Source organism: Pseudophryne corroboree, chromosome 8 (assembly GCF_028390025.1).
Source record: "Pseudophryne corroboree isolate aPseCor3 chromosome 8, aPseCor3.hap2, whole genome shotgun sequence".
Taxonomy (NCBI): Eukaryota; Metazoa; Chordata; class Amphibia; order Anura; family Myobatrachidae; genus Pseudophryne; species Pseudophryne corroboree.
In genome coordinates, this window is record NC_086451.1 from 29,132,541 (window position 1) to 29,204,629 (window position 72,089).

Below are 72,089 nucleotides of genomic sequence, written 5' to 3' on the forward strand. Positions count from 1 at the left end.
TCACATCACCCCTCTCCCCTCACAGCACATCACCCCTCTCCCCTCACAGCACATCACCCCTCTCTCCTCACATCACATCACCCCTCTCTCCTCACAGCACAGCACCCCTCTCTCCTCACAGCACATCACCCCTCTCCCCTCACAGCACATCACCCCTCTCCTCACATCACATCACCCCTCTCCCCTCACAGCACATCACCCCTCTCCCCTCACAGCACATCACCCCTCTTTCCTCACATCACACCACCCCTCTCTCCTCACAGCACATCACCCCTCTCTCCTCACATCACATCACCCCTCTCTCCTCACATCACAGCACCCCTCTCTCCTCACAGCACATCACCCCTCTCTCCTCACATCACATCACCCCTCTCTCCTCACATCACAGAACCCCTCTCTCCTCACCTCACATCACTCCTCTCCCCTCACATCACAGCCCCCTCTCTCTAGAGATGAGCGGGTTCGGTTCCTCTGAATCCGAACCCGCCCGAACTTCAGGTTTTTTACACGGGTCCGAGCAGGCTCGGATCTTCCCGCCTTGCTCGGCTAACCCGAGCGCGCCCGAACGTCATCATCACGCTGTCGGATTCTCGCGAGGCTCGGATTCTATCGCGAGACTCGGATTCTATATAAGGAGCCGCGCGTCGCCGCCATTTTCACACGTGCATTGAGAGTCATAGGGAGAGGACGTGGCTGGCGTCCTCTCCGTTTAGAGAAGAGAGAGACACAGTATTTTCGGGGAGCATTATTAGGAGGAGTACTACTGTATACTACTATACTACTTGCTGAAGTGATATTTATAGATTAGATAGTGTGACTGTAAGTGTATTATCTGACTTGTGGGGGAGACACTGACAGTGGGGAGCAGTTAGAGTCTGAGAGCAGGACTCAGGAGTACATATAACGTACAGTGCACACTTTTGCTGCCAGAGTCAGTGCCACACTGCCATTGTTGTGACCACACTGACCACCAGTATAATAATATATTTTGTGAATGTCTGCTTAGGCCTCGGAGTACTAGTTGCAACGTGACCTGTCCTGAAGTGACCACCAGTTTAATAATCAATCACCACCAGTTTAATATATATATATATATATATATATATATATATAATTGTATATAATATATATATATATAATATTGTATACCACCTACCCGTGGTTTTTTTTTTTTCATTCTTCTTTATACATACTACTATAGTAGCTTACTGTAGCAGTCTGCGGTGCTGTGCTGACCTGACAGTGTCCAGCAGGTCCGTCATCAGTCATTACATAATAAATATATATAGTACCTGTCCGGCTGCAGTACTAGTGATATTATATTGATTTCATCTCATTATCAATAATTTATCATCCAGTCTAGACTCTATATTAGCAGCAGACACAGTACGTTAGTCCACGGCTGTAGCTACCTCTGTGTCGGCACTCGCCAGTCCATCCATAATTGTATACCACCTACCCGTGGTTTTTTTTTTTCTTCTTTGTACATACTACTATAGAGTATAGTAGCTTACTGTAGCAGTCTGCGGTGCTGCTGAGCTGACAGTGTCCAGCAGGTCCGTCATCAGTCATCATTACCTAATAAATATATTATCTACCTGTCCGGCTGCAGTACTAGTGATATTATATATACATACATATATATATTGATTTCATCTCATTATCAATCATCCAGTCTATATTAGCAGCAGACACAGTACGTTAGTCCACGGCTGTAGCTACCTCTGTGTCGGCACTCAGCAGTCCATCCATAATTGTATACCACCTACCCGTGGTTTTTTTTTTTTCTTTCTTCTTTGTACATACTACTATAGTATAGTAGCTTACTGTAGCAGTCTGCGGTGCTGCTGAGCTGACAGTGTCCAGCAGGTCCGTCATCAGTCATCATTACCTAATAAATATATTATCTACCTGTCCGGCTGCAGTACTAGTGATATTATATATACATACATATATATATTGATTTCATCTCATTATCAATCATCCAGTCTATATTAGCAGCAGACACAGTACGTTAGTCCACGGCTGAAGCTACCTCTGTGTCGGCACTCGGCAGTCCATCCATAATTGTATACCACCTACCCGTGGTTTTTTTTTTCTTTCTTCTTTGTACATACTACTATAGTATAGTAGCTTACTGTAGCAGTCTGCGGTGCTGCTGAGCTGACAGTGTCCAGCAGGTCCGTCATCAGTCATCATTACCTAATAAATATATTATCTACCTGTCCGGCTGCAGTACTAGTGATATTATATATACATACATATATATATTGATTTCATCTCATTATCAATCATCCAGTCTATATTAGCAGCAGACACAGTACGTTAGTCCACGGCTGTAGCTACCTCTGTGTCGGCACTCAGCAGTCCATCCATAATTGTATACCACCTACCCGTGGGTTTTTTTTTTCTTTCTTCTTTGTACATACTACTATAGTATAGTAGCTTACTGTAGCAGTCTGCGGTGCTGCTGAGCTGACAGTGTCCAGCAGGTCCGTCATCAGTCATCATTACCTAATAAATATATTATCTACCTGTCCGGCTGCAGTACTAGTGATATTATATATACATACATATATATATTGATTTCATCTAATTATCAATCATCCAGTCTATATTAGCAGCAGACACAGTACGTTAGTCCACGGCTGTAGCTACCTCTGTGTCGGCACTCGGCAGTCCATCCATAAGTATACTAGTATCCATCCATCTCCATTGTTTACCTGAGGTGCCTTTTAGTTGTGCCTATTAAAATATGGAGAACAAAAATGTTGAGGTTCCAAAATTAGGGAAAGATCAAGATCCACTTCCACCTCGTGCTGAAGCTGCTGCCACTAGTCATGGCCGAGACGATGAAATGCCAGCAACGTCGTCTGCCAAGGCCGATGCCCAATGTCATAGTACAGAGCATGTCAAATCCAAAACACCAAATATCAGTAAAAAAAGGACTCCAAAACCTAAAATAAAATTGTCGGAGGAGAAGCGTAAACTTGCCAATATGCCATTTACCACACGGAGTGGCAAGGAACGGCTGAGGCCCTGGCCTATGTTCATGGCTAGTGGTTCAGCTTCACATGAGGATGGAAGCACTCAGCCTCTCGCTAGAAAACTGAAAAGACTCAAGCTGGCAAAAGCACCGCAAAGAACTGTGCGTTCTTCGAAATCCCAAATCCACAAGGAGAGTCCAATTGTGTCGGTTGCGATGCCTGACCTTCCCAACACTGGACGTGAAGAGCATGCGCCTTCCACCATTTGCACGCCCCCTGCAAGTGCTGGAAGGAGCACCCGCAGTCCAGTTCCTGATAGTCAGATTGAAGATGTCAGTGTTGAAGTACACCAGGATGAGGAGGATATGGGTGTTACTGGCGCTGGGGAGGAAATTGACCAGGAGGATTCTGATGGTGAGGTGGTTTGTTTAAGTCAGGCACCCGGGGAGACACCTGTTGTCCGTGGGAGGAATATGGCCGTTGACATGCCTGGTGAAAATACCAAAAAAATCACCTCTTCAGTGTGGAGGTATTTCAACAGAAAAGCGGACAACAGTTGTCAAGCCGTGTGTTGCCTTTGTCAAGCTGTAATAAGTAGGGGTAAGGACGTTAACCACCTCGGAACATCCTCCCTTATACGTCACCTGCAGCGCATTCATAATAAGTCAGTGACAAGTTCAAAAACTTTGGGCGACAGCGGAAGCAGTCCACTGACCAGTAAATCCCTTCCTCTTGTAACCAAGCTCACGCAAACCACCCCACCAACTCCCTCAGTGTCAATTTCCTCCTTCCCCAGGAATGCCAATAGTCCTGCAGGCCATGTCACTGGCAATTCTGACGATTCCTCTCCTGCCTGGGATTCCTCCGATGCATCCTTGCGTGTAACGCCTACTGCTGCTGGCGCTGCTGTTGTTGCTGCTGGGAGTCGATGGTCATCCCAGAGGGGAAGTCGTAAGCCCACTTGTACTACTTCCAGTAAGCAATTGACTGTCCAACAGTCCTTTGCAAGGAAGATGAAATATCACAGCAGTCATCCTGCTGCAAAGCGGATAACTGAGGCCTTGACAACTATGTTGGTGTTAGACGTGCGTCCGGTATCCGCCGTTAGTTCACAGGGAACTAGACAATTTATTGAGGCAGTGTGCCCCCGTTACCAAATACCATCTAGGTTCCACTTCTCTAGGCAGGCGATACCGAGAATGTACACGGACGTCAGAAAAAGACTCACCAGTGTCCTAAAAAATGCAGTTGTACCCAATGTCCACTTAACCACGGACATGTGGACAAGTGGAGCAGGGCAGGCTCAGGACTATATGACTGTGACAGCCCACTGGGTAGATGTATGGACTCCCGCCGCAAGAACAGCAGCGGCGGCACCAGTAGCAGCATCTCGCAAACGCCAACTCTTTCCTAGGCAGGCTACGCTTTGTATCACCGCTTTCCAGAATACGCACACAGCTGAAAACCTCTTACGGCAACTGAGGAAGATCATCGCGGAATGGCTTACCCCAATTGGACTCTCCTGTGGATTTGTGGCATCGGACAACGCCAGCAATATTGTGTGTGCATTAAATATGGGCAAATTCCAGCACGTCCCATGTTTTGCACATACCTTGAATTTGGTGGTGCAGAATTTTTTAAAAAACGACAGGGGCGTGCAAGAGATGCTGTCGGTGGCCAGAAGAATTGCGGGACACTTTCGGCGTACAGGCACCACGTACAGAAGACTGGAGCACCACCAAAAACTACTGAACCTGCCCTGCCATCATCTGAAGCAAGAAGTGGTAACGAGGTGGAATTCAACCCTCTATATGCTTCAGAGGTTGGAGGAGCAGCAAAAGGCCATTCAAGCCTGTACAATTGAGCACGATATAGGAGGTGGAATGCACCTGTCTCAAGCGCAGTGGAGAATGATTTCAACGTTGTGCAAGGTTCTGATGCCCTTTGAACTTGCCACACGTGAAGTCAGTTCAGACACTGCCAGCCTGAGTCAGGTCATTCCCCTCATCAGGCTTTTGCAGAAGAAGCTGGAGACATTGAAGGAGGAGCTAACACGGAGCGATTCCGCTAGGCATGTGGGACTTGTGGATGGAGCCCTTAATTCGCTTAACAAGGATTCACGGGTGGTCAATCTGTTGAAATCAGAGCACTACATTTTGGCCACCGTGCTCGATCCTAGATTTAAAGCCTACCTTGGATCTCTCTTTCCGGCAGACACAAGTCTGCTGGGGTTGAAAGACCTGCTGGTGAGAAAATTGTCAAGTCAAGCGGAACGCGACCTGTCAACATCTCCTCCTTCACATTCTCCCGCAACTGGGGGTGCGAGGAAAAGGCTCAGAATTCCGAGCCCACCCGCTGGCGGTGATGCAGGGCAGTCTGGAGCGACTGCTGATGCTGACATCTGGTCCGGACTGAAGGACCTGACAACGATTACGGACATGTCGTCTACTGTCACTGCATATGATTCTCTCACCATTGAAAGAATGGTGGAGGATTATATGAGTGACCGCATCCAAGTAGGCACGTCACACAGTCCGTACTTATACTGGCAGGAAAAAGAGGCAATTTGGAGGCCCTTGCACAAACTGGCTTTATTCTACCTAAGTTGCCCTCCCACAAGTGTGTACTCCGAAAGAGTGTTTAGTGCCACCGCTCACCTTGTCAGCAATCGGCGTACGAGGTTACATCCAGAAAATGTGGAGAAGATGATGTTCATTAAAATGAATTATAATCAATTCCTCCGTGGAGACATTGACCAGCAGCAATTGCCTCCACAAAGTACACAGGGAGCTGAGATGGTGGATTCCAGTGGGGACGAATTGATAATCTGTGAGGAGGGGGATGTACACGGTGATATATCGGAGGATGATGATGAGGTGGACATCTTGCCTCTGTAGAGCCAGTTTGTGCAAGGAGAGATTAATTGCTTCTTTTTTGGTGGGGGTCCAAACCAACCCGTCATTTCAGTCACAGTCGTGTGGCAGACCCTGTCACTGAAATGATGGGTTGGTTAAAGTGTGCATGTCCTGTTTATACAACATAAGGGTGGGTGGGAGGGCCCAAGGACAATTCCATCTTGCACCTCTTTTTTCTTTAATTTTTCTTTGCGTCATGTGCTGTTTGGGGAGGGTTTTTTGGAAGGGACATCCTGCGTGACACTGCAGTGCCACTCCTAGATGGGCCCGGTGTTTGTGTCGGCCACTAGGGTCGCTTATCTTACTCACACAGCTACCTCATTGCGCCTCTTTTTTTCTTTGCGTCATGTGCTGTTTGGGGAGGGTTTTTTGGAAGGGACATCCTGCGTGACACTGCAGTGACACTCCTAGATGGGCCCGGTGTTTGTGTCGGCCACTAGGGTCGCTTATCTTACTCACACAGCTACCTCATTGCGCCTCTTTTTTTCTTTGCGTCATGTGCTGTTTGGGGAGGGTTTTTTGGAAGGGACATCCTGCGTGACACTGCAGTGACACTCCTAGATGGGCCCGGTGTTTGTGTCGGCCACTAGGGTCGCTTATCTTACTCACACAGCTACCTCATTGCGCCTCTTTTTTTCTTTGCGTCATGTGCTGTTTGGGGAGGGTTTTTTGGAAGGGACATCCTGCGTGACACTGCAGTGACACTCCTAGATGGGCCCGGTGTTTGTGTCGGCCACTAGGGTCGCTTATCTTACTCACACAGCTACCTCATTGCGCCTCTTTTTTTCTTTGCGTCATGTGCTGTTTGGGGAGGGTTTTTTGGAAGGGACATCCTGCGTGACACTGCAGTGACACTCCTAGATGGGCCCGGTGTTTGTGTCGGCCACTAGGGTCGCTTATCTTACTCGCACAGCTACCTCATTGCGCCTCTTTTTTTCTTTGCGTCATGTGCTGTTTGGGGAGGGTTTTTTGGAAGGGACATCCTGCGTGACACTGCAGTGACACTCCTAGATGGGCCCGGTGTTTGTGTCGGCCACTAGGGTCGCTTATCTTACTCACACAGCTACCTCATTGCGCCTCTTTTTTTCTTTGCGTCATGTGCTGTTTGGGGAGGGTTTTTTGGAAGGGACATCCTGCGTGACACTGCAGTGCCACTCCTAGATGGGCCCGGTGTTTGTGTCGGCCACTAGGGTCGCTTATCTTACTCACACAGCTACCTCATTGCGCCTCTTTTTTTCTTTGCGTCATGTGCTGTTTGGGGAGGGTTTTTTGGAAGGGACATCCTGCGTGACACTGCAGTGCCACTCCTAGATGGGCCCGGTGTTTGTGTCGGCCACTAGGGTCGCTTATCTTACTCACACAGCTACCTCATTGCGCCTCTTTTTTTCTTTGCGTCATGTGCTGTTTGGGGAGGGTTTTTTGGAAGGGACATCCTGCGTGACACTGCAGTGACACTCCTAGATGGGCCCGGTGTTTGTGTCGGCCACTAGGGTCGCTTAGCTTAGTCATCCAGCGACCTAGGTGCAAATTTTAGGACTAAAAATAATATTGTGAGGTGTGAGGTATTCAGAATAGACTGAAAATGAGTGTAAATTATGGTTTTTGAGGTTAATAATACTTTGGGATCAAAATGACCCCCAAATTCTATGATTTAAGCTGTTTTTTAGTGTTTTTTGAAAAAAACACCCGAATCCAAAACACACCCGAATCCGACAAAAAAAATTCGGTGAGGTTTTGCCAAAACGCGGTCGAACCCAAAACACGGCCGCGGAACCGAACCCAAAACCAAAACACAAAACCCGAAAAATTTCCGGCGCTCATCTCTACCTCTCTCCTCACCTCACATCACTCCTCTCCCCTCACATCACATCACCCTCTCTCCTCACAGCACATCACCCCTCTCTCTTCACATCACAGCACCCCTCTCTCCTCACCTCACATCACTACTCTCCCCTCACATCACAGCACCCCCCTCTCCTCACAGCACAGGACCCATCTCTCCTCACCTCACATCACCCCTCTCTCCTCACATCACAGCACCCCTCTCTCCTCACATTACTCCTCTCCCCTCACAGCACATCACCCATCTGTCCTCACATCACATCACCCCTCTCCCCTCACAGCACATCAACCATCTCTCCTCACATCACAGCATCCCTCTCTCCTCACAGCACATCACCCCTCTCTCCTCACATCACAGCACCCCTCTCTCCTTACCTCACATCACTCCTCTCCCCTCACATCACCCCTCTCTCCCCACGTCACATGACCCATCTCCCCTCACATCACAGAACCCATCTCTCCTCACATCACAGCACCCCTCTCTCCTCACAGCACATCACCCCTCTCTCCTCACATCACAGAACCCCTCTCTCCTTACCTCACATCACTCCTCTCCCCTCACATCACAGCACCCCTCTCTCCCCACGTCACAGGACCCATCTCTCCTCACCTCACATCACCCCTCTCCCCTCACAGCACATCACCCCTCTCCCCTCACATCACAGCACCCCTCTCTCCTCACAGCACATCACCCCTCTCCCCTCACAGCACATCAGAATCAGCTTTATTGGCCAGGTATACTTGCGTATTCTAGGAATTTGTCTTCGGTTTGCTATACAACAGCCAAGTAGGTAACAGATAAGCAGGTGGGGAGCAAGTAAAGTCATACAGATAGGCATACCGTAGGGACACAAGTTAGTTACATGTACATCTAGTCAGTCAATGTTCAGGAGTTCAGCAGACGGACCGCTTGGGGAAAAAAACTTTTGAGGCTTCTGGTGGACCTGGCGGGGACGGCCCTGTAACACCTGCCTTAGGGAAGCAAGTTAAACATGCTGTGGCCAGGGTGTAGCTGGTCTTTTACTATCTTCGTTGCCCGCTTTTTAGCTCTGGACAGGTACAGGTCCTGGACTGACGGAAGGTCGGCCCCGATGATCTTCTCTGCGGATCTGACCACCTTTTGGAGCCTGTATCTGTGCCTCACGCTGGCGGAGCTGTACCATACCAGTATCGAGGAGCACAGTACCGACTCCACAATCGCGGAGTAGAAGAGGAGCAGAAGCTTCTGTGGGATGTTGAACTTCCTTAGTTGCCTGAGGAAGAACAACCTCTGCTGCGCTTTCACAACAGTGGCGTCAGCGTTGGACCCCCATTTAAGGTCCCGGGAGATTGTGGTCCCTAGAAATTTGAAGGAGTCCACTAGCGATACCACACTGTCAGCAATCGTTAGCGGGCAACTAGCTGACTTCTTCCTGAAGTCCAATATCATCTCGACAGTTTTGAGGGGGTTGAACTCTAGGTTGTTGTGGATGCACCACTAGGCCAACCGGTCTACTTCCCGTCTATAGGCTGATTCGTCCCCGTCCTTGATGAGGCCGATGACGGTAGTGTCATCTGCGAATTTGATGATCTTTACTGATTGCGCCTCTGAGGTGCAGTCATTTGTGTACAGGGAGAAGAGCAGGCGTGAGAGGACACAGCCCTGAGGGGCCCTTGTACTAATGGACCGCGCTTGAGAGGTGAATTCCCCCGCTTTCACCACCTGTGTCCTATCTGTCAGGAGGTCTACTATCCAGGAACAGGTAGCTTCTGGGACCCCTAGGCGAATTAATTTTGGGTGGAGGATGCTGGGGACGATTGTATTGAAGGCCGAGCTGAAATCGACAAACAGGACCCCCGCGTAGGTACTGGGAATGTCTAGGTGCTGTAGAATGTAGTGCAGGCCCAGGTTGACTGCATCCTCAACACACCGATTCGATCGATAGGCGAACTGTAGGAGGTCCAGTTGGGGACCAGTCACAGATTTCAGGTGATTCAAAACCAGACGCTCGAACGTTTTCATGACCACAGATGTCAGTGCTATCTCCCTGTAGTCGTTCAGGTTCGTGATAGAGGGTTTCTTGGGGACCGGGACGATAGTAGACCTTTTGAGGCAGGAAGGGACTTTATGTAGCTCCAGCGATTTGTTGAAGATCTTGGTGAATATGGGGGCGAGCTGATCCGCACATGCTCTTAGGGCAGATGGTGACACTCCGTCAGGACTCGGAGCTTTCCTGGGTTTGGCCCTTTTGAACAATGCCTCCACCTCTTCTTGGGCGACTTGCAGTGGCTGGAGTTGGCCGTCGGTGTTCGGGGCATCGTAGAGGTGATTGTTTGGGTTGCAGGGGACTTCTTTTGCGAACCTGCAATAAAAGTGGTTCAGTTCGTTTGCTATGTCTTGGTGCATGGTGGTGGACTTCGATATTTTCTTGTAGTTGGTTATGGATTGCATTCCTTTCCATACAGATATGGGGTCATTGATGGAGAGATCGTTTGTCAGCTTGTCCGAGAACCGCTTTTTTGCTAGCGTGATTCCTTTAGTCAGAGAGTTCCTAGTTTGGTTGTATAGTGCTCTGTCACCGCTGCTATAGGCCTCCTCTTTGGCCCGACGAAGTTGCCTGAGCTGGGCGTTGTTGTTGTTGTAAATGCGGTAAGTCTTGGTAGGTACACACATGTCCTCACAGTAGCTGATGTAGGATGTGACAGTGTCAGGTCGTTCAGGTCGGTTGCCGAGGCTTCGAAGACCCCCCATTCCGTGCAGTCAAAGCAGGCCTGGAGCTTCATCTTAGCCTCGTTGGTCCATTTCTTAATAGTCTTGATGGCAGGCTTAACCGCTCTCAGCTTCTGTGTATAGGTAGGGAGTAGGTGGACTAGGCAGTGGTCAGATAGGCCAAGTGCAGCACGCGGGATAGACCGGAAGGCAAACTTGAGGGTAGTGTAGCAGTGATCAAGGGTGCGCCCTTCCCTAGTGGGACATGTGACTTGTTGTTTGTACTTAGGTAGCTCCTTGCTCAGGTTAGTTCTGTTGAAGTCACCCAGCACTATAAGCAGAGAGTCTGGGTGTTTTTGTTCTATGTCGGATATGCATACGGCCAGATGGTGCAGGGCTTCGTTCGCACAGGCAAGGGGGGGGGGATGTATACTCCCACAAGGACAATTGAGGCAAATTCCAGGGGGGAATAGAAGGGGTTACAGTTGATACTTAGCATCTCCAGGTGAGGTCTACATGATTTGCCTAGGATCGTGATATTGATGCACCATCCGTCGTTTTTCCTGAGAGAACCTTGGAGTGATCGGCCCTGAAGAGACTGAAGCCCGGCAGAGACATCGGGTTGTCCGCAATATAGTCGTTCAGCCACGTCTCCGTAAAGCAGAGGACAGACGACCCTGTAATGCCTGACCCTGCGCTGCCCAGAAGGAGGGACAATTTGTCAAACTTGTTTGCCAGTGAGAGCACATTCGAAAGCAGGATCGCGGGAAGTGCAGACCGGTGCCCTCGCCGCCGCCACCTCACTAGGGCGCCTGCGCGTCAGCCTCTCCTCTGAGCCCAGGTCCTTCTACTAGGGCCGACATGAGGGCCTCCATCATTTTCTTTCCGGGGTCGGCGATCCACCCGCCAGTTGCCGCCCGGGCTGCAGGGGGGTGCGGCTGCTCGGTCATCCACTTCGGCATCCACGACATCTGCATCCCTTCCACACAGAGCAACAAGGGCCGCGAGGGCTGCAAGGGCCGCTGAGCCACCTGCCAACAGGCCCGAACGTGGGGTTAGCACCGCAGGAGCGCTCCAACTTAGGAGGGCTTCCCTGCTGTATTTGGTCACCAGTGGGGTGACAAGGGCAGGGGAAAACAAGGGGAAACAGGTATTTTGACTGAGCTGCGTAGCTCCGATGCAGCCATCTGCGGCGCCATCTTAGATTGTTATCGCTATAATCGTTGTTGCTGTAACCTGTTGCTGCTCCTTAATACAATGGGTATATTTGAAACAAGTGATACTGTAAATAAAAATAACTTTGCTTTTTCTGTTGCTGATTTAGTCAATTATTCCAGGACAAAAGCAGGCTTGTGGAAAGGTGTTAGAATCCAATTCCTGTTGTGTGGGTGTGAAAGTTCTCAGTGTGAGAGGCCTTTGAAGTAGATTTCTTGTGGGGGATAACATGTGTCCTGTGGAATGGCTCCTGCAATTTGAAGTGAGCAGTGATCCTTCAGTGATTCAGAGCCTGAATATGCTGTATATTAGTTGATTAATGCAAGAAGTCAGTAATTTGTTGCTCAGAGAACAGAGGTGACTGATGTCTAAGTGAGGGGCTGGATGGAGCCAAAGATAGGTTGTAGTCCACAGTACCTTGTCTTGGATGTCCAATGCAGAGTACAGTAGATTCCAAACTGTAGGACTTCTCAGTGGAGAGATGCAGAGGTTTCAATCCAGTGTGTATCACAGCTCAGGAATGCAATCCGTTGGTTTTGATGAGATGTCCGTGTAGAGTAGTACAAGTTAAAGGTAAGTCCTTGGATATTTATGATGATTCATAGGTCAGTTGTAGTGAATTTAAGTTGTTTTATGGAGATGATCAGAAGCATGCAAAAGGTGAGGCAGCCATCTACAATAGCAATGCTGGGACATCACCCCTCTCTCCTCACAGCACATCACCCCTCTCTCCTCACAGCACATCACCCCTCTCCTCACAGCACATCACCCCTCTCTCCTCACAGCACATCACTCCTCTCCCCTCACAGCACCCCTCTCTCCTCACATCACAGAACCCATCTCTCCTCACCTCACATCACCCCTCTCTCCTCACATCACAGCACCCCTCTCTCCTCACAGCACATCACCCCTCTCTCCTCACAGCACAACACCCCTCTCTCCTCACAGCACATCACCCCTCTCTCCTCACAGCACATCACCCCTCTCCCCTCACAGCACATCACCCCTCTCCCCTCAAAGCAACATCACCCCTCTCTCCTCACATCACAGCACCCCTCTCTCCTCACATCACCCTCTCCCCTCACAGCACATCACCCCTCTCCCCTCACAGCACATCACCCCTCTCTCCTCACAGCACATCACTCCTCTCCCCTCACATCACAGCACCCCTCTCTCCTCACATCACAGAACCCATCTCTCCTCACCTCACATCACCCCTCTCTCCTCACATCACAGCACCCCTCTCTCCTCACATCACTCCTCTCCCCTTACAGCACATCACCCCTCTCTCCCCACAGCACATCACCCCTCTCTCCTCACATCACAGCACCCCTCTCTCCTCACAGCACATCACCCCTCTCTCCTCACAGCACATCACCCCTCTCTCCTCACAGCACATCACTCCTCTCCCCTCACAGCACCCCTCTCTCCTCACATCACAGAACCCATCTCTCCTCACCTCACATCACCCCTCTCTCCTCACATCACAGCACCCCTCTCTCCTCACATCACTCCTCTCCCCTCACAGCACATCACCCCTCTCCCCTCACAGCACATCACCCCTCTCTCCTCACAGCACATCACCCCTCTCTCCTCACATCACAGCACCCCTCTCTCCTCACAGCACATCACCCCTCTCCCCTCACAGCACATCACCCCTCTCCCATCACATCACAGCCCCTCTCTCCTCACATCACAGCACCCCTCTCTCCTCACAGCACATCACCCCTCTCTCCTCACAGCACATCACCCCTCTCTCCTCACAGCACATCACCCCTCTCCCCTCACAGCACATCACTCCTCTCCCCTCACATCACAGCACCCCTCTCTCCTCACATCACAGAACCCATCTCTCCTCACCTCACATCACCCCTCTCTCCTCACATCACAGCACCCCTCTCTCCTCACATCACTCCTCTCCCCTCACAGCACATCACCCCTCTCCCCTCACAGCACATCACCCCTCTTTCCTCACAGCACATCACCCCTCTCTCCTCACATCACAGCACCCCTCTCTCCTCACAGCACATCACCCCTCTCCCCTCACAGCACATCACCCCTCTCCCCTCAAAGCAACATCACCCCTCTCTCCTCACATCACAGCACCCCTCTCTCCTCACATCACCCTCTCCCCTCACAGCACATCACCCCTCTCCCCTCACAGCACATCACCCCTCTCTCCTCACAGCACATCACTCCTCTCCCCTCACATCACAGCACCCCTCTCTCCTCACATCACAGAACCCATCTCTCCTCACCTCACATCACCCCTCTCTCCTCACATCACAGCACCCCTCTCTCCTCACATCACTCCTCTCCCCTCACAGCACATCACCCCTCTCTCCCCACAGCACATCACCCCTCTCTCCTCACATCACAGCACCCCTCTCTCCTCACAGCACATCACCCCTCTATGCTCACATCACTCCTCTCCCCTCATAGCACATCACCCCTCTCTCACATCACCCCTCTCCCCTCACAGCACATCACCCCTCTCTCCTCACCTCACATCACTCCTCTCCCCTCACATCACAGCACCCCTCTCTCCTCACATCATTCCTCTCCCCTCACAGCACACCACCCCTCTCCCCTCGCATCACAGCACCCCTTTCTCCTCACAGCACATCACCCCTCTCTCCTCACATCACTCCTCTCCCCTCACAGCACATCACCCCTCTCTCCTCACAGCACATCACCCCTCTCTCCTCACATCACAGCACCCCTCTCTCCTCACAGCACATCACCCCTCTCTCCTCACATCACCCCTCTCCCCTCACAGCACATCACCCCTCTCTCCTCACCTCACATCACTCCTCTCCCCTCACATCACAGCACCCCTCTCTCCTCACATCATTCCTCTCCCCTTACAGCACACCACCCATCTCCCCTCACATCACCCCTTTCTCCTCACAGCACATCACCCCTCTCTCCTCACTTCACAGCACCCCTCTCCCCTCACAGCATATCACCCCTCTCTCCTCACATCATTCCTCTCCTCTCACAGCACAGCACCCCTCTCCCCTCACAGCATATCACCACTCTCCCCTCACAGCACATCATCCCTCTCTGCTCACATCACAGCACCCCTCTCTCCTCACATCACCCCTTTCCCCTCACAGCACATCACCCCTCTCTCCTCACATCACAGAACCCCGCCCTCCTCACTTCATATAACCCCTCTCTCCTCACATCACGGCACCCCTCTCTCCTCACATCACTCCTCTCCACTCACAGAACATCACCCCTCTCCCCTCACAGCACATCCCCCATCTATCATCACATCAGAGAACCCCCCCCCCTCCTCACCTCATATCACCCCTCTCTCCTAACATCACTCCTTTCCCCTCCAGCACATCACCCTCTCCCCTCACAGCACATCACACATGTCTCTTCACATCACATCACCCCTTACCCCTCACAGCACATCACCCATCTATCCTCACATCACAGCACCCCTCTCTCCTCACAGCACATCACCCCTCTCTCCTCACAGCACATCACCCCTCTCTCCTCACATCACAGCACCCCTCTCCCCTCACAGCACATCATCCCTCTCTCCTCACATCACAGAACCCCTCTCTCCTCACCTCACATCACTCCTCTCCCCTCACATCACAGCACCCCTCTCTCCTCACATCACAGAAGCCATCTCTCCTCACCTCACATCACCCCTCTCTCCTCACATCACAGCACCCCTCTCTCCTCACATCACTCCTCTCCCCTCACAGCACATCACCCCTCTCCCCTCACAGCAAATCACTCCTCTCTCCTCAAAGTATATCACCCCTCCCCCTCACAGTATAACACCTGTCTCCCTCATATCACAGCACCCCTCTCCCCTCACATCACAGCACCCCTCTTCCCTCACAGTATATCACCTCTCTCCCTCACAGTACAGCACCCCTCTCCCCTCACAGCACTTCACCCCTCTCCCCTCACATTGCAGAACCCCTCTCACCTCACATCACTCCTCTCCCTTCACAGCACATCACCGCTCTCTCCTCACCTCACATCACTTCTCTCCTCTCACAGCAAATCACCCCTCTCTCCTCACATCACAGAGCCCCTCTCTCCTCACCTCACTCCTCTCCCCTAACAGCACATCACCCCTCTCGCCTCACAGCACATCACCCCTCTTCCTCACATCACAGCACATCTCCTCACATTACTCCTCTCCCCTCACAGGAAATCACCCCTCTCTCCTCAAAGTATATCACTTTTCCCTCTCACAGTATATCACCTGTCTCCCTCACAGTACAGCACCCCTTTCCCCTCACAGCACATCACCCGTCTCTCCTCACATCACAGCACCCCTCTCTCCTCACAGCACATCACCCCTCTCTCCTCACATCACAGCACCCCTCTCCCCTCACAGCACATCATCACTCTCGCCTCACATCACAGAACCCCTCTCTCCTCACCTCACATCACTCCTCTCCCCTCACATCACAGTACCCCTCTCTCCTCACAGCACATCACCCCTCTCTCCTCACATCACAGCACCCCTCTCCCCTCACAGCACATCACCCCTCTCTCCTCACAGCACATCACCCCTCTCTCCTCACATCACAGCACCCCTCTCCCCTCACAGCACATCATCACTCTCGCCTCACATCACAGAACCCCTCTCTCCTCACCTCACATCACTCCTCTCCCCTCACATCACAGTACCCCTCTCTCCTCACATCACAGAACCCATCTCTCCTCACCTCACATCACCCCTCTCTCCTCACATCACAGCACCCCTCTCTCCTCACATCACTCTTCTCCCCTCACAGCACATCACCCCTCTCCCCTCACAGCACACAGCCCCTCTCTCCTCACATCACAGCACCCCTCTCTCCTCACATCACTCCTCTCCCCTCATAGCAACTCACCCCTCTCTCCTCAAAGTATATCACCCCTCCCCCTCACAGTATATCACCTGTCTCCCTCATATCACAGCACCCCTCTCCCCTCACATCACCCCTCTTCCCTCACAGTATATCACCTCTCTCCCTCACAGTACAGCACCCCTCTCCCCTCACAGCACTTCACCCCTCTCCCCTCACATCACAGAACCCCTCTCACCTCACTCCTCTCCCCTGACAGCACATCACCCCTCTCTCCTCACCTCACTTCTCTCCCATCACAGCAAATCACCCCTCTCTCCTCACATCACAGAACCCCTCTCTCCTCACATCACTCCTCTCCCCTAACAGCACATCACCCCTCTTGCCTCACAGCACATCACCCCTCTCTCCTCACATCACAGCACCCCTCTCTCCTCACATCACTCCTCTCCCCTCACAGGAAATCACCCCTCTCTCCTCAAAGTATATCACCCCTCCCTCTAACAGTATATCACCTGTCTCCCTCACAGTACAGCACCTCTTTCCCCTCACATCACATCACCCTTCTCCCCTCATATCAAAGAACCCCTCTCCCCTCACATCATAGTACCCCTCTTCCCTCACAGTATATCACCTCTCTCCCTCACAGTACAGCACCTCTCTCCCCTCACAGCACTTCAGCCCTCTTCCCTCACAGTATATCATCTCTCTCCCTCACAGTACAGCACCACTCTCCCCTCACAGAACAGCACCCCCCTCAGAAAACAACACCTTCTCCCCTCACAGAACAGCACCCCTCACACCCCATAACCCCTTCCCCTCACAGCACCCTTCTTCCTTTACAGAACAGCACACCTCTCTCCTCACAGCATACATCTCTTTACAGAATAGCACCCCTCACAGCACAGCACCCCTCTCCTCACACAGCACCTCTCTCCCATCATTCACAGTACAGGCTGACTGAGAGTTGCAAGTACTGTAGCTGCTGCTGCCCCTGGTTTTCCCAGGTGTTTGTTATGTCATGCAGCTGGACATGGTGGCTGCAGCCTGCTGGAGGTGTGACTCAGGCCCATGGTAGGAGCTGCTGCTGCATGCGACTGGGCATGTGCAGCAGCCCTTCTGTGGCCATCCTATCTCTAGTACACAATTAAGCTTCTCTACATGCGCAGAAGCTGATTCTGAATGCTGCCCAATCGGAGCCGAGCTCTGATCATGGTAGCCAAGGGCCAGCCCGGCAAGCAGTGTGAGCTGGAGGGACAGCCCCGGCTAGAAGGGACAATGACCAGCCAAGCGGGAACTTCCCAAAGTCCCGGTGCCCAAATCCACCACTGGCCCTAGGCTTGAGATGCCTCTAGGCATTTGCCTATAATGCCCATACCTAAAACCAGCTCTTGGTTTCACTGACTTTATTGAGTAGTAAGTACTGATAGATACATCATATGGAAAACTTGTTCTCTACCACTGCATGTCACTTATTTCCATTGAAAATCACTTTTCACACCTATGTGACACTACATCCCAGTCTCTGTGGTGCTCACAGTCGGTAGAGGACCACGGTGACGATCTGAAGATAACTCTACTTGGTTACCACAAGTTTCGTCTGTTGTGTTTCTCTGGTTGTTATCACGGCTGTAGGGAGAGCTACACCAGCCGGTGAATGTGCGCCTAAATCTGGCTGAGGCAAAACAGTATAATATGGGATCTAAAAAACAATTTGCACCTGATAACATCCATGTGATATAATAGGCAACCTCAACTCTCTCCAATAACGAGCACATGGCTGGGAAGAATAATTTGATTGTGACTAACATTGCTCTGGTGATATGTACGGGGATATAGCATATTAGAAATATAATTAGAGAAACGAGTATGGTCTGTACGGATCTGGACACCATGACTTTGCTGAGAGTGTTCATAGGATTCACCTTGAGGATATAGCGACTCAGGAGACTATAGCAGACTAGTGTTATGGAGAAAGGAACGAGGGCGCCGGAGAAGAGGAACACCCAGTTCCAGACAAAGTATAAAACCGCCTGATCAGTTTGATGAATACTGAGACATTTGGTAACTCCGTGAACTTCAGCAGGTTTTACAAAAAAGAAAGATGGGACTCCTTGTACACAGAGACATCCCCAGACAGCGAGGCACAGTTTGGTGATGAAAGGCTTCTTGGACCAGGCAGTCCTTTTACCCTTTTGAGCAACAGTAAAATATCGGTGGACGCTGATTAAAGTGAGGAAGCAGATACTGGTATACATGTGAGTGCTGAGCAGGAAGATCTTAAATTGGCAGAGGAATGTCCCGAAGGTCCAGTGGTCGGTTAAATTGTAGGCAACGACCAGTGGAGCTGCCGGAGTGATGATGGCATCGGAGATGGCCAAGTTGAACTGGAGAACCACAGTTGAGTTCCAATGTTTGACCCGAAACCAGAAAATCCATAGACTGATAAAGTTGAGCACGAAACCAACAAAGAAGATGAAGCTCATAAAGATCGGGATGAAAGCGGTAATTCCTTGAGGCTGACAGCCGGTGTCGTTTCCCGATGTGTTCAGCATCCCGAGACGCTACTGAAATAAAAATCAAATAACAGAATGTTACACCTAGAGAGATCTTTTAGGGTTCTATTCAATGAGAAGTGATGTAAAGGTGATGCCGGTGATGTACCATTGTGATGGCGTTTGAACACCGTCAACAGCATCCTACATTGCCTCTACATCCACCCTATATCATGCACTTTCCCTGGCAATCCTATAGGGGTGTGTGTGACCAGAGACCCCCGACCCATGTGGTTAATTGCGACCATGTTTAAAGGGCAAATGGGCGCTAGTTGGATATCGCCTTAAATGGTTGATGTATCAAGCAGTAAAAAGAGTGGGGAAGGGGATAAGTGGAGAAGTCGCCCATAGCAGCTTCCAGGAAGCATTTATCCAGAACATTCTATAAAATAATAGGCAGGAGCTGATTGGTTACATCACTCCCTGCCTCCTCTCCTCTACCACCTGTGATCTTTGCCTGTGCTAAGAAATTAAAACAGCCCCTTGCCCTCAATAAAAACATCATTATGTATAGGGATGCAATGATACATTATGGGAAAGTATGGCGGGCCGTCGGATAGGTAACCCGTGGGGGGGAGAGGGAGGTTAGATTAAGGGTGCAGGGTGAGGATTAAGGTTTGGCTGTGGGGAGGAGGGGCTAGGTTTAGGCTGTGGAGGGAGGAGTTAAGTTTAGGCACCCCCAGGGAGGGTTATGGTTAGGCTGCGGAGGGGGATGGCTAGGTTTAGGCTGCGAGAGTTAGATTTAGATTTAGGCTGCGAGGGTTAAGGTTAGGGGGCTATTGGGAAAGGTAAGTATACTTACCTTCCTCAATTTGGTATTCTCAACATCGAGATGCCACGGTCGGTATTTTGACTGCCGACATCCCGAACGCTGGCATATCGGACCCAACCCGTAAACACTACTCTCTTCTGGGTTCCTCATTTTTTTAGGATGTATAAATTCACTTTAAAACAAGAAAGAACCATGGCTATTCCAGTTGCGAAGGCTCACGGTAGCTTGTACACACCACAGCAGAGGAAAAGCATGCAGTGGGTGTGGCTGTGTTACATGGTGGGTGTGGTTATAATAAATAATAGTGGGTGTGGTTAAATCGAGCTTAATGTAGTATTGTAATGAACATGTGGAAAATGCTCATAATTACAATATCAGTAACATATAAACAGGAATAATGGGGGTCATTCCGAGTTGTTCGCTCGGTAAAAATCTTCGCATCGCAGCGATTTTCCGCTTAATGCGCATGCGCAATGTCCGCACTGCGATTGCGCCAAGTAAATTTGCTATGCACTTAGGAATTTTACTCACGGCTTTTTCATCGTTCTGGCGATCGTAATGTGATTGACATGAAATGGGTGTTACTGGGCGGAAACTGGCAGTTTTATGGGCGTGTGGGAAAAAACGCTACCGTTTCCGGAAAAAACGCAGGAGTGGCTGGAGAAACGGGGGAGTGTCTGGGCGAACGCTGGGTGTGTTTGTGACGTCAAACCAGGAACGAAACTGACTGAACTGATCGCAGATGCCGAGTAAGTCTGAAGCTACTCAGAAACTGCTACGAGGTGTGTAATCGCAATATTGCGAATACATCGTTCGCAATTTTAAGATGCTAAGATTCACTCCCAGTAGGCGGCGGCTTAGCATGAGCAAATCTGCTAAAATTCACTTGCGAGCGAACAACTCGGAATGACCCCCAATGTGTTAACACAAATCCCAGCATACAAAACAAAAGAAGTAACATTATGTGTATTTGTAGACTGACAGCCAATCAGTAGCGTCCTTTCATGTCTCATGGACAAGAAACCCCTCCCGATTGGCTGCCTGTCTACTAAATAGGCAGGCTTACTGGACAGGAACTCATTTAGCGAGGGGAGCTCCTCATGTAAGGTTCTCTTCTTGCACGAGGGGATTCCAGTATTTAGTATGGACACTGTACTACAGACGTTATGGGTCCAATAATATTAAAAATAAGAATGAGGCCAAAGTGATTCAATCTGTCAATTAACAAGGGGCCCATTTAAATTATTCTGTTACTAAGGAATTATCTATTTCTATTACTATGCAGCACAGGTTTAGGGGGCACCTACTCTAAGGGGGCACCATCATGTTTATTTCTCCTGTATAGACTCTAACGCTCTGCTAGAGTCCCCTGTGCATGCGAGGTTCTCCGGAAAAATGGCGCCGCAGGCATTTTACCGGCGACTTCCCTATTACGCATGCACTAGGGAAATGTACACCACTCCATTTTCTAGGTGATTTTTCTGAGCTGTCGCGAGACTCCTGAGAGGTAACATGGGTGCGGGGGGTGCACCCCAGGGGGGTCCATGTGCACCGCACATCTTGCACCCATCATAGAAATGGGTGTGGATCATAGGGTCGACCACACTTAGGTCGACCGCTATTGGTCGACAGCAAGTAGGTCGACATGAACAAGGTCGACCTGACAGAAGGTCGACATGAGGTTTTTTCAAAAAAATTGTGTAGTTCGCTCGCAGTTGTAGTCCATGTGGATCGTAAAGTATGGAAAAGTTTAAACATTTAATAAATCATAAAAAACTAATGTCGACCTGACCTAGAGACCCTGTCAACCTACTTACTGTCGACCAATAGTGGTCGACCAGTGGCGGAACTACCGCCAGTGCAAGCAGTGCCTTGCACTGGGGCCCACCACTGTCCAGGGGCCCAAAGCCAGCGCGGCATGTAATGAGTCAAACTGACTCATTACATGTCGCTGTCCGCCGCCCGCCGAGGAGAGGAGCGCTGCGCCATGGGGGGAAGGAGGAGGAGGGAGGTGGAGGAGGGAGCCGCAGCAGCGCAGTGTAATTGGTGGAGGCACTGCTGCTGCTGTCCCTCTCCTTCACCATAGGCTGCCCTCCGCCGCTGTGAATGCTGGGAAGTGCATCCCAGCATTTACAGCGGCAGAGGACAGCCTATGGTGAAGGAGAGGGACAGCAGCAGCAGTGCCTCCACCAATTACACTGCGCTGCTGCGGCTCCCTCCTCCACCTCCCTCCTCCTTCTTCTCCCCTGCCCGGGATCATCATACGCCATCAAGCTGCACCGAGGAGCCTGACTGCCAGCGGAGACAGTAAGCATAATCTATTCTATCTATCTATCTATCTATCTATCTATCTATCTATCTATCTATCTATTCTGTCTGTCTGCCACAATGTGTAAAAAGGGGACGCTGTCTGCCATAATGTGTAAAAAGGGGACGCTGTCTGCCGTAATGTGTAAAAATAGGGGGACTGTCTGCTGGAATTTGTAAAAAGGGGACGCTGTCTGCCGTAATGTGTAAAAAAGGGACGCTGTCTGCCGTAATGTGTAAAAAAAGGGGGACTGTCTGCTATAATTTGTAAAAAGGGGACGCTGTCTGCCGTAATGTGTAAAAAAGGGACGCTGTCTGCCGTAATGTGTAAAAAAGGGGACGCTGTCTGCTGTAATGTGTAAAAAAGGGGACGCTGTCTGCCGTAATGTGTAAAAAGGGGACGCTGTCTGCCGTAATGTGTAAAAAAAAGGGACGCTGTCTGCCGTAATGTGTAAAAAGGTGACTGTCTGCTGTAATGTGTAAAAAGGGGACGCTGTCTGCCGTAATGTGTAAAAAGGGGACGCTGTCTGCCGTAATGTGTAAAAAGGGGACGTTGTCTGCCGTAATGTGTAAAAAGGGGACGCTGTCTGCCGTAATGTGTAAAAAGGGGACGCTGTCTACCGTAATATGTAAAAAGGGGACGCTGTCTGCCGTAATGTGTAAAAAGGGGGCGCTGTCTGCCGTAATGTGTAAAAAAAAAAGGGGGACTGTCTGCTGTAATGTGTAAAAATGGGGACGCTGTCTGCCGTTATGTGTAAAAAGGGGAATCTGTCTGCCGTAAGGTGTAAAAGGGGCTCTACCTGGTGTAGTGGCGCTACTGTGCGGCGTAAGTTGAATAATGGAGACTACTGTGCACCGTTATATGAATTGGTATTATTTTGTGGCCACGCCCCTATATTTTTTGCACGTGCCTACGGGGCGCACTGCCCCTGTTTTACATAGAGGGGGGGGGGGGGGCTCCCATGCCGTTTCTTGCACACAGCACTAAAATGTCTAGTTACCCTGGGGTGAGGGGTAGACTTGGATGGGATGGGGATGGGGATGGGGGGCATTTTGGCGCACCTGGGCCCACCGCTCGCTAGTTCCGCCACTGTGGTCGACCTAGAGACTGGATACCGTGGAAATGCCACTGACTCAGAGAACCTGACTTGATGCAGAGTAGGATGGAGAGAGAAGTTTCTTATCACAACTTTTCTTTATCATGAGTCATTTCTATTCTTTTTAATTAATACAGACCGGCAAGATAGCGCACTGAGCAGCCTGAGCTGTCTCGTATCTCACTGTTTATCAGCAGGATGTTTGTCAGCTTTTCCTGTGGTTTGTCAAACTGCAGCTCGATAACTTCACGCTTTGTATTCTTGCCATGCAAAGAAAAAAAAGTAAATTGGGATGGCGCTGTCAAACGTGGTCATTTGTTTAAAAAAAAGGTGTTTCAGTGGTTTGTTCTATAATAAACCACCCCAAACATCATTGAGAAGCCTGCGGCTTCACCAAACCTCACTTTAGTAAGGTTCTGTGTTGTAGAGATCCTTACAGTCTAGGTGACTAAGGGGCCTGATTCAGCGTTGTACACTAAAGCCGCCGCAGATGTGATTTGGGATGTGCAAAAAGATGGTAAGGTAACAGCCGCCGGCAGGGATGGACTGGCCACCACAACTGAGACGCAGGAGACGTGTTTCCTGCGTAACATGATCGCAAACAGTGGCTGGAACACGCCCGAAAAGGGTATTTTCCAGCCTCCTAGGGGTGCCCTCACCCCTAAACATGCAAGAGCGGATTTAGGGGTGAGGGCGCCCCTAGGAATAACAGTAATGGCTGCCCCCCATCTGCCTCATTTTATTTTTATTGATTGGTTATAAGGGGTCTGGGACTCCAGGTCGACAACAAAAAGGTCGACACACCTTAGGTCAACACCACTTGGTCGACACACTTTAGGTCGACATGGACAAAATGTCGACATGGAAAAAGGTCAACATGCGTTTTTTATGTTTTTTTGGTGTCGTTTTTTTCGTAGAGTGATCGGGAACCCCAATTAGTGCACCGCGTCCCCTCGCATGGCTCGCTTCGCTCGCCATGCTTCGGGCATGGTGCCTTCGCTCCGCTCGGCACAGATTACCATTCCAATCGTAGTCCACGTGGATCGTTAAGTATGAAAAGGTTCAAAAAAAGAAAAAAATTGTGAAAAACTCATGTCGACCTTTTTCCATGTCGACCTTGTTCCGGGCGACCTTTTGTCCATGTCGACCTTTTGTTCATGTCGACCTAAGGTGTGTCGACCAATTGGCGTCGACCTAAGGTGTGTCGACCTCTTTGTTGTCGACCTGGAGTCCGGATACCGGTTATAAGCCCTCATTTGATGATAGTCAATTTAATAGAATAATAAGGAAAAAGGAACTGACATTTTTTTTTAATTATGTGCACATATTAACTAATAGTAATACCACTTTTACACCAAAATCCTGGATCCGAACATGGTTCCAATCCAGGTCAGGGTTTACCTCTGTTTCCACTGCAGTGCCGAGGCTGGAGCGTGGAGATGACATCATCTCCAATCCTCGGGGAATCCCCAGATCGGGATCCAAGTTACCTATTTACACTGTCCCTTTCTGGTTGAGACACAGGTAGGATTGCCGGGTAAATCGACCCATGTTATTTTTTGGGAGCCGTTTACACTGACGCCCGACCTGGGTTCACCCAACCAGGTTTTTGGCTTGGTGTAAAAGGGGTATAAGTAGGACAGCTTACCGGGCCAGTATGTGCATGTCCTATCCATTTACATTCCATTCAAGATGGCACATGGGGGTCATTCCGAGTTGATCGCTCGCTAGCTACTTTTTGCAGCCGTGCAAACGCATAGTCGCCGCCCACGGGGGAGTGTGCTTTCGCTTTGCAAGTGTGCGAACGCGTGTGCAGCCGAGCGGGACGAAAACGTTTTTTGCAGTTTCTGAGTAGCTCCGGACTTACTCAGCCCTTGCGATCACTTCACTCTTTTTGGTCCCGGAATTGACGTCAGACACCCGCCCTGCAAACGCCTGGACACGCCTGCGCTTTTCTCCCTGAAAACGGTCAGTTGACACCCATAAACGCCCTCTTCCTGTCAATCTCCTTGCGATCGGCCGTGCAAATGGATTCTTCGTTAAATCCATCGCCCAGCAACGATCCGCTTTGTACCCCTATGACGCGCATACGCATTGCGGTGCATATGCATGCGCAGTAGTTACCTGTTCACTGCGCTGCAAAAACCGGCAGCGAGCGAACAACTCGGAATGACCCCCATGGAACAGTACAGTGGAAAAATTTTGCAGTTGCTGGTACTTTTTGGGCTGACAGTACCAGCATAAGCATCCAAGTGCCGCCCCCTAACAAGTGCCGCCCCCTAACAAGTGCCGCCACTCCCTGTCACCTTTACAAAGCCTTGGATTGCGATAAAGATGGACGGAGATAAAATACCAGCCAATCAGTTCATAACTGTCATGTTTTAGGCTGTGTTAGAAACATGACAGGTAGGAGCTGATTGGCTGCCCCTTTATCTCCATCCAAGGCTTAGTAAATATACACCACAGCCTGTAACATGACATTCGAAGTTGGTACTTTATCTCTCTCCCCGTTATCTCTCTCCAAGGTTTGGTGCATCTCCCTCTATTGGAGAAAAGGTTTTTCATTAAACTAATGATTCTCTTTGATACAATTTCCATTTGCTAACGAGATGTCTCTCAGACCATCCTCCCAGCATCTTACTGATGCGACACGGGGTACTACAGGAAAATGGCAGATAAATGAGACGTATTATGGTGGTCATTCCGAGTTGATCGCTAGCTGCATTCGTTCGCTGTGCAGCAATGAGGCAAAAAAATGGTACTTCTGCGAATGCGTATGCGGAGCAATGCGCATGCGGTGCAATGCGCATGCGCCACGTACTATTACAGCGAACGATGTCGTTTCACACATGGTCTAGCGAAGCTTTTCAGTCGCACTGCTGACTGCAGAGTGATTGACATGAAGTGGGCGTTTCTGGGTGTCAACTGACCATTTTCAGGTGAGTGTTTGAAGAAACGCAGGTGTGCCAGGAAAAACGCAGGCGTGGCTGGGCGAACGCAGGGCGTGTTTGTGACGTCAAAACAGGAACTAAACAGTCTGAAGTCACCGCAAGCGCTGAGTAGGTTTTGAGCTACTCTAAAACTGCACAAAAAAACTTTGCCGCCGCTCTGCGATCCTTTCGTTCGCACTTCTGCTAAGCTAAAATACACTCCCAGTGGGAGGCGGCATAGCGTTTGCACGGCTGCTAAAAACAGCTCGCGAGCCATCAACTCGGAATGACCACCTATATCTTAGTATAATTAGTAACAATTACAGTGCAGATCACTCACCTGTACACTGAGCAGGATTCGGAAATACTATTAGAGAATTCTTTAGAAAGCGACTTCAAATAGCTGAGTGTCAGTAAACGTCCTTTACAGAAATTGTCTGTATCCTAACTGCAAGGTATTGTGTGTATGTACTACAAATGCTGTTTCCTGTGTATTACAGTAAATAATTCTATAACCAGTGATACTCATCTTTTCCTCTCCATATACCTCTGTGCGGAGGTGAGTTCATTTCCTATAGGTTGATGTCTGCAGTGCTGACACACGGTGGCCAATGGTCTGTAAGACTGTTGCACTGTAAGATTCTATCTGTATTATATGGCAGTCACTGTGATGTCTAAGGGGTCATTCCAAGTTGTTTGCTAGCTGCATTTGTTCGCAGCGCAGCGATCAGGCTAAAAAACGGCAGTTCTGCGCATGCGTATGCGGCTCAATGCGCACACGCGACGTACGGGTACAACGACCTATGTAGTTTCACACAGGGTCTAGCGAAGCTTTTCAGTCGAACTGCTGGCCGCAGAGTGATTGACATGAAGTGGGCGTTTCTGGGTGGCAACTGACCGTTTTCAGGGAGTGTTCGGAAAAACGCAGGTGTGCCAGGGAAAACGCAGGTGTGCCAGGAAAAACACAGGCGTGGCTGGGCGAACGCAGGGCGTGTTCGTGAAGTCAAATCCAGAACTGAATAGTCTGAAGTGATCGCAAGCGCTGAGTAGGTTTTGAGCTACTCTGAAACTACACAAACATTTTTTGCCGCCGCTCTGCGATACAACCGTTTGCACTTCTGCTAAGCTAAAATACACTCCCAGTGGGCGGCAGCCTAGCGTTTGCACGACTGTTAAAACTAGCTAGCGAGCGATCAACTCGGAATGACCCCCAATGTTGTGTATGGGGATCATCGCAGTCATTGGCGTATCTATAACGGGTGCAGTGTGTGCGAGGCACACGGGCTCCGTAGCCCAGGGGGGGGCCACACCGCACACACTGCACCCATTTCTCCTATACTTACCTTTCCGGAGTCCATCGCTGACCGTGTGTGGGCCCCCTCCTCTCCCGTAGCCGTCGCGCTGCTGCTAGCGCACTGACCACTAGAGGCTCTGGCACAGTGCCAGAGTATACAGCGCATGTGCAGGACTCCGAAAAAATGGCACGTGACTATTTTTCATAGTTCTGCGCATGCGCTGTAGTCTACAGCGCTCAGAGCGCTAGCAGCAGCGCGACGGCTAGGAGAGAGGAGGGGGCCCACACACAAAGTCTGCACACGGGTCCCCTCCTCTCTAGAAACTCTGCTGTATATATATATATATATATATATATATATATATATACACATATATATATACACACTGTATTAGAGGCTTTTTATTAAAGGGCAAAAACCGTGTGGCTGGAGAAAATGGGTGTGATGTTGCGGGCAATAGCTCCCTTATGCTTTGCAGTGAGAAGCCCGGTCAGGATCCCAGCAGTCGGAATATCGACATCGAAATCCTGCCACTTCACAGAATACCAAAGCCGGGATCCCAACATGGATTGAAATGCCGGTGCCAGGATCCTGAACTAACATCTTCGGGCACTCCATGGAGGTAAGCCGCGGGAAGGGGGTGGGGGGTAGGTTTAGGCTAGGGGGGAAGGCTTAGAGTTAGGCTGCAGGGAGGGGGGATTAGGGCAAGGCACCTCCGGGGAGGGTTATAGTTATGCTGGGGGGGAGGGAGGGTTAGGTTTAGGCTGCGGGTAGGAGAGGTTAGGGTTAGGTTGTGGGGGATTGTTGGGGGAGGGGGGTCAGGGTAGGTTAGGGTCAGGCTGTAAGATGGGCGGTTAGGGGGTTAAGAGATCAGGGTTACCTTAGTTATTAGAAGCTGTCGGGATCTTAAGCTCCGGTCGGTATTTTGATAGCTGGCATCCCAAGAGCCAGGGTCCCGTATCCAGCCCCCAGAATGAGCTCTGTGTGGTAGACAACGGAGGAGTGAGAGGGGAAAGCTGACTGAGATTTGTGGTCAGGTTGTGCAAGATTTCTGATGGAAAATTACATGGCCGTGGCTATAGAGTGGTTTTGTGGCATGACTGTGATGCAATAACATTTATTATTTATTACCAATTATTTATATAGCGCACACATATTCCACAGCGCTTTACAGAGAGTATTTGTCCAGTTACATCAGTCCCTGTCCCAGTGGAGCTTACACTCTATCGGCCTAATTCAGTAAGGACTGCAAATTCTGCTAATTAGCAGAATTTATAGGAAAAGGAAGGGGATTATCTCACTGCACTGGTCTAGAGAACGACACTGGATTACATTCGTTATATCAAATACTTTATGAATAACCACTGTTAAATGTTTATTTTTGTTTCATTTTTGTTTTTTGAGTGGTGGTGCTCCCAGAGTCAATGGTAGAGCACTCTATTTGAAACTAAGGGATCAATAAAACGTAACTTGCTGTCGTCCATGTGTTAAACAGTGAATGGGGGGTGAGAGATTCTTACTGGTGTCAGTCCTTGGAAAATGCAGATTTACCAGAGAGTTGGGCAGTCTTTCTTTTCTGCTTTCGGCTGATGTGTGCTGGACACAGCGCAGCCAATGAGAGAAATACTCGGCTGTCCCCCTTAGTGGAGAAAATGGAATGAAGCGATGTGTGTGTTCAAAATTGTTCTAAATTGTATGATGGCGTAGACAGCAAAACACTACTGCACTAAGTGAATGGGGGAGAACTACACTGCTCAAAAAAATAAAGGGAACACTAAAATAACACATCCTAGATATGAATGAATGAAATATTCTTATTAAATACTTAGTTCTTTACATAGTTGAATGTACTGACAACAAAATCACACAAAAATTATCAATGGAAATCAAATTTCCATTGATTTCATTGTTTAACACATGGACGACAGCAGAATTTTGACAGTATGTATCTTGGTAGTCCTGCCTATTATCTGTATATCTCTTTGGATACCACAACATACATGTACATATCTAAGATTGACATTTACATGTGTAATTTTTCCAACCTGTGTGCTTTTTAAACTTTGTGTATTTTACTTTTATGTTTTGTATTGTCTTTATATTTCGCCTTGTGAAATGTTAGTTCTTAAATGTTAGTCTTCAGGCCCAATAGCAGGCCCACAAACCCATGGAGGTCTGGATTTGGAGTCACCCTCAATATTAAAGTGGAAAAACACACTACAGGCTGATCCAACTTTGATGTAATGTCCTTAAAATAAGTCAAAATGAGGCTCAGTAGTGTGTGTGGCCTCCACGTGCCTGTATGACCATACAAAAGTAAATTAGATATAGACAAAATTGGCAAAGTGGCCAGACAGTGGTTCTGTCCTTCCCCCAATTCGTAACACATTGTACCAGCTGGATGCATTTGTGCATTCAAGGATTGTGGTGTGAAAATAGGAGACAGGACTAAAGGGACATTTTCAGAATTCTGCTGTCACCCATGTGCAAAGCAGTGAATGGGGGATGAGAGATTCTTACTGATGTACGTCCTTGGAATGGAACAGTATCAAAGAGTAGGGCAGTTTTTCTTTTCTGCTTTTGGCTGATGTGTGTATAACACAGCGCAGCCAATGAGAGAAGTACTGGACTGTCCCCCTCGACCGTTTAAACATGAAAGCATGAACACATTTTAAGCATCAAATTACTGCTGTATAATGACATTGACACATTTTGCGACATAAATGTGTCAACATCCTTATACAGCAGTAATTTGATTATGGGGTCATTCAGAGTTGTTCGCTCGTTATTTTTTTCGCTGAGGAGCGATTAGTCGCAAACTGCGCATGCGCAATGTATGCAGTGCGCCTGCGCCAAGTAAATTAGCTCAAAAGTTTGGTATTTTACTCACGGCGTAACAAAGTTTTTTCATCGTTCTGCTGATCGTAGTGTGATTGACAGGAAGTGGGTGTTTCTGGGCGGAAACTGACCGTTTTCTGGGAGTGTGCGGAAAAACGCAGGCGTGTCAGGGAAAAACGCGGGAGTGTCTGGAGAAACGGGGGAGTGTCTGGGCGAACGCTGGGCGTGTGTGTGACGTCAAACCAGGAACGAAACTGACTGAACTGATCGCAGTGTAGGAGTAAGTCTCGAGCTACTCAGAAACTGCTAAGAAATTTCTATTCGCATCCCCCCGCATGTCAGGAAAGATGATCGTAGCTGTGTTAAATATAGCACAGCCACGGTCAACTCGGAATGACCCCCAATGTGTTACGAATTGGGGGAAGGATAGAACCACTGTCTGTGCCACTTTGCTAATTTTGTCTATATCTAATTTACTTTTGTATGGGCAGACATACTAAGATTCATTATAGTTCTCCCCCATTCATTTAGTGCAGTAGTGTTTTGCTGTCTACGCCATCATACAATTTAGAACAATTTTGAACACACACATCGCTTCATTCCATTTTCTCCACTGAGGGGGACAGCCGAGTATTTCTCTCATTGGCTGCACTGTGTCCAGCACACATCAGCCGAAAGCAGAAAAGAAAGACTGCCCAACTCTCTGGTAAATCTGCATTTTCCAAGGACTGACACCAGTAAGAATCTCTCACCCCCCATTCACTGTTTAACACATGGGTGACAGCAGAATTCTGACAGTATCTTGGTAGTCCTGCCTATTATCTGTATATCTCTTTGGATACCACAACATACATGTACACATCTAAGATTGACATTTACATGTGTAATTTTTCCAACCTGTGTGCTTTTTAAACTTTGTGTATTTTACTTTTATGTTTTGTATTGTCTTTATATTTTGCCTTGTGAAACATTAGTTCTTAAATGTTAGTCTTCAGGCCCAATAGCAGGCCCACAAATACGTTCCAATAAAAGTTACGTTTTATTGATCCCTTAGTTTCAAATAGAGTGCTCTACCACCCTTAGAGTTTCTTTCAAGCCTTTAAAAGCTTGACCTTGTCAATTAGCAGAACTTGCAATCCTTCTGTTCGCAAGCTGGGAGCCGCCTCCCCCCCCCCCTTCAACAAGTAGAAATTGTGATCGCAATTTTGCCGGCCTCCACCCCCGCAATACTCCGTCTCCGCCTAGAAAATGGAGCGTTGCCATCCACGGCAACCGTCTCTACCTGATTGACAGGCAGAGGCGATCCCATTTTCTGCGCCATACCCCCACAGAAAATGCAGACGCATGCGCAGTGCAGGCACGGCGCATGCGCCGGCATCTTATTTGTAATTTTTGAGGTTGGATTGGATGGACTGATGGACTTTTTACACATTAGGGGGACTGGCTGCCATAATGTGTAAAAAGGGGGACGCTGTCTGCCGTAACGTGTAAAAAGGGGGACGCTGTCTGTCGTAATGAGTAAAAAGGGAGACACTGTCTGCCGTAATGTGTAAAAAGGGGAAGCTGTCTGCCGTAATGTGTAATTAGGGGACGCTGTCTGCCGTAATGTGTAAAAAGGGGGACGCTGTCTGCCCTAAAGTGTAAAAAGGGGATGCTGTCTGCCGTAATGAGTAAAAAGGGGGACGCTGTTTGCCATAATGTGTAAAAAGGGGGCTGCTGTCTGTCATAATGTGTAAAAAGGGGATGCTGTCTGCCGTAATGTGTAAAAAGGGGGACGCTGTCTCCTGTAATTTGTAAAAAGAGGGACGCTGTCTGCCGTAATGTGTAAAAACGGGACTCTGTCTGCCGTAATGTGTAAAAAGGGGACGCTGTCTGCCGTAATGTGTAAAAAGGGGACGCTGTCTCCCGTAATGTGTAAAAAGGGGGACGCTGTCTCCCTTAATGTGTAAAAAGGGGGACGCTGTCTCCCTTAATGTGTAAAAGGGGGGACGCTGTCTGCCGTAATGTGTAAAAATGGGACTCTGTCTGCCGTAATGTGTAAAAAGGGGGACTGGCTGCCGTAATGTGTAAAAAGGGGGACTGGCTGCCGTAATGTGTAAAAAAGGGCCTCCACCCCCGCAATGCTCTGTCTCCGCCTCGAAAATGGAGCGTTGCCATCCACGGCAACCGTTTCTACCTGATTGACAGGCAGAGGCGATCCCATTTTCTGCGCCATACCCCCACAGAAAATGAAAACGCATGCTCAGGGCAGGCACGGCGCATGTGCCGGCATCTTATTTGTAATTTTTGAGGTTGGATTGGATGGACTGATGGACTTTTTACACATTATGGGGACTGGCTGCCATAATGTGTAAAAAGGGGGACGCTGTCTGCCGTAATGAGTAAAAAGGGAGACACTGTCTGCCGTAATGTGTAAAAAGGGGGACGCTGTCTGCCGTAATGTGTAATTAGGGGACGCTGTCTGCCGTAACTTGTAAAAAGGGGGACGCTGTCTGCCGTAATGTGTAAAAAGGGGACGCTGTCTGCCGTAATGTGTAAAAAGGGGACGCTGTCTCCCGTAATGTGTAAAAAGGGGGACGCTGTCTCCCTTAATGTGTAAAAGGGGGGACGCTGTCTGCCGTAATGTGTAAAAATGGGACTCTGTCTGCCGTAATGTGTAAAAAGGGAGACTGGCTGCCGTAATGTGTAAAAAAGGGGGACGCCGTCTGCCATAATGTGTAAAAAGGGAAACGCTGTCTGCTGTAATTTGTAAATAGGGGAACGCCGTCTGCTGTAATATGTGTAAAAAGGGAACACTGTCTGCCGTAATGTGTAAAAAGGGGACGCTGTCTGCTGTAATGTGTAAAAAAGGGGATGCTGTCTGCCGTAATGTGTAAAAAAGGGGATGCTGTCTGCCGTAATGTGTAAAAAGGGGGACGCTGTCTGCCGTAATGTGTACAAAGGGGACGCTGTTTGCTGTAATGTGTAAAAAGAGGACGCTGTCTGCCGTAATGTGTAAAAAAGAGCACGCTGTCTGCTGTAATGTGTAAAAAAGGGGACGCTGTCTGCCGTAATGTATAAAAAGGGGATACTGTCTGCCATAATGTGTAAAATAGACGCTGTCTGCCGTAATGTGTAAAAAGGGGGACGCTGTCTGCCGTAATGTGTACAAAGGGGACGCTGTTTGCTGTAATGTGTAAAAAGAGGACGCTGTCTGCCGTAATGTGTAAAAAAGAGCACGCTGTCTGCTGTAATGTGTAAAAAAGGGGACGCTGTCTGCCGTAACGTATAAAAAGGGGACGATGTCTGCCATAATGTGTAAAATAGACGCTGTCTGCCGTAATGTGTAAAAAGGGGGACGCTGTCGCCGTAATGTGTAAAAGGAGCTCTACCTGGTGTAGTGGCGCTACTGTGTGGCGTAATTTGAATAATGGAGACTACTGTGCACCGTAATATAATTTGGTATTATTTTGTGACCACACCCCTTCCCCATGAAGCCACGCCCCTAGAAATTTTTGCACACGCCTGAGGCGCGCACTGCCCTTATATTGTATAAGGGAAGGGGGGGCGGCCGATGCATTTTTTTGCGCACAGCGCTAAAATGTCTAATTACTGCACTGCTGCCCCTCCCACAGCCTATCCCTAACCGTCCCCTCCTCCAGCCTAACTGTAACCACACCTTCCCCCGCAGCCTAACCCTTATTAACCCTCACCCATCCCTCCCGCAGCCTAACTGTAACCGCTCCCCGCTTCCATCCCCGCAGCCTAACTCTAACCTTCCCCCTAGTTCCTAATCCTAACCCCAGTACTTACCTTTGGGATCCATCTGGATCCTGACTGGCGGGATTCTGATTGCATCCACAATAACATAAACCTAGTGCAATAAACGAATCTGTTTTTATTTGGCACATGTATACAATGTATTAAACACATTATTTTACACGTAGGAGATTAAGACATGGATAACAGATATCAAAAGAAGGGAAACATTGCCAAGAATAGAATACAATTAGCATACTTCTTCCTATTAAAACGTGCTGAGCTGTTCTTTATATGGGACATAAAGGCTGACCTTAAGGGCCCCATACACTAGAGCGATAATGCCCAATTCGGGCAATCGGCCCGATATATCGGCTGAAATCGGGCATTTTAGAGGTGTTCCCGAACCGATCCGATGCGCGTTCCCGTGAGCATCGGATCGGATCCTTCAGATTGAATGTGCTGCACCGTCAATCTGGTCCGCCTGGGGGCATGTCTTGGGATCGCCCAGATATATCGTATGCAAATGGGCAGCATACGATGTATCTTGGCTGATCCTGCAACCCGGGAGGCTGCCGGGGTGATCGCCTGCGATCACCTCCGATATGAGATCGTTGTACTGTATGGGGCCCTTTAGAAAAGTAATATGTCCTGTTGCTGCAATCTCACATCAGCTCTCTAAGATCCCATATTCACTTTCCCCAAACGTTACTTCTCTTCCTGCAGGAAATACATTTCATTGATCAGAAGACAAGAGCTGGACGTTAGAATAATATAATGATGAGCCATATAATTTTCTTGCATACATATGACTTATATAATTAGTTGTAATTTGTGTAACCATAAACACTAACTGTCCACTGCTGAGTAGACCTTGAGGTCTTCCAGACTTTATTGAGTAGTGAGTATTGATAGGTACACCATATGGAAATCGTGTTCTCCCCCACTACTGCGTGATGCTTATTTCCATTGAAAATCACTTTACTCTCCTACTGTATGTGACACTAATATCTCCATCTCTGTCGAGCTCACAGTTGGTAGAGGACCGCGGCGATGGTCTAATGAAGCTGACTCTACTTGGTTACTGTGAGCTTCACCGGTTGAGGATCTCTGACTGTTACCGCAGCTGTACGGAGAGCTGCACCAGCCGGTGAATGTGTGCCTAAATCTGTCTGAGGCAAAACAGTATAATATGGGATCGATTAAGCAATTTGTTTGTGACAAAATCCATATGATGTAATAGGCAACCTCAACTCTGTCCAATAAAGAGCACAAGGCTGGAAAAAATAATTTGAGTGTGACGCCCATCGCCCTGGTGACATGTGGGGGGATATAGCAGATTATAAATATAATTAAGGAGATGAATATGGTCTGTATGGATTTGGACACCATGACTTTGCTGAGAGTGTTCATAGGATTCATCATGAGGATATGGCGACTCAGGAGACTGTAGCAGACCAATGTTATGGAGAAAGGAATGAGGGCACCAAGGAAGAGGACGACCCAGTTCCAGACGAAATATAATACTTCTTGTTCACTTTGATGAAAATTGAGACACTTCTTTGTAACTCCGTGAACTTCAGACGTCTTTAGAACAAAGAAAAAGGGAAGTCCTTGTAGAAGAAGGCATCCCCAGACACCGAGGCACAGTTTGGTGATGAAAAGCTTCTTGGTCCAGGCAGTTCTTTTAACACTCTGAGCAACAGTAAAATATCGGTGGACGCTGATTAATGTGAGGAAGTAGATGCTTCCATATGTGTGAGTGCTGAGCAGGAAGACCTTACACTGGCAGAGGAATGTCCCGAAGGTCCAGTGGCCGGTCAAGGAGTAAACAAAGATCAGTGGAGCTGCCGGAGTGATGATGGCATCGGAGATGGCCAAGTTGAACTGGAGAACCACAGTTGAGTTCCATTGTTTTACCCGAAACCAGAAAATCCATAGACTGATACAGTTCAGAATGAAGCCAACAAAGATGATGATGCTCAGACTGATGGGGATTAAGGGGTTAATTGTTTGAGGCTGACAGGTGGTGTAATTCCCTGAAGTGTTCAGCATCTTGAGAGGCTACTGAACTGAAAATCAAAGAACATGGTGTAATACCGTACATTGAGCAGTAAGGCCGTTGACGTGGAAACCAGTGATGTCATTAAAAAGTCTTAGAAAGTAATACAATTAAAAGTCTAGACAGATCTAGAGCAGTGGTTCTCAAACTCGGTCCTCAGGACCCCACACAGTGCATGTTTTGCAGGTAACCCAGAAAGTGCACAGGTGTATTAATTACTCACTGACACATTTTAAAAGGTCCACAGGTGGAGCTAATTATTTCACTTGTGATTCTGTGAGGAGACCTGCAAAACATGCACTGTGTGGGGTCCTGAGGACCGAGTTTGAGAACCTGTGATCTAGAGGGTTCAGGAGATACAAGAAAAGAGAGAGAGAAAGAGAGGGGCTGTTTAAAGTAAAATGTATACTGGGAGATATTTATCAAACCTTCTAAAGAGGATAAGTGGAGATGTTACCTGATTCTGCAATGTAATTTGCCTTCTCCCTGAAGAAGACAAGTTACCTGTGAAACGCGATGGAGAAACACACCAACTTTAACCTACACACAGAGACATCTTGATTATATCAATCATGTTCGGCTACTCTAACCAACTCTAACCACCTGGTCCTGTACAACCACCTGAGTGCATGTGAACTTTACCACACACTTGATGTTACCCACCGGGACCACTGAGGTGGCAGTTGTACTAAGTCTTGGAGAGTGATAAAGTGGATAGAGATAAAGTATCATCCAATCAGCTCTTAGAGGTCAGTTTTCAAACAGCCTGTAACATGGCACTTAGGAGCTGACTAGTACATCTCCTCCTTGGGCTAAAGGAAGATCAGCAGTGACAGAGCAGCAGACACGAAGATCCACATTACAACATCAACCACCCTGAGGACAGGGAGCACAGCGACACTCAATCCCCCCCCCCTCGCCGCGCCGGGGCAGTGAAAGCATTTTTAGGTCACTATCACCACCACAGCCAGACTTCTGTAGCCAGACACAAAGACACCTGAACGGCTAGCGGTCACCAGTAGCTGAGACATGGGAATAGGGTAAGACCTCTAACAGGAGATGCAGAACGCAACACTCTTGTAGGATATGCAATATACTTTAATCTATGTGCCACTGCTTCATGGACTGTTTAGCTACCACACTCCAGACCGTATATCTATCCACTGGTGAACATTAATAACTGCATTATCATTTGGCACCAGTGAAGATTCGCTTGTACCTTACAAACCATTTATCTCTAGGATATTACAGTACTGACCTCACTGATATTTCCTATACAGACAGTCACCATGGCAACCTTTGTATCAATATTGTTTATTCCTTAACTTTTATATTTTGTGTGCCAATCAGGTTATGCATGCAATACTAGTAAATTGATTTAATTTATTTGGCCACATGAATGGATGGCTGATTCGGAGGAACAGCTGGGAGCTGGGAAACGTTGTCATAAAATGTATTACTCTATTTCCACACATATGCAGAAAAGGTTTTTAAAGAAACAAAATATTTTGGGTGAACTCTGACTTTTTTAAAAGGGGCAATCATTAACAAGGTATTGTTTAGCCTTGTAAATGGTTGCCCCTTTAAAAAATATCCGCGTTTAGCCGGCATCCCACACCGCTGCCAAACTCGGACTTCAATACATCCCGCCCTTCCTGTTATACAATTTCCTATTGACATTGAGATTTCTCTCAGACCATCCTCGGATCGTCTTATTGATGATGGGTCGATGGTCTACAGGAAAATGGCTGATGAAGGAGTTGGTAATACGCAGAGTATAGTTAGTAATAATTGCACGGCACATCACTCACCTGATCACGTCGCAGGCGCAGGATTCTGAATAGCGTCCGAGAATTAATTCTGTAGAAAGTGACTAGAATAAGCTGTCATTAAACTTCCTGTCAGTGCCTATGTCACCTTTTGTTTCCGAGAACTGGCATATAGAATGCAGATACACAATTATTTTTAATCTCTGTCAGGGAAGTGAGAGCTGCCATCCTGTTATTGTTTATATTTTATAAACAGAACATGGTGGATAAATTGATGAGTTAGGCTGTAGTCAGTGACGGCCCTAACCAATTTGGTGCCCTAGGTAATATGTTGGCTGTGCCCCCTAGCATATAATCCCAACGCCAAGTTTAGTGTTCATGGCCCTCATTCCGAGTTGTTCGCTCAGTAATTTTCTTCGCATCGCAGCGATTTTCCGCTAATTGCGCATGCGCAATGTTCGCACTGCGACTGCGCCAATTAAATTTGCTAAGAAGTTTGGTATTTTACTCACGGCATTACAAGGTTTTTTCTTCGTTCTGCTGATCGGAGTGTGATTGACAGGAAGTGGGTGTATCTGGGCGGAAACTGGCCGTTTTATGGGAGTGTGTGAAAAAACGCTACCGTTTCTGGGAAAAACGCGGGAGTGGCTGGAGAAACGGGGGAGTGCCTGGGCGAACGCTGGGTGTGTTTGTGACGTCAAACCAGGAACGACAAGCACTGAACTGATCGCACTGGAGGAGTAAGTCTCGAGCTACTCAGAAACTGCACAGATAAATCTTTTCGCAATATTGCGAATCTTTCGTTCGCAATTTTGCTAAGCTAAGATTCACTCCCAGTAGGCGGCGGCTTAGCGTGTGCAATGCTGCTAAAAGCAGCTTGCGAGCGAACAACTCGGAATGAGGGCCCATATGCGGACATCAAAAATAACTAATTGGTTTGTGACTTTTATTTTATTGTTAAAGAAACATGTGCTAAACGCACAAACTAAACAACTACAGAATGTTACAGAAGTACTGGGAGGGGCCATCAGTGGAATACAGAAGATAAGGGGGTAAGTGCTATTGGTATTAAACTGTAACTAAAGAAAATATGGGACAGGTTTTAGGGGTAAGACCCTTATACCACCACCTCAGAAGCTATTTTATAGGGTACATTCTCCACTCACAGCAGAAGCAGGCTGGGCAAAGGGCAGGGTAAGCAGCATTACTACTGTGTGTATTATGTGTAAATGACACTACTACTGTGTGTATTATATGTAAGCGGCACTGCTACTGTGGGCATTATGTGTAAGCGGCACTACTACTGTGTGTATTATATGTAAGCGGCACTACTACTGTGTGTATTATATGTAAGCGGCACTGTTACTGTGGGCATTATGTGTAAGCGGCACTACTACTGTGTGTATTATATCTAAGCGGCACTAATACTGTGGCTATTATGTGTATTGTACATAAGTGGCCTACTACTGTATGCATTATGTGTAAGTGGCACTACTACTGTTTTATGTGTAAATGGGAATACTATGTGTGTTATATGTAAGCGGCACTACTACTGTATTATATATAAGCGGCACTACTACTGTGTGTATATGTTTAAGCGGCACTACTACTGTGTGTATTATATGTAAGTGTAATATGATTATTATAATTCTAAAGGGAAAAATATGTGTCTAATATGTGTATATGTATGTATATATGTATGTATATATATATATATATATATATGTGTGTATATATATATATATATATAGTTATGTGTGTATTAATGGGTAATATATATATTAATTGAAGAAATGTGGTGTTAATGGATGTATATATATGTATTCATTTTTTGCATGTATAAAGGTGTATAGATGAATTTGAAGGGTTAAATATTGGTAGTTTATTTATTAAATTATATATATTAAAGTGATGTGAGTACAGGAGTTTAACATTGAGATTGCAGTAATTTAGTATAGGAAAAATAGAGAGGTAGAAGCTATGTGGGTTCAGAGATATTTGTCAGTGAGCATTCTGTCAGTCATGATAGCTCTGACGGAATGATCTGGAATGTCTCGAGCGCCCCACGAGCACCACAGTGCCGCTGACCGGGGGGGATAGCTCGAGGCTTAGGCGGGAAGAGGGGGGCACGAGCCGTAGTCTGGGGAGTATAAATAAAGCTCCCTGCCGGCTGTTGGCAGTCTGCTGATCCCCTGGCTAGTGTGTGCACTTGGGTCCGGCGCGCCGCTGACGAAGAGCTGTCAGCTGTAAACATACAGTGGCGTCGCTGGGACCAAGTAGTACTACCCACACCAGGCGAGCCGAACGGGAAGCTTACCCGTAGTGCTGGTACGGCAGAAGATTAGTGGAGCCTGCTGCGAGAGGCGATGTGGCTGCGGGTGAGAGAGGGGAAGACGCACTGGTGCCGCCGGAGGTCAGTTGACAGCCCGCTGTAAGTACCCGCCAATTGAAGAAGGGAGAGGCGCTTGCTCCGGGTTCCAGACAGCTGTGATAACCAAGCGCAGTGAGAGAAGCCGGCGGGTCACCATAGTAACGGCGGAGAAAACGGAAGCAGTCAGAAGGCTTCCTTAGTAACCAGAGCCACAGCCATAAACAGCAACAGAGATGCAGCTGATCTCAGCCTCCAGCCACTAAAGGAGAGAGTCGGGGGAGTGCCAGCAGCCTGCTCTTCAGAGCGTGAGTGCATATTTAATATTCTGCACCCTAACACACTGAGACAGAGTACCCACACTAGACATTCCTGTGAGTTACCGAAGGTACTTCTGTAATAGGGTAAATTAATTGCAAAGGCTCCACTTAACAAAGCATAACCCAGCAAGCCTGTTGTAGTGTAAGGAAGCACTACACTTGTGTATATTATAAGGGTGTCAGGACGTGGTAACTGCTATAGACTCAAAACATAACATCTATTGCTGCGCTGTATATCCAGGTGATGCCTCACCGATTATAATACCATATGGGGCAATAGCAGCAGTGAAGGTAGCAAGAATAGACATTTAACACAGAAAGGATTGTTTTGTGGATATAGAAAGGACAGTGCTCTAATGAACTATATGTGGAACAAACACCTTGTTCACTGTTATATCCACTTCAATAAGGTCCGGTTACATCCTGACGAGTAGTAATATTTTTATATCTATATTTACCACTTATACATCGATATTACCTATAAAAGAGAAAGGAACAGAGACTTTATAGTATAAGGCTGTACCTCATTACGGAGACTCTTTTGTTAAATTGGAGGTGAACCTCGTTATAAATTCTACTTTACTAATTACAAGTCACCGGAGGATAATCTATCCACTACAGAAGGGCTATTAGTGGCAGAGTATTGAGACAAACTAACAAACTGGTAGGATACTTGGCTGCTGAAGATATAAGTTTAATATATATAGGAGCTCTTATTAATGATGATACAGCCAATTTATATACATCGGTACTAGACTCTTCAGGGAGTTAAAAGCAGTATTGTTTCACTACAGTAATATCTCATTTCACCAAGTACAAGGAGCAGTAGGAATCGTTACATAAGTATCAGAAAGATAACACTTGCAGTGATCCAGCAAAGAAACACATGTAACAAAGTAACTGTGACTAGGATAAGCTAAAGCTACAGTGTTTCTATGGACTAAAGAAAAGAACGTCAAATAGAGAAAACAACACTATTATCTCAGGAACTGTAGTAACAATTAAATCTGCATAACGGAGTCAGAATTACAGGTTGGGACATCTACAAATACATAAGGAATTTATTTTCTCTGTATGAAATATATAGTATTACAGACAGTTAAAGGAAGGTATTTATATTTATGTAACATTTTTACGGGCCCCAGTTGTGCACATAAGGTTTGAGAGTACCCGGGTATCTCATTTTCAATTGAGTATAAGAGAGTTTTTTTGTATTGCATGCAAGAATAATTTGTATAGGATAAAAAAAGGGTAGTGGGACTGTAAAGTATTTCACTTTCTTTTGTTTGTTAGAAAGTTTTACCTTTAGATTCTTAAATATATTGTGGTATTAAAATATACATATATAAATATACTTACCATCTGTGTTTGTGAGTTGGAGTCCGATCCATGAATCCTGGAAGAGAGAACAGGTAAAATATTAGTGGTGTGGGGTTTAATAGGGGAGTGTACTTAAACACAGGGATTGAGGGAGGCTTACCCAGGCAAGCCTTATTAAACAATTGGTCTGGGTGGAGGCACAATTAGTTATTAGGTAACTTATATCCCTTGGAAGTAAGGGAGGGTTACATTTGGAGGCACTTAGCCGAGACGAATATATTCAGGATAAAACAATGGAAAAGTTTACTAGGGAAGATATTAGTGCTTGGTGTCAAAGGAGAAAAAAAGATCCCAAGAAATGTTTAAGTGTAGGAGGGAATTTTTCGGAATTCTCTGATGAAGAGATAGTGGAAAGGTTAGCCAGGTTATATGGAATAATTAGGCCAAGGGTTGTAGATAAATGGATGGGAGGATTGGGAAGAGTAATAGCAGTACTGATAGAAACAGAAAATGAGTTGGAGACTGATGTAATACCATTAATAGTGGTAGCAAATGAAGAGACGGGTAGGAGGTGGAATGTGATGTGGCCTAACATATGGGGGGATGAAGAAGAAGCTACTAGTGCACATATATCAGTGCCCTCTCTAGACAACCCTAATAGAGGTGAGAGGAATATTGGTGGTGAAGGGGGTGACGCTCAGGATACTGGTGCAAATGCCACAGGTGGACAGTTTGAGATCATAATGGATAGAGTGGTCACTCAGTTAGAAAGGTGGCATTATGAAGGGAGTTATAGGCGGTTACGGATTTTTTCTGGGATTTTACCTGTACCAACAGGAGAGGAGACATATGAGGCTTGGAAAGAAGCGGCGGTACAGCAAGTAGAAGAATGGCAGTGCCCAGATAAAATCAAGAGACAGAGGGTAGTAGAAAGTTTGAGAGGGCCGGCTATGGGAATTATACAAGCTGCTAGACGTAGTAATCCTAATGCTACTTTAGATACATTCTTTGAGGCGTTAGATTATGCATATGGCACCCTTGAAGACGTGGGAGATCTCACCTCTAGGTTACACCACACGTTCCAGGAAACCACGGAAAAGCTGAGTGCATTCTTGATCAGGTTAGACAAGCTCCTATATAAGATAGTGGATAAAGGAGGTATAGTAAGGGATGATGTGGACAGAAGTCGGATGAAACAGTTACTGCGGGGTGCTTTGACCACCGACCCAGTAGCTCAGAAATTAAGATGTTCAGGAGTTAAAGAACCCTTTCCTACCTTTAATGAACTATTAAAAGAAGTCAAACAAGAAGAGGTATTAATAGAAATGAGAGAGAAAACGGTAAAGAAGGTCAAGGTAATACAACCGGTAGTGGAAAGCAATGCATTTGAAGAGAAGATATTAAAGTTGATGGACGAACAAAGTAAGAAAATTGACAAATTCATTGCAACACAGGCTGTGAATACTTCTCCACAAATATCCGACAGTAGCCCCGTAAGAGGATTAGGTAGAGGGAGTAACAACTTTAATAGAGGATGTTTTAGATGTGGGAGAACTGGACATCGGGCTTTTGAATGCAACTTAAATAGAAATTGGAATCGAAATACTGACAATGCTTCAGGTGGTAACCAGAATACGGAAAGTTCGGGGTCGGGAAACGGACGGGGGCGGTCTGTGGGCCCCTCACAGGCCCCCTAGAGGTTAGTCACTGTGCTATGGGGAATTCCTGGAGGAGTGGAAGTCTACCAGAAGGATTGTTGGGACCTGCTCCCCTTTTGGCTGCTAATATAAATGGACGCCACTGCAAGATCTTGGTGGATAGTGGATCCCAGGTTTCTATCATTTTTGAAAATTGGTACCATGATAACATCCCTGATGTACCCATCCAGCCCTTAAGTGGATTGGTGATATGGGGTCTAAGTGTTGAAAAATACCCTTATCTAGGATATGTGCAAGTTACTCTTGAAATCAACAATAGTAAAAGAGAAGAGGAAGGGATGCAGATATCACTTATTGCATTGATATGTCCAGAAGTTCCTGAAGGGAGGGATGAACCACCTGTGATTATAGGGACTAACACCCGGATATACCCTTTATTGGCTGAATGGTATGAAGGAAACGAGGAACTGTCTTCTGCACGGACTTGTTGTATTCAATCCGCTGAGAGTGTAATTGTTTCGGAAAATAAATTTGATATATGTTTCCAAGGGAGTGACATATCGTTGGAGGAAAAATCTGCTTTAATTAAGGAGCTGGAATCTAAGAACCAGGTATTCTCCATGGGAGAATGGGATCTGGGGACAGCTAATGGGGTGGAGCACAGTATCAGATTAATGGATGAGACTCCTTTCCGGGAACGATCCCGCAGGATAGCTCCTGCAGACTTTGAAGACGTGAGGCAACATCTTAAAGGACTACTTGAGAATCAAGTTATAATCGAGTCTAGAAGTCCCTACGCTTCCCCTATAGTGATTGCACGGAAGAAGAGTGGAAAAATACGAATGTGTGTAGACTACCGCACACTGAACCAAAGAACTGTTACTGATCAGTATACAGTACCGAGGATAGATGAAGCTCTGGACTGTCTCCAAGGGAGCTCTTGGTTTTCCGTGCTAGATTTAAGGAATGGGTATTACCAAATCCCCATGAAGCCGGAAGACCGTGAGAAAACTGCATTTATATGCCCGCTAGGTTTCTTTGAATTTTTAAATATGCCTCAAGGAGTAAAAGGAGCCCCAGCTACTTTCCAAAGAACGATGGAAAGAACTGTGGGGGATATGAATTATAGGGAAGTCATTGTATATTTAGACGACATAATCGTCTTTGGAGCCACCCTGGAGGAACACAATAAACGACTCCTCAAAGTTCTGGATAGATTGATGGAAGGGGGTTTGAAATTATCCTTGGACAAATGTCGTCTTTGTCAATCCACGGTCAAATACTTAGGGCACATCGTAAGCAGAAACGGGGTTTCCACCGACCCAGAAAAAGTGGAGGCCGTTAAGAATTGGCCTAGGCCAACAAAATTAAAGGAATTAAGATCTTTCCTGGGTTTTTGCGGGTACTACCGCAGGTTTGTCCCGAATTATTCCAATATAGCTAGGCCATTAACTGATTTGACAAGAGGATATCCAACGTCAAATAAAAAGAAGGGACGAGAAGGGTCGTGTGAAGAGGGCCCATTGCATAAAGTAAATGATCCATTTGGAGAAAGATGGACTACCGACTGTGAAATGGCCTTTAAATTATTAAAACAAAAATTGACGAACGCTCCTGTATTAGCATATGTAGATCCTGGGTTGCCCTACGTCCTCCATATTGATGCCTCTTTAGAGGGATTAGGGGCCGTTCTGTACCAAAAACATTCCGATGGGTTGAAACCGGTATCATTTACAAGCCGAGGTTTAACTAATAGTGAAAAGCGATACCCAGCTCACAAATTGGAGTTTTTGGCATTGAAATGGAGTGTAATAGATAAATTCCATGACTACCTATACGGAGTGATGTTTGAGGTACAGACCGATAATAATCCTTTGACCTATGTCCAAACTACGGCAAAGCTGGATGCCACAGGTCACCGGTGGTTGGCTGCCTTGGCGTTATATGATTTCACACTGAAATACCGGCCGGGTGTTAGTAACATTGATGCTGACTCCCTTTCCAGAATTCCAAACCAGCCAATGGAAAGTACAGAAGAGGAGTGGATAGAGGTACCAGCGGGAGAAATCAAAGGAATGTGTCATAAAATGAGTTTGAAAGCATCAACTGGAAGTGAACAAGTTAGCGCTTTGGGGATGAAGTCAACAGCACTACCTCCATCATATTGCTGGATTAGTCATGTAGAGCTTGAAGATTTGCCTAAACTAAAACACTATCAAATTCGGCAAGAGCAACAACAGGACCCCAGCATACGACACCTAATTCCCAGCAGAAGAAAGTCAGTGATTGCTCCTGAATCTTTATTAGAAGTCAAATTGTTGAAAAAACAAAAATGTAATTTGATTATGAAAGCAGGAATATTATACCGCAGTACTAGACAAGTGAATGGGCGGAAAAGATTTCAGCTAGTATTGCCCAAGAAACACCGTACTTTAGTAATGCATGCCTTGCATGACAAGCACGGTCATCTAGGATTAGAAAAAACATTAAATCTTATAGCTGATAGATTTTACTGGCCAGGTATGGGGAAAGAAATAAAAGAATACTGCCAAAATTGTGGAAACTGTGTATTACGGAAAACATTACCATCTAGAGTAGCTCCTTTAGTGACATTTAAAAGTAAAGGGCCCATGGACTTAATTTGTATGGACTTCCTCTCTCTGGAAGTAGAAGAAGGAAAGAAGTGTAATGTATTAATTGTAACAGACCACTTCACTCGTTATGCTCAGGCGTACGTTACTCCAAATCAAAAGGCCACCACTGTAGCAAATACCTTGTGGGATAAGTTTTTTATCCATTATGGTTTGCCGAACAGGTTGCATACGGACCAAGGGAGAGATTTCGAAAGTCGACTAATAAAAGAAATGTGTTTGAGCTGTGGGATCACAAAATCTAGGACTACTCCATATCACCCTCAAGGTGATCCGCAACCCGAGAGGTTCAATAGAACCTTATTAGACATGTTAGGGACTCTGAATCCCTTAAACAAACAGCATTGGAAAAGGCATATCGACCGTCTAATACATGCGTACAATTGCACCCGAAATGAGGCCACTGGATTCTCACCTTACTATTTAATGTTTGGGAGGGAGGCTAAGCTCCCAATAGATGTATGTATGGGAACTAATGCAGGCAATGACCCTCGTGTTTCTCATTTAAAGTATGTAGCAAGACTGAGAAGAGAATTGGGGGATGCCTATGTTCTAGCTGAACGAACTGCTGATAGGTTGGGAGAAAGAAACAAGGTTCGCTATGATAGAAAAGTGCGGGATCAGGTTCTGTCGCCTGGGGACCGAGTGTTATTAAGACGACTAGGGATGCCAAAGAAATTTAAGATCTCAAATCGATGGAGAGAGGACCCCTATGTAGTGGTAGAGAAGTTTAAAGATCTTCCTGTGTATAGAATACAGCTTGAAAATGGACAGGGTGCAGTTTTGACCCATCATAGACAAAATCTACTTCCTATAGGTAGAGAGGTACGCCTAGAAGATGTTGAAAATAAAGATGAGGTAGTACCATTTGAGAGAGAGACATCTAATAAGCTAACTGACTCATTAAGATTTAAGAATAATGACAGTTATGAGGGAGAAGATGAAGGTCAGGGCTGTTACTATAAGGATCAATATGTTGAAAGTGGGAAAGTAATTGACACAGAAGACATCAGGGGGCCCCTTGAGTCTTTTACAGAGCTTGATCACACAATTACCTGTATAGATCCTGCAGAATATGCTAGTGATGTTCAAGGTGAAGGAAGTAGTAATTCATTGGAGAGATTTGATCATTATTCTCCCTGTAGTGATATAAGCATAGAACAGGAAACTGTAAATAGGCCGAAGAGAACGTGTCACCCCCCATCTATGCTTACTTATGATGAATTGGGAATACCTAGCATTGTACCCAGGATAATACATCCCAATATGATAGATGTATGGCCTTACTATGGATACTTACCAATGCAAGCCCACGGTTAATTAATTTAGAGATGGTGATCTATCTGCTTTAGCATGGTTTTTAATAGATCACCAGGGGGAGAGTGTAATATGATTATTATAATTCTAAAGGGAAAAATATGTGTCTAATATGTGTATATGTATGTATATATGTATGTATATATATATATATATATATATATATATGTGTGTATATATATATATATATATATATATAGTTATGTGTGTATTAATGGGTAATATATATATTAATTGAAGAAATGTGGTGTTAATGGATGTATATATATGTATTCATTTTTTGCATGTATAAAGGTGTATAGATGAATTTGAAGGGTTAAATATTGGTAGTTTATTTATTAAATTATATATATTAAAGTGATGTGAGTACAGGAGTTTAACATTGAGATTGCAGTAATTTAGTATAGGAAAAATAGAGAGGTAGAAGCTATGTGGGTTCAGAGATATTTGTCAGTGAGCATTCTGTCAGTCATGATAGCTCTGACGGAATGATCTGGAATGTCTCGAGCGCCCCACGAGCACCACAGTGCCGCTGACCGGGGGGGATAGCTCGAGGCTTAGGCGGGAAGAGGGGGGCACGAGCCGTAGTCTGGGGAGTATAAATAAAGCTCCCTGCCGGCTGTTGGCAGTCTGCTGATCCCCTGGCTAGTGTGTGCACTTGGGTCCGGCGCGCCGCTGACGAAGAGCTGTCAGCTGTAAACATACAGTGGCGTCGCTGGGACCAAGTAGTACTACCCACACCAGGCGAGCCGAACGGGAAGCTTACCCGTAGTGCTGGTACGGCAGAAGATTAGTGGAGCCTGCTGCGAGAGGCGATGTGGCTGCGGGTGAGAGAGGGGAAGACGCACTGGTGCCGCCGGAGGTCAGTTGACAGCCCGCTGTAAGTACCCGCCAATTGAAGAAGGGAGAGGCGCTTGCTCCGGGTTCCAGACAGCTGTGATAACCAAGCGCAGTGAGAGAAGCCGGCGGGTCACCATAGTAACGGCGGAGAAAACGGAAGCAGTCAGAAGGCTTCCTTAGTAACCAGAGCCACAGCCATAAACAGCAACAGAGATGCAGCTGATCTCAGCCTCCAGCCACTAAAGGAGAGAGTCGGGGGAGTGCCAGCAGCCTGCTCTTCAGAGCGTGAGTGCATATTTAATATTCTGCACCCTAACACACTGAGACAGAGTACCCACACTAGACATTCCTGTGAGTTACCGAAGGTACTTCTGTAATAGGGTAAATTAATTGCAAAGGCTCCACTTAACAAAGCATAACCCAGCAAGCCTGTTGTAGTGTAAGGAAGCACTACACTTGTGTATATTATAAGGGTGTCAGGACGTGGTAACTGCTATAGACTCAAAACATAACATCTATTGCTGCGCTGTATATCCAGGTGATGCCTCACCGATTATAATACCATATGGGGCAATAGCAGCAGTGAAGGTAGCAAGAATAGACATTTAACACAGAAAGGATTGTTTTGTGGATATAGAAAGGACAGTGCTCTAATGAACTATATGTGGAACAAACACCTTGTTCACTGTTATATCCACTTCAATAAGGTCCGGTTACATCCTGACGAGTAGTAATATTTTTATATCTATATTTACCACTTATACATCGATATTACCTATAAAAGAGAAAGGAACAGAGACTTTATAGTATAAGGCTGTACCTCATTACGGAGACTCTTTTGTTAAATTGGAGGTGAACCTCGTTATAAATTCTACTTTACTAATTACAAGTCACCGGAGGATAATCTATCCACTACAGAAGGGCTATTAGTGGCAGAGTATTGAGACAAACTAACAAACTGGTAGGATACTTGGCTGCTGAAGATATAAGTTTAATATATATAGGAGCTCTTATTAATGATGATACAGCCAATTTATATACATCGGTACTAGACTCTTCAGGGAGTTAAAAGCAGTATTGTTTCACTACAGTAATATCTCATTTCACCAAGTACAAGGAGCAGTAGGAATCGTTACATAAGTATCAGAAAGATAACACTTGCAGTGATCCAGCAAAGAAACACATGTAACAAAGTAACTGTGACTAGGATAAGCTAAAGCTACAGTGTTTCTATGGACTAAAGAAAAGAACGTCAAATAGAGAAAACAACACTATTATCTCAGGAACTGTAGTAACAATTAAATCTGCATAACGGAGTCAGAATTACAGGTTGGGACATCTACAAATACATAAGGAATTTATTTTCTCTGTATGAAATATATAGTATTACAGACAGTTAAAGGAAGGTATTTATATTTATGTAACATTTTTACGGGCCCCAGTTGTGCACATAAGGTTTGAGAGTACCCGGGTATCTCATTTTCAATTGAGTATAAGAGAGTTTTTTTGTATTGCATGCAAGAATAATTTGTATAGGATAAAAAAGGGTAGTGGGACTGTAAAGTATTTCACTTTCTTTTGTTTGTTAGAAAGTTTTACCTTTAGATTCTTAAATATATTGTGGTATTAAAATATACATATATAAATATACTTACCATCTGTGTTTGTGAGTTGGAGTCCGATCCATGAATCCTGGAAGAGAGAACAGGTAAAATATTAGTGGTGTGGGGTTTAATAGGGGAGTGTACTTAAACACAGGGATTGAGGGAGGCTTACCCAGGCAAGCCTTATTAAACAATTGGTCTGGGTGGAGGCACAATTAGTTATTAGGTAACTTATATCCCTTGGAAGTAAGGGAGGGTTACATAAGCATTACTACTGTGTGTATTAGATGTAAGCGGCATTACTACTGTGTGTATTATAAGTAAGCGGCACTAATTCTGTGTGTATTACATGTAACCAGCATTACTACTGGGAGTATTATATGTAAGCAGCACTACTACTGTGTTTATTATATGTAAGCAGCACTACTATGTGTATTATACAGTATGTAAGCGGCACTGCTACTGTGGGCATTATGTGTAAAAGCAGCACTGATATTTTGGGCATTATGTGTAAAAGCTAAACTATTATTGGGGGCATTATGTGTAAAAGTGGCACTATTACTGGAGGGCATTATGTGTAAAAGCAGTACTGATAACTTGGACATTATGTATATAAGCAACACTATTACTAGGGGCATTATGTGTAAAAGCGGCACTACTACTGTGAGCATTGTGTATAAGGGGTACTACTGTGTGGGGTAATGAGTAAGGGCCACTACTATGAGGTGTAATATGAATTAGGGGCACTCCATGCGGTGTAATGAGAATAAGAATGTGCTACTATGTGTAGTAATCTGAATGGGGGGTACTATTGTGTGGCTACACCCCTTCCTTGTGCCACACACCTTTGGCGCGCATTGTTCCTTTAGACAGTATGGGAGGTAAGGCACAAATTTATAGTTTAAATGGGGGGTGCCAAACACCCTAGCACCAGCCCTGGTTCCACCTGAATTTGCACAACAAGGGGAATTTACTTTACTCAACCGCAGTGGAGAATACTTTCTGTGTTGTACAAGGTTCTCAAACCCTTTGAAGTTGCCAACTGGGAAATTACTTCAGACACTGCCAGCTTGGTTCAGGTAATTCCCCTAATTAGACTCTTGGAAAGGCAGCTAGAGAACCTGAAGGAGGGGCTGAAACGAAGCAATTCCGCTAAGTATGTTGGCCTTGTGGATTAAGCTTTTTATTTGCCTCGCCAGGACCCAAGAGTCATCAATCTCTTGAAATCAGATAACTATATTTTAGCGATCATACTTGATCCTAAGTTTAAGTTGTACATTGTGTCTTTCATTCCAACTGACACAAATCTGAAGAGATGCAAAGAGCTGTTGGTAAGCAAATTGTCAGCTCAAGCGGAACATGACATGGCAACATCTCCTCCTTCAGTTTCTCTGGCAACTGCGGCTGCCAGAAAAACAACCTCCAATTATCCTAAGAGCCCACACCTCAGTATGTACTCAGAAAGAGTTTTCAGCACAGCTGGGAATCTTCTCAGCGAACGGCGTAGGAGTTACTACCCCAAAATGTGGAAAAGATGATGTTCATCAATATTAATTAGAAATACCACGAGGTAGACCTTTACCGGCAATTATGTCTAAAAATTAAAGAGGCACCTGTGATGGTGGATTCCAGCGGGGACTAATTAATAGTATGTGAAGAAGAGGATGTACACACTGATGGGGGTGAAGAATCGGATGATGATGATGACGATGGCAACATCTTGCCTATGTACAGCCAGTTTGTGTAAGTAGAGACCATTGGCAGCTTGTTTTGTGGGTGTCAAAGCAAACCAATAATTTGGCAGTCCCTGTCACTGAAGTGATTGGTTTATTAAGCTGTGCATGTCCTATTTAATATATACAACATAAGGGTGGGAGGGCCCAAGGACAATTCCATCTTGCACCTCTTTTCTTTGCATTATGTGCTGTTTGGAGCATTGCTGACTGTGACAACAAACATTTGTATCGTTTATTAAACTGCCACCCTGTCTGCCACTGCAGTGCCATTCTGTTTCCTAGATGTGCCATGTTGGAAGTTTAAGTGCCACATGTTTGTGCCGCACACTGCTGTCGCTTAGCTTAGTCGTCCAGCTACCTCAAGGCAACCTTTTGGCCTAAACTGGATGAAAAAAATATTGTGAGCTGTGAGGTGGTCAAAATTGAGTGGAAATGATTGATATTGAGGTAAATAACAACGTAGGAACAAAAACAGGCCCAAATTGTGCAATTATAGCTGTTTTTATCATTTTTGAAAAAATAAAATACAGATTCAAAACCAAAACCCGCAAGGGCGGTTTTGGCAAAACCAAATACAGATCCAAAACACAAAGTAGATACCGATTCAAAACCAAAACCCATGACGGGGGCCAGCGCACATCCTATATTGTAATATATGCCCAAATCTTGGACTTTGGATCTGAATTTCCTACGTGTTTTGGTTTTGGATCTGTATTTTTTTTAGAAAAAAACATAAAAACAGCCAAAATCACAGAACATGGGCCTGTTTTTGTTCATACAGTATTAGTAACCTCAGTGACATTCATTTCCACCCATTTCCAGTCAATTTTGATCACCTCACAGCTCACGATATTGTTTTCATCCGTTTTAGGCAAAAGGTTGCAGCGAGCTGGCTGGTTACTAACTGACAAAGCAGCTGCACAGACATACGGCAGTTTATAGCACATCTATGAAACATTGTCACTCAGCGGTGCAGAAGTGAAAAGTGGTGCAAGATAGAATTGTCCTTGGGCCATCCCTCCCACCCCTATGTTGGATATTAAAAAGGACATGCACAGTGTAAAAAACCAAGCACTTCAGTGACAGGGACTGACACTTTTGCTTGCTTTGTTTGTGCCCCCACAAAACAATATTTTGGAAGGATTACCGCCAATCACTAATGAGGTTGATGATGAGGGTGTTAATTAGATTATAATCTTGTAAAATAAATTTAATGATTTTGCTGCAAATGTCCCTACCGCTACTAACTTTGTCCTCACAAATGGAGCAGATGCCTTCACAATCATTGACAGGATTTGTGGTAAAATTATTCCACACCCAAGAGGTGGCTTTTTTGGTGTTAGGCATCACAATGGCTTTCTTTTTATCATGGGCAAGAACTGCAGCCGCTGGTGGGTGGGTGGCTGACTTACACACACAACATCATCAACATCCTCAGTGTCAGATAGTAGTAGTATACACATATCCCCCTCATCCTGTTCCACTTCCACACATGAATCCTCAATTTCTATTATGCACCATCTTTATGTGTACTGCTCCACATGAGTGCAGATAGTGCAGAAATGGTGGAAGGAGGTGAAAGAGACTTCTCTATGAGGACAGAGTGAGAAACGTCAGATTCACACATAGCTAATGTGGACACCCATAAACATTCCTAAGGAAAGTGTGACTGTTCTGAACGCAGTTTGTTGTACTGCTTTAGTAATTTTTTTTTACACCTCTTTTAAACTCTGAGTTAAAAGTTCTTGTATCGTGATGAGAAGCAGAAGATGCATCACTGAAAGTTGCAAAACCACCACTTATAAATAAAGGCCAAGGCCTGAGTCTTTCCCTGCCACTTTGTGTGGTGAATGGCATAAAGCCAATTTGATGTTTCTTTACAGCTAACTTTCCTTTTGATGTTTTTTTCTTTACCACTGTAAAATAATATTTCTTCTTTGAATTTACACTCCCTGACTTAAGCCCTCTATGGCCTTGGGCATCGGCCTTACTAGATGACGTTGATGGACTTGTATTGTCATGACTGGTGGCAGCAGCTGCAGCACTAGTATGTGCTTCCTGTTCTCCTCTAATCTGTTCGTCACCCATATCTATCAAGCATCAACAAAAACGAACGAAGTGGGGTACAGCACACACCACAATTTGTACAAAAAATGTACCACCTACAGTGTCACAATATGTGTATGAGGCAGAAATAGTAATCAAACACTGCGGTATCATTTCACCAACAGTGTTGCGCAATATGTGTATGAGTATGAAATAGTAATCTAACACTGCAGTGTAATTTCACCAACAGTGCGCACAATACATGTATGAGTATGAAAATATATTACTGTGGTACCACTTTCACCCACAGTGTCGCACAATACATATATGAGTATGAAATAATAATATACTGCGGTCTGACCAGCAGTGTCACAGTACTTATGGAAATAAAATTAAAATTGTATAGTTCACTGGGGTATAGCACGAACAAAATAAATATATGTATTTATTTATAATTATTCTTTAGGCTTTTTAGCTTTTATTATTTTAATTTTAAATTGGGGCGGAGCACCTGGATGGACGGACATAGGTAAACAGAGCACCCCTTGTCAGATACACCAGATGACAGACAGAGCACCCCTGGACTGATACATCAGCCCTACAGCCCCATGCCACACAAGCAAGCACTGAGACGGACATGTAAACGGTAGACACGCATTAGGTCTGCAGGCAGGGCCGGTTCTGGGGCTCTGCGCACCCCGGGCGGCAATAGGGGCGTGGCTTCATACAGGGGGCGTGGTCATTTACGCCCCCTGTACAGATTGAAATGATGTGCGGTGTCACAACTGAGGGCCTGAGCTGACGGGAGGCAGCCTCAGTTGTAGGGGCTGAGATGTACCGGAACCTGGGAGGTTGTATCAGACCCCTGGACATGTAAGTAACATGAATAATAACTGCCCGAAGGCGTGACCACGACAACTTGGATAAAAGTCAATGATGTTTATTATGACAACCCCGCAACACAGCAGCAGTAAAAGAAAACGTAAAAGTCAGCAAAGAATAAATACAGTTCCTGGGTACTACAGGATGGCAGGAGCCACAGGGCACTGGTAGTGTGAGATAGTTCTTATAATCTTCTAGATGGAAAGTCCTTACCAGGCCCGACTGTAGCAATGGAGATAACCCAGGATTGTACCAGCTGGTGTTCCAGGAAAAGCTGGGTTGCTGAAGATAAAACGGCTGCTGTGGATACTGGCTGGAACCAGACTGTTGTTAGCACGGAGTGGATACTAGAGATGAGCGCCTGAAATTTTTCGGGTTTTGTGTTTTGGTTTTGGGTTCGGTTCCGCGGCCGTGTTTTGGGTTCGAACGCGTTTTGGCAAAACCTCACCGAATTTTTTTTGTCGGATTCGGGTGTGTTTTGGATTCGGGTGTTTTTTTCAAAAAACACTAAAAAACAGCTTAAATCATAGAATTTGGGGGTCATTTTGATCCCAAAGTATTATTAACCTCAAAAACCATAATTTACACTCATTTTCAGTCTATTCTGAATACCTCACACCTCACAATATTATTTTTAGTCCTAAAATTTGCACCGAGGTCGCTGTGTGAGTAAGATAAGCGACCCTAGTGGCCGACACAAACACCGGGCCCATCTAGGAGTGGCACTGCAGTGTCACGCAGGATGTCCCTTCCAAAAAACCCTCCCCAAACAGCACATGACGCAAAGAAAAAAAGAGGCGCAATGAGGTAGCTGTGTGAGTAAGATTAGCGACCCTAGTGGCCGACACAAACACCGGGCCCATCTAGGAGTGGCACTGCAGTGTCACGCAGGATGGCCCTTCCAAAAAACCCTCCCCAAACAGCACATGACGCAAAGAAAAAAAGAGGCGCAATGAGGTAGCTGTGTGAGTAAGATTAGCGACCCTAGTGGCCGACACAAACACCGGGCCCATCTAGGAGTGGCACTGCAGTGTCACGCAGGATGTCCCTTCCAAAAAACCCTCCCCAAACAGCACATGACGCAAAGAAAAAAAGAGGCGCAATGAGGTAGCTGTGTGAGTAAGATTAGCGACCCTAGTGGCCGACACAAACACCGGGCCCATCTAGGAGTGGCACTGCAGTGTCACGCAGGATGTCCCTTCCAAAAAACCCTCCCCAAACAGCACATGACGCAAAGAAAAAAAGAGGCGCAATGAGGTAGCTGACTGTGTGAGTAAGATTAGCGACCCTAGTGGCCGACACAAACACCGGGCCCATTTAGGAGTGGCACTGCAGTGTCACGCAGGATGTCCCTTCCAAAAAACCCTCCCCAATCAGCACATGATGCAAAGAAAAAGAAAAGAAAAAAGAGGTGCAAGATGGAATTGTCCTTGGGCCCTCCCACCCACCCTTATGTTGTATAAACAAAACAGGACATGCACACTTTAACCAACCCATCATTTCAGTGACAGGGTCTGCCACACGACTGTGACTGATATGACGGGTTGGTTTGGACCCCCCCAAAAAAGAAGCAATTAATCTCTCCTTGCACAAACTGGCTCTACAGAGGCAAGATGTCCACCTCATCATCACCCTCCGATATATCACCGTGTACATCCCCCTCCTCACAGATTATCAATTCGTCCCCACTGGAATCCACCATCTCAGCTCCCTGTGTACTTTGTGGAGGCAATTGCTGCTGGTCAATGTCTCCGCGGAGGAATTGATTATAATTCATTTTAATGAACATCATCTTCTCCACATTTTCTGGATGTAACCTCGTACGCCGATTGCTGACAAGGTGAGCGGCGGCACTAAACACTCTTTCGGAGTACACACTTGTGGGAGGGCAACTTAGGTAGAATAAAGCCAGTTTGTGCAAGGGCCTCCAAATTGCCTCTTTTTCCTGCCAGTATAAGTACGGACTGTGTGACGTGCCTACTTGGATGCGGTCACTCATATAATCCTCCACCATTCTATCAATGTTGAGAGAATCATATGCAGTGACAGTAGACGACATGTCCGTAATCGTTGTCAGGTCCTTCAGTCCGGACCAGATGTCAGCATCAGCAGTCGCTCCAGACTGCCCTGCATCACCGCCAGCGGGTGGGCTCGGAATTCTGAGCCTTTTCCTCGCACCCCCAGTTGCGGGAGAATGTGAAGGAGGAGATGTTGACAGGTCGCGTTCCGCTTGACTTGACAATTTTGTCACCAGCAGGTCTTTCAACCCCAGCAGACTTGTGTCTGCCGCAAAGAGAGATCCAAGGTAGGCTTTAAATCTAGGATCGAGCACGGTGGCCAAAATGTAGTGCTCTGATTTCAACAGATTGACCACCCGTGAATCCTTGTTAAGCGAATTAAGGGCTCCATCCACAAGTCCCACATGCCTAGCGGAATCGCTCCGTGTTAGCTCCTCCTTCAATGTCTCCAGCTTCTTCTGCAAAAGCCTGATGAGGGGAATGACCTGACTCAGGCTGGCAGTGTCTGAACTGACTTCACGTGTGGCAAGTTCAAAGGGCATCAGAACCTTGCACAACGTTGAAATCATTCTCCACTGCGCTTGAGACAGGTGCATTCCACCTACTATATCGTGCTCAATTGTATAGGCTTGAATGGCCTTTTGCTGCTCCTCCAACCTCTGAAGCATATAGAGGGTTGAATTCCACCTCGTTACCACTTCTTGCTTCAGATGATGGCAGGGCAGGTTCAGTAGTTTTTGGTGGTGCTCCAGTCTTCTGTACGTGGTGCCTGTACGCCGAAAGTGTCCCGCAATTCTTCTGGCCACCGACAGCATCTCTTGCACGCCCCTGTCGTTTTTTAAAAAATTCTGCACCACCAAATTCAAGGTATGTGCAAAACATGGGACGTGCTGGAATTTGCCCATATTTAATGCACACACAATATTGCTGGCGTTGTCCGATGCCACAAATCCACAGGAGAGTCCAATTGGGGTAAGCCATTCCGCGATGATCTTCCTCAGTTGCCGTAAGAGGTTTTCAGCTGTGTGCGTATTCTGGAAAGCGGTGATACAAAGCGTAGCCTGCCTAGGAAAGAGTTGGCGTTTGCGAGATGCTGCTACTGGTGCCGCCGCTGCTGTTCTTGCGGCGGGAGTCCATACATCTACCCAGTGGGCTGTCACAGTCATATAGTCCTGACCCTGCCCTGCTCCACTTGTCCACATGTCCGTGGTTAAGTGGACATTGGGTACAACTGCATTTTTTAGGACACTGGTGAGTCTTTTTCTGACGTCCGTGTACATTCTCGGTATCGCCTGCCTAGAGAAGTGGAACCTAGATGGTATTTGGTAACGGGGGCACACTGCCTCAATAAATTGTCTAGTTCCCTGTGAACTAACGGCGGATACCGGACGCACGTCTAACACCAACATAGTTGTCAAGGCCTCAGTTATCCGCTTTGCAGTAGGATGACTGCTGTGATATTTCATCTTCCTCGCAAAGGACTGTTGAACAGTCAATTGCTTACTGGAAGTAGTACAAGTGGGCTTACGACTTCCCCTCTGGGATGACCATCGACTCCCAGCGGCAACAACAGCAGCGCCAGCAGCAGTAGGCGTTACACGCAAGGATGCATCGGAGGAATCCCAGGCAGGAGAGGACTCGTCAGAATTGCCAGTGACATGGCCTGCAGGACTATTGGCATTCCTGGGGAAGGAGGAAATTGACACTGAGGGAGTTGGTGGGGTGGTTTGCGTGAGCTTGGTTACAAGAGGAAGGGATTTACTGGTCAGTGGACTGCTTCCGCTGTCACCCAAAGTTTTTGAACTTGTCACTGACTTATTATGAATGCGCTGCAGGTGACGTATAAGGGAGGATGTTCCGAGGTGGTTAACGTCCTTACCCCTACTTATTACAGCTTGACAAAGGGAACACACGGCTTGACACCTGTTGTCCGCATTTCTGGTGAAATACCTCCACACCGAAGAGCTGATTTTTTTGGTATTTTCACCTGGCATGTCAACGGCCATATTCCTCCCACGGACAACAGGTGTCTCCCCGGGTGCCTGACTTAAACAAACCACCTCACCATCAGAATCCTCCTGGTCAATTTCCTCCCCAGCGCCAGCAACACCCATATCCTCCTCATCCTGGTGTACTTCAACACTGACATCTTCAATCTGACTATCAGGAACTGGACTGCGGGTGCTCCTTCCAGCACTTGCAGGGGGCGTGCAAATGGTGGAAGGCGCATGCTCTTCACGTCCAGTGTTGGGAAGGTCAGGCATCGCAACCGACACAATTGGACTCTCCTTGTGGATTTGGGATTTCGAAGAATGCACAGTTCTTTGCTGTGCTGCTTTTGCCAGCTTGAGTCTTTTCATTTTTCTAGCGAGAGGCTGAGTGCTTCCATCCTCATGTGAAGCTGAACCACTAGCCATGAACATAGGCCAGGGCCTCAGCCGTTCCTTGCCACTCCGTGTCGTAAATGGCATATTGGCAAGTTTACGCTTCTCCTCCGACAATTTTATTTTAGGTTTTGGAGTCCTTTTTTTTCTGATATTTGGTGTTTTGGATTTGACATGCTCTGTACTATGACATTGGGCATCGGCCTTGGCAGACGACGTTGCTGGCATTTCATCGTCTCGGCCATGACTAGTGGCAGCAGCTTCAGCACGAGGTGGAAGTGGATCTTGATCTTTCCCTAATTTTGGAACCTCAACATTTTTGTTCTCCATATTTTAATAGGCACAACTAAAAGGCACCTCAGGTAAACAATGGAGATGGATACTAGTATACAATTATGGACTGCCTGCCGAGTGCAGACACAGAGGTAGCCACAGCCGTGAACTACCGTACTGTACTGTGTCTGCTGCTAATATAGACTGGTTGATAAAGAGATAGTATACTCGTAACTAGTATGTATGTATAAAGAAAGAAAGAAAAACCACGGTTAGGTGGTATATACAATTATGGACGGGCTGCCGAGTGCCGACACAGAGGTAGCCACAGCCGTGAACTACCGCACTGTACTGTGTCTGCTGCTAATATATAGACTGGTTGATAAAGAGATAGTATACTCGTAACTAGTATGTATGTATAAAGAAAGAAAAAAAAACCACGGTTAGGTGGTATATACAATTATGGACGGGCTGCCGAGTGCCGACACAGAGGTAGCCACAGCCGTGAACTACCGCACTGTACTGTGTCTGCTGCTAATATAGACTGGTTGATAAAGAGATAGTATACTCGTAACTAGTATGTATGTATAAAGAAAGAAAAAAAAAACACGGTTAGGTGGTATATACAATTATGGACGGGCTGCCGAGTGCCGACACAGAGGTAGCCACAGCCGTGAACTACCGCACTGTACTGTGTCTGCTGCTAATATATAGACTGGTTGATAAAGAGATAGTATACTCGTAACTAGTATGTATGTATAAAGAAAGAAAAAAAAACCACGGTTAGGTGGTATATACAATTATGGACGGGCTGCCGAGTGCCGACACAGAGGTAGCCACAGCCGTGAACTACCGCACTGTACTGTGTCTGCTGCTAATATAGACTGGTTGATAAAGAGATAGTATACTCGTAACTAGTATGTATGTATAAAGAAAGAAAAAAAAAACACGGTTAGGTGGTATATACAATTATGGACGGGCTGCCGAGTGCCGACACAGAGGTAGCCACAGCCGTGAACTACCGCACTGTACTGTGTCTGCTGCTAATATAGACTGGTTGATAAAGAGATAGTATACTCGTAACTAGTATGACTATAAAGAAAGAAAAAAAAACCACGGTTAGGTGGTATATACAATTATGGACGGGCTGCCGAGTGCCGACACAGAGGTAGCCACAGCCGTGAACTACCGCACTGTACTGTGTCTGCTGCTAATATATAGACTGGTTGATAAAGAGATAGTATACTCGTAACTAGTATGTATGTATAAAGAAAGAAAAAAAAACCACGGTTAGGTGGTATATACAATTATGGACGGGCTGCCGAGTGCCGACACAGAGGTAGCCACAGCCGTGAACTACCGCACTGTACTGTGTCTGCTGCTAATATAGACTGGTTGATAAAGAGATAGTATACTCGTAACTAGTATGTATGTATAAAGAAAGAAAAAAAAACCACGGTTAGGTGGTATATACAATTATGGACGGGCTGCCGAGTGCCGACACAGAGGTAGCCACAGCCGTGAACTACCGCACTGTACTGTGTCTGCTGCTAATATATAGACTGGTTGATAAAGAGATAGTATACTCGTAACTAGTATGTATGTATAAAGAAAGAAAAAAAAACCACGGTTAGGTGGTATATACAATTATGGACGGGCTGCCGAGTGCCGACACAGAGGTAGCCACAGCCGTGAACTACCGCACTGTACTGTGTCTGCTGCTAATATATAGACTGGTTGATAAAGAGATAGTATACTCGTAACTAGTATGTATGTATAAAGAAAGAAAAAAAAACCACGGTTAGGTGGTATATACAATTATGGACGGGCTGCCGAGTGCCGACACAGAGGTAGCCACAGCCGTGAACTACCGCACTGTACTGTGTCTGCTGCTAATATAGACTGGTTGATAAAGAGATAGTATACTCGTAACTAGTATGTATGTATAAAGAAAGAAAAAAAAACCACGGTTAGGTGGTATATACAATTATGGACGGGCTGCCGAGTGCCGACACAGAGGTAGCCACAGCCGTGAACTACCGCACTGTACTGTGTCTGCTGCTAATATAGACTGGTTGATAAAGAGATAGTATACTCGTAACTAGTATGTATGTATAAAGAAAGAAAAAAAAACCACGGTTAGGTGGTATATACAATTATGGACGGGCTGCCGAGTGCCGACACAGAGGTAGCCACAGCCGTGAACTACCGCACTGTACTGTGTCTGCTGCTAATATATAGACTGGTTGATAAAGAGATAGTATACTCGTAACTAGTATGTATGTATAAAGAAAGAAAAAAAAACCACGGTTAGGTGGTATATACAATTATGGACGGGCTGCCGAGTGCCGACACAGAGGTAGCCACAGCCGTGAACTACCGCACTGTACTGTGTCTGCTGCTAATATAGACTGGTTGATAAAGAGATAGTATACTCGTAACTAGTATGTATGTATAAAGAAAGAAAAAAAAACCACGGTTAGGTGGTATATACAATTATGGACGGGCTGCCGAGTGCCGACACAGAGGTAGCCACAGCCGTGAACTACCGCACTGTACTGTGTCTGCTGCTAATATAGACTGGTTGATAAAGAGATAGTATACTCGTAACTAGTATGACTATAAAGAAAGAAAAAAAAACCACGGTTAGGCGGTATATACAATTATGGACGGGCTGCCGAGTGCCGACACAGAGGTAGCCACAGCCGTTAACTACCGCACTGTACTGTGTCTGCTGCTAATATAGACTGGTTGATAAAGAGATAGTATACTACTAATATTATATATACTGGTGGTCAGGTCACTGGTCACTAGTCACACTGGCAGTGGCACTCCTGCAGCAAAAGTGTGCACTGTTTAATTTTAATATAATATTATGTTCTCCTGGCTCCTGCTATAACCTATAACTGGCACTGCAGTGCTCCCCAGTTTCCCCCACAATTATAAGCTGTGTGAGCTGAGCACAGTCAGATATATATATATACATTGATGCAGCACACTGGGCTGAGCAGTGCACACAGATATGGTATGTGATTGAGTCACTGTGTGTATCGTTTTTTTCAGGCAGAGAACGGATATATTAAATAAAACAAACAACTGCACTGTCTGGTGGTCACTGTGGTCGTCAGTCACTAAACTCTGCACTCTCTTCTACAGTATCACAGCCTCAGGTCAATCTCTCTCTCTCTCAACCCTAATCTAAATGGAGAGGACGCCAGCCACGTCCTCTCCCTATCAATCTCAATGCACGTGTGAAAATGGCGGCGACGCGCGGCTCCTTATATAGAATCCGAGTCTCGCGAGAATCCGACAGCGTCATGATGACGTTCGGGCGCGCTCGGGTTAACCGAGCAAGGCGGGAGGATCCGAGTCTGCTCGGACCCGTGAAAAAAACATGAAGTTCGTGCGGGTTCGGATTCAGAGAAACCGAACCCGCTCATCTCTAGTGGATACTGGCTGGAACCAGTTAAATAATAAATGAACTTGGGAGCGATGAAATATGAGCTGAAATGTAGAACTTGAGAGCGGAGAAATAATAATACCGGTGGAGAGTGGTAAAGTGTAGAAAGGACACCGGCCCTTTAAGAGAAGCTGTACTCTGCTGGAAGCTGGGCTGGAAGCAGGTAATGTTGTAGCTGGAAACAGATGAATCCACAATGGATTGGAGAGTCAGGCTACACCGCAGGTGGAATGCTGGTGCGGGTCTCTATGGTGGAAGTCTTGAGACAGGAGCTGGAACCTGGAAGACAATCACAGGAGAGAGACAAACAGGAACTAGGTTTGACAACCAAAGCACTGACGCCTTCCTTGCTCAGGCACAGTGTATTTATACCTGCAGCAAGGAAGGGATTGGCTAGGCAATTATGCAGATTATCAATACTAAGAACAGATTGGTGGAAATGATCAGCTGACAGAATCCAAGATGGCTGCGCCCATGCAGACACTTGGAGGGAAGTTTAGTTTGTAATCCATGTGGTAATGAAAACAGTAATGGCGGCGCCGGCCACCGGAGACAGGAGGCGCCAGGCTGACAGGTGCACATCCAACCACGCGGACACAGCGGAGGCCGCGGCTGACGTAATCGCCACTCAGACACTCTGCATGCAGAAGCTCAGGGACGGCGGCGGAGGCCGCGGGATACGCCATGCCAGGTGTAATATGGCGTTACTGTGACAGCGTCTCAGAGAGACAGGAGAGGATGCAGGAATGTGAACATTAGGATAACAGATGGGATCCGGTCCTGGAGCGCTGATCCAGCCTTAGGAGGCATCTGATGGGTAAGAAATGGCGTCCAGATACCCGGATCGTGACAGCACCCCCCCCTTTAGGAGTGGCCCCAGGACACTTCTTTGGCTTTAGAGGAAACTTGAAATGGTATCTCCGGACCAAGGCAGGAGCATGGACATCAGAAGCATTGGTCCATGAACGTTCCTCAGGGCCATAACCCTTCCAGTCAATAAGATATTGTAGTTGACCGTAACGGTGACGTGAGTCCAGGATCTTGGCTACTTCATACTCAACGCCTCGTTGAGTTTGGACTTTCGGAGTTGGAGGAAGTGAGGAATGAAACCGATTCAAGATCAACGGTTTCAACAGGGAAACATGGAATGTCCTGGGTATTTTTAAGAAGGGAGGCAACTGAAGTCTGTAAGCAACAGGATTGATGACTTGTTCAATCTTGAAAGGACCGATATAGCGAGGTGCAAACTTCATACTGGGAACTCTTAACCTCAAATTCTTCATGGATAACCATACCCGATCACCCACCTTGAGAGCAGGAACTGCTCGACGCTTCTTATCCGCAAACTTCTTGTACCTGAACGATGCCTTGAGCAGAGCTGATCGTACGCTCTTCCAGATATTGGCAAACTGATGCAAGGTGATATCCACTGCGGGAACAGAAGTTGCTGGAAGCGGTTGGAACTCAGGGACTTTAGGGTGGAATCCAAAGTTAGTGAAGAATGGTGTTGAAGCAGATGAAGAATGATACTGGTTGTTATGACAGAACTCGGCCCAGGGAAGTAATTGAACCCAGTCATCTTGAGAGGAGGACACATAGATGCGGAGGAAGGCCTCCAAGTCCTGATTCACCCTCTCGGTTTGACCATTGGTCTGAGGATGGTAAGCCGTGGAAAACTTTAGCTTGACTTGGAGGACTTGACATAAACTTCGCCAGAATTTGGCTGTGAATTGAACTCCTCGATCTGAGATAATTTCTTCAGGAAGACCGTGGAGTCGGAAGATCTCTTGTATGAATACTTGAGCCAACTTGGAAGCTGACGGAAGACCGGTGAGAGGAATGAAGTGTGCCATCTTGGTGAACCGGTCAACTACCACCCAGATGGTATTGAACTTGTTGCACATGGGTAAATCTGTAATAAAATCCATCGACAAATGGGTCCAAGGTCGACGGGGAACAGATAGTGGAACCAGTTGCCCCGCAGGCGACTGGCGGGATACCTTATGTTGAGCACACTTTGGGCAAGATGCAATAAACTCCAAGACGTCCTTTTTCAGAGTTGGCCACCAATAGGACCTAGAGATAAACTCCAGGGTTTTTTGGATACCTGTATGTCCGGCAAAACGGGAAGCATGGGCCCAATGCATGAGCTTCTTCCTTAGCATCGGTTTCACAAAACTTTTCCCTGATGGGGGCGTAGAGTCCATCCCTACCGTGGAGAATGCCAACAGATTTATAATAGGATGCTTGTCTGAAGACTCTGACTCATTTTCTTGCTCCCATGAGCGGGAAAGGGCATCGGCCTTGCGATTCTGAGAGCCCGGACAGAACTGGAGTTTAAAGTCGAACCTGGAAAAGAAAAGTGCCCATCTGGCCTGACGAGGGTTGAGACATTGTGCGCCTTTCAGATATAAAAGGTTCTTGTGGTCTGTAAGTATGGTGATTGAATGAGAAGCTCCCTCCAACAGATACCTCCACTCTTCTAGAGCGAGCTTGATGGCTAGCAACTCCTGGTCGCCAATGGCATAGTTGCGCTCAGCTGGGGAGAACTTCCGGGAGAAGAAACTGCAAGGGTGTAAATGGCCATCTTTAGCCCTCTGAGATAACACCGCTCCTACTCCAACGGAGGAGGCATCCACCTCTAAGATGAAAGGAGAGTCGATGTCAGGCTGTTTCAGAACAGGCGCAGAGATGAACCTTTGTTTTAAAAGATGAAATGCTTGCATGGCTTCTTCAGACCACTTGGACGGGTTAGCACCCTTCTTAGTGAAAGCAGTAATAGGCGCCACAATGGTGGAAAAGTCTTGTATAAACTTTCGGTAATAGTTGGCGAACCCTAAGAACCTCTGGACCCCTTTGAGGGTTAAGGGTACCGGCCAATTTTGGATTGCTTGTAGTTTCTCAGGATCCATCTCTAGTCCGGAACCGGACACAATGTACCCTAGAAACGGAATGGACTTGACTTCAAAGACGCATTTCTCTAATTTGCAATAGAGATGATTGACACGGAGACGGGACAGAACCTCTTTAACCCAAAAACGATGTTCCTCTAAATCGTTGGCAAAAATGAGGATATCGTCTAGATAGACCACGACATGACGGTATAGAATGTCTCTGAAGATCTCATTGACAAAATGCTGGAAGACAGCTGGAGCATTGCTCAATCCGAAGGGCATGACGAGGTACTCATAATGTCCGTCACGGGTGTTAAAGGCGGTCTTCCACTCGTCACCCTCACGGATCCGGATGAGATTGTATGCACCTCTCAAGTCCAGCTTTGTAAAGATGGTAGCTCCGCTAACTCTGTCAAAGAGCTCAGTAATCAGGGGTAAAGGATAATGGTTCTTGATGGTAATGTCGTTCAAACCTCTGTAGTCGATGCATGGCCGCAGACCACCATCTTTCTTTTTTACAAAAAAGAAGCCTGCGCCGGCTGGAGAAGAAGAAGGTCGAATGAACCCCTTTGCTAGGTTCTCTTTAATATATTCCTCCATAGAATGCGTCTCAGGCAGAGACAACGGATAAGTTCGGCCTCGTGGTGGAACCTTCCCTGGAACGAGATCAATCGGGCAGTCCCATTCTCTATGAGGAGGAAGGATATCAGCAGAAGCTTTACTGAACACATCCGTGAAATCTTGATATGGAGGAGGTGGAACATCAGACGACCTGGGGGAGGAAGAACAGACAGGCAATACTTTAAACAAACATGTCTCAGCACAGGAGGAACCCCATGCCAGGATTTGCGTAGTCGTCCAATCAATTGTAGGATTGTGAAGACGGAGCCATGGAAGGCCCAGGACCACAGGATGTGTGGCTCTTGGAATCACTAAAAAAGAAATAAGTTCGGAATGAAGAACTCCCACTCTCAGACGAACTGGTAGAGTCCTTAAAGAAATAACTGCATCAAAAATTTTGCTGCCATCCACGGCAGTTAAAGAAATGGACGAAGGAAGTCTCTCGGTGGGTAGGGACCACCGTTTAACATAGGCTTCGGTAATAAAGTTCCCAGCTGCTCCGGAATCAAGGAGGGCAATGACATTCCGATAACGTTGAGCAACTTGAAGCGAGACTGGGAGATTACAATCTTGAGGAGATGGAGAGGAAATCATTACTCCTAGCCGGCCCTCTCCTTGGCGAGCTAGGATTTGGAGTTTCCCGGACGTTTGGGACAGGCATTAATGGTGTGAGACGGAGCTGCACAATACAGACAGAGAGACTCGAAGAGACGTCTTCGGCGCTCAGCAGGAGTTAAACGGGAACGGCCAATTTGCATGGGCTCATCTTTAGTTGGTGTCAGTTGGCGAGGAGGAGGAGCAGAAGATTTTGGAGCAGATGATCTTCCACGCTCAGTTGCTCTCTCCCTGAAACGTAAATCAACTTTCGTGCAGAGTGAGATTAGCTCATCTAACTTAGAGGGTAAGTCTCTGATAGCTAACTCATCTTTAATACGCTCAGATAAGCCATGCCAGAATGCAGCATACAGGGCCTCGTCGTTCCATGCCAGTTCGGATGCCAGGATCTGGAACTGTATCAGATATTGTCCTACAGTACATGACCCCTGGCGTAAACGGAGAATCTCGGATGAAGCTGAGGTTACCCGGCCTGGCTCGTCGAAGATGCGCCTGAATGTTGAGACGAATGCAGTGTAAGAAGATAGCAGGGTGTCGGACCTCTCCCATAACGGTGATGCCCAATCAAGGGCTGAGCCACTGAGAAGAGAAATAATGTAGGCAATTTTTGTACGGTCACTAGGAAAATTGCCAGGTTGTAGCTCAAACTGAATCTCACACTGGTTGAGAAATCCCCTGCAGAATCTTGGAGATCCGTCAAATTTTGCTGGCGTTGGAAGATGAAGACGTGGAGCAGAAATGGGTAAGATGGGTGGGGTTATAACTGGAGTTACTGTGGTTGACGCACCAGAAGCGCCTGATCCAAGGAGAGTTGTCTGAATCCCATCCAGCCGAGTAGAGAGATCCTGGAGACAGCGGATGATGTGGCCCTGTGCAGCCTCCTGATGTTCTAGTCGGGCTGCCAGTTCTTGCATCGGCCTGGCCGCTTGATCCTGGTCTCCGGCTGGATTCATTTGGTCAGTGCTTACTGTCACAACTGAGGGCCTGAGCTGACGGGAGGCAGCCTCAGTTGTAGGGGCTGAGATGTACCGGAACCTGGGAGGTTGTATCAGACCCCTGGACATGTAAGTAACATGAATAATAACTGCCCGAAGGTGTGACCACGACAACTTGGATAAAAGTCAATGATGTTTATTATGACAACCCCGCAACACAGCAGCAGTAAAAGAAAACGTAAAAGTCAGCAAAGAATAAATACAGTTCCTGGGTACTACAGGATGGCAGGAGCCACAGGGCACTGGTAGTGTGAGATAGTTCTTATAATCTTCTAGATGGAAAGTCCTTACCAGGCCCGACTGTAGCAATGGAGATAACCCAGGATTGTGCCAGCTGGTGTTCCAGGAAAAGCTGGGTTGCTGAAGGTAAAACAGCTGCTGTGGATACTGGCTGGAACCAGACTGTTGTTAGCACGGAGTGGATACTGGCTGGAACCAGTTAAATAATAAATGAACTTGGGAGCGATGAAATATGAGCTGAAATGTAGAACTTGAGAGCGGAGAAATAATAATACGCTACGCGTCTATTTCCCTTTGTGGAGGGGACCTTTGCTGTGCGGTGCGCGATGACGTCATCGAGCACCGCATGTCACGATCCGGGTATCTGGACGCCATTTCTTACCCATCAGATGCCTCCTAAGGCTGGCTCAGCGCTCCAGGACCGGATCCCATCTGTTATCCTAATGTTCACATTCCTGCATCCTCTCCTGTCTCTCTGAGACGCTGTCACAGTAACGCCATATTACACCTGGCATGGCGTATCCCGCGGCCTCCGCCGCCGTCCCTGAGCTTCTGCATGTAGAGTGTCTGAGTGGCGATTACGTCAGCCGCGGCCTCCGCTGTGTCCGCGTGGTTGGATGTGCATCTGTCAGCCTGGCGCCTCCTGTCTCCGGTGGCCGGCGCCGCCATTACTGTTTTCATTACCACATGGATTACAAACCAAACTTCCCTCCAAGTGTCTGCATGGGCGCAGCCATCTTGGATTCTGTCAGCTGATCATTTCCACCAATCTGTTCTCAGTATTGATAATCTGCATAATTGCCTAGCCAATCCCTTCCTTGCTGCAGGTATAAATACACTGTGCCTGAGCAAGGAAGGCGTCAGTGCTTTGGTTTTCAAACCTAGTTCCTGTTTGTCTCTCTCCTGTGATTGTCTTCCAGGTTCCAGCTCCTGTCTCAAGACTTCCACCATAGAGACCCGCACCAGCATTCCACCTGCGGTGTAGCCTGACTCTCCAATCCATTGTGGATTCATCTGTTTCCAGCTACAACATTACCTGCTTCCAGCTCAGCTTCCAGCAGAGTACAGCTTCCCTTAAAGGGCCGGTGTCCTTTCTACACTTTACCACTCTCCACCGGTATTATTATTTCTCCGCTCTCAAGTTCTACATTTCAGTTCATATTTCATCGCTCCCAAGTTCATTTATTATTTAACTGGTTCCAGCCAGTATCCACTCCGTGCTAACAACAGTCTGGTTCCAGCCAGTATCCACAGCAGCTGTTTTATCTTCAGCAACCCAGCTTTTCCTGGAACACCAGCTGGCACAATCCTGGGTTATCTCCATTGCTACAGTCGGGCCTGGTAAGGACTTTCCATCTAGAAGATCATAAGAACTATCTCACACTACCAGTGCCCTGTGGCTCCTGCCATCCTGTAGTACCCAGGAACTGTATTTATTCTTTGCTGACTTTTACGTTTTCTTTTACTGCTGCTGTGTTGCGGAGTTGTCATAATAAACATCATTGACTTTTATCCAAGTTGTCGTGGTCACGCCTTCGGGCAGTTATTATTCATGTTACTTACATGTCCAGGGGTCTGATACAACCTCCCAGGTTCCGGTACATCTCAGCCCCTACAACTGAGGCTGCCTCCCGTCAGCTCAGGCCCTCAGTTGTGACAGTAAGCACTGACCTAATGAATCCAGCCGGAGACCAGGATCAAGCGGCCAGGCACGTGCAAGAACTGGCAGCCCGACTAGAACATCAGGAGGCTGCACAGGGCCACATCATCCGCTGTCTCCAGGATCTCTCTACTCGGCTGGATGGGATTCAGACAACTCTCCGTGGATCCGGCGCGTCTGGTGCGTCAACCACAGTGACTCCAGCTATAACCCCACCCACCTTACCCATTTCTGCTCCACGTCTTCATCTTCCAACGCCAGCAAAATTTGACGGATCTCCAAGATTCTGCAGGGGATTTCTCAACCAGTGTGAGATTCAGTTTGAGCTACAACCTGGCAATTTTCCCAGTGACCGTACAAAAATTGCCTACATTATTTCTCTTCTCAGTGGCTCAGCCCTTGATTGGGCATCACCGTTATGGGAGAGGTCCGACACCCTGCTATCTTCCTACACTGCCTTCGTGTCAACATTCAGGCGCATCTTCGACGAGCCAGGCCGGGTAACCTCAGCTTCATCCGAGATTCTCCGTTTACGCCAGGGGTCACGTACTGTAGGACAATATCTGATACAGTTCCAGATCCTGGCATCCGAACTGGCATGGAACGACGAGGCCCTGTATGCTGCATTCTGGCATGGCTTATCTGAGCGTATTAAAGATGAGTTAGCTACCAGAGACTTACCTTCTAAGTTAGATGAGCTAATCTCACTCTGCACGAAAGTTGATTTACGTTTCAGAGAGAGAGCAACTGAGCGTGGAAGATCATCTCCTCCAAAATCTTCTGCTCCTCCTCCTCGTCAACTGTCACCATCTAAAGATGAGCCCATGCAACTTGGCCGTTCCCGTTTAACTCCTGCTGAGCGCCGAAGACGTCTCTCCGAGTTTCTCTGTCTCTATTGTGCAGCTCCGTCTCACACCATTAATGCCTGTCCCAAACGTCCGGGAAACTCCAAATCCTAGCTCGCCAAGGAGAGGGCCGGCTAGGAGTAATGATCTCCTCTCCATCTCCTCAAGATTGTAATCTCCCAGTCTCGCTTCAAGTTGCTCAACGTTATCGGAACGTCATTGCCCTCCTTGATTCCGGAGCAGTTGGGAACTTTATTACCGAAGCCTATGTTAAACGGTGGTCCCTACCCACCGAGAGACTTCCTTCGTCCATTTCTTTAACTGCCGTGGATGGCAGCAAAATTTTTGATGCAGTTATTTCTTTAAGGACTCTACCAGTTCGTCTGAGAGTGGGAGTTCTTCATTCCGAACTTATTTCTTTTTTAGTGATTCCAAGAGCCACACATCCTGTGGTCCTGGGCCTTCCATGGCTCCGTCTTCACAATCCTACAATTGATTGGACGACTACGCAAATCCTGGCATGGGGTTCCTCCTGTGCTGAGACATGTTTGTTTAAAGTATTGCCTGTCTGTTCTTCCTCCCCCAGGTCGTCTGATGTTCCACCTCCTCCATATCAAGATTTCACGGATGTGTTCAGTAAAGCTTCTGCTGATATCCTTCCTCCTCATAGAGAATGGGACTGTCCGATTGATCTCGTTCCAGGGAAGGTTCCACCTCGAGGCCGAACTTATCCGTTGTCTCTGCCTGAGACGCATTCTATGGAGGAATATATTAAAGAGAACCTAGCAAAGGGGTTCATTCGACCTTCTTCTTCTCCAGCCGGCGCAGGCTTCTTTTTTGTAAAAAAGAAAGATGGTGGTCTGCGGCCGTGCATCGACTACAGAGGTTTGAACGACATTACCATCAAGAACCGTTATCCTTTACCCCTGATTACTGAGCTCTTTGACAGAGTTAGCGGAGCTACCATCTTTACAAAGCTGGACTTGCGAGGTGTATACAATCTCATCCGGATCCGTGAGGGTGACGAGTGGAAGACCGCCTTTAACACCCGTGACGGACATTATGAGTACCTCGTCATGCCCTTCGGATTGAGCAATGCTCCAGCTGTCTTCCAGCATTTTGTCAATGAGATCTTCAGAGACATTCTATACCGTCATGTCGTGGTCTATCTAGACGATATCCTCATTTTTGCCAACGATTTAGAGGAACATCGTTTTTGGGTTAAAGAGGTTCTGTCCCGTCTCCGTGTCAATCATCTCTATTGCAAATTAGAAAAATGCGTCTTTGAAGTCAAGTCCATTCCGTTTCTAGGTTACATTGTGTCCGGTTCCGGACTAGAGATGGATCCTGAGAAACTACAAGCAATCCAAAATTGGCCGGTACCCTTAACTCTCAAAGGGGTCCAAAGGTTCTTAGGGTTCGCCAACTATTACCGAAAGTTTATACGAGACTTTTCCACCATTGTGGCGCCTATTACTGCTTTCACTAAGAAGGGTGCT

The 72,089-nt window shown here is 46.8% G+C and overlaps 2 protein-coding genes and 1 long non-coding RNA gene across 3 annotated transcripts; all 3 read right to left on the reverse strand.

Moving 5' to 3' along the window:
• Positions 1-17,926: 17,926 nt before the first annotated feature.
• LOC134947441 (P2Y purinoceptor 4-like) lies at positions 17,927-19,042 on the reverse strand. The gene has a single exon (XM_063935535.1). It carries the CDS (start codon positions 19,033-19,035, stop codon positions 17,992-17,994), a length of 1,044 nt encoding a protein of 347 aa, XP_063791605.1. The 5' UTR covers positions 19,036-19,042; the 3' UTR covers positions 17,927-17,991.
• Positions 19,043-23,414: 4,372 nt separating this feature from the next.
• Positions 23,415-34,128, reverse strand: LOC134947442 (uncharacterized). The gene is made up of 3 exons (XR_010182554.1): positions 34,067-34,128; positions 28,317-28,416; positions 23,415-23,471 (listed from the first exon to the last, which is right to left on the reverse strand). It is a non-coding gene; the product is annotated as an uncharacterized LOC134947442 (long non-coding RNA).
• An 858-nt stretch (positions 34,129-34,986) lies between these two features.
• Positions 34,987-36,067, reverse strand: LOC134947443 (P2Y purinoceptor 4-like). Its single transcript, XM_063935536.1, has one exon. The coding sequence runs from the start codon at positions 36,065-36,067 to the stop codon at positions 34,994-34,996; it is 1,074 nt and encodes a 357-aa protein (XP_063791606.1). The 3' UTR covers positions 34,987-34,993.
• Positions 36,068-72,089: the final 36,022 nt, after the last annotated feature.

Bases quoted from the DNA above. Each gene is read 5' to 3' on its own strand.
- LOC134947441 (XM_063935535.1), bottom strand. From the start codon at position 19,035: ATGCTGAACACATCGGGAAACGACACCGGCTGTCAGCCTCAAGGAATT.
- LOC134947443 (XM_063935536.1), bottom strand. From the start codon at position 36,067: ATGCTGAACACTTCAGGGAATTACACCACCTGTCAGCCTCAAACAATT.